This window comes from Phyllobates terribilis, unplaced genomic scaffold (genome assembly GCF_046119375.1).
Source record: "Phyllobates terribilis strain yellow unplaced genomic scaffold, ASM4611937v1 Scaffold_253__1_contigs__length_2831437, whole genome shotgun sequence".
NCBI lineage: Eukaryota > Metazoa > Chordata > Amphibia > Anura > Dendrobatidae > Phyllobates > Phyllobates terribilis.
Window position 1 is genome coordinate 554028 of NW_027363013.1, and position 72089 is coordinate 626116.

Below are 72089 nucleotides of genomic sequence, written 5' to 3' on the forward strand. Positions count from 1 at the left end.
GAACTCTCCTGGGGTACCCTCACACATATTATTCCCTCATTTAGTGGATATTTTCACAAAAAAGTGAAATTTTCAAAAATCCAGAAAATTGGCTGAAAACGACTAAATATCAAGGACTCATGGGGCGAATCGCTCTGGAACTGAAAGCGGAATGCTCACTCACATTTCACCTATCTGAAAGTCTGATAAACGCCGGAAAAATTACGAAGTCCAAAAAAAAATTTTTTTCAACTTTTTTCAATTTTATCCCCTTGGGATTTATATTCTACCCACACACATTTGGAACTCTCCTGGGGTACCCTCACACATATTATTCCCTCATTTAGTGGATATTTTCACAAAAAAGTGAAATTTTCAAAAATCCAGAAAATTGGCTGAAAACGACTAAATATTAAGGACTCATTGGGCGAATCACTCTGGAACTGAAATCGGAATGCTCACTGACATTTCCCCTATCTGAAAGTCTGATAAACCACGGAAAAATTACTAAGTCCAAAAAAAAATTTTTTTCAACTTTTTTCAATTTTATCCCCTTGGGATTTAAATTCTACCCACACACATTTGGAACTCTCCTGGGGTACCCTCACACATATAATTCCCTCATTTAGTGGATATTTTCACAAAAAAGTGAAATTTTCAAAAATCCAGAAAATTGGCTGAAAACGACTAAATATTAAGGACTCATTGGGCGAATCGCTCTGGAATTGAAATCGGAACGCTCACTGACATTTTCCCTATCTGAAAGTCTGATAAACGCCGGAAAAATTACTAAGTCCAAAAAAAAATTTTTTTCAACTTTTTTCAATTTTATCCCCTTGGGATTTATATTCTACCCACACACATTTGGAACTCTCCTGGGGTACCCTCACACATATTATTCCCTCATTTAGTGGATATTTTCACAAAAAAGTGAAATTTTCAAAAATCCAGAAAATTGGCTGAAAACGACTAAATATTAAGGACTCACTGGGCGAATCACTCTGGAACTGAAATCGGAATGCTCACTGACATTTCCCCTATCTGAAAGTCTGATAAACGCCGGAAAAATTACTAAGTTCAACAAAAAATTTTTTTCAACTTTTTTCAATTTTATCCCCGTGGGATTTATGTTCTACCCACACACATTTGGAACTCTCCTGGGGTACCCTCACACATATTATTCCCTCATTTAGTGGATATTTTCACAAAAAAGTGAAATTTTCAAAAATCCAGAAAATTGGCTGAAAACGACTAAATATTAAGGACTCATTGGGCGAATCGCTCTGGAATTGAAATCGGAACGCTCACTGACATTTTCTCTATCTGAAAGTCTGATAAACGCGGAAAAATTACTAAGTCCCAAAAAAATTTTTTTTACAACTTTTTTCAATTTTATCCCCGTGGGATTTATATTCTACCCACACACATTTTGAACTCTCCTGGGGTACCCTCACACATATTATTCCCTCATTTAGTGGATATTTTCACAAAAAAGTGAAATTTTCAAAAATCCAGAAAATTGGCTGAAAACGACTAAATATTAAGGACTCATTGGGCGAATCACTCTGGAACTGAAATCGGAATGCTCACTGACATTTCCCCTATCTGAAAGTCTGATAAACCACGGAAAAATTACTAAGTCCAAAAAAAAATTTTTTTCAACTTTTTTCAATTTTATCCCCTTGGGATTTATATTCTACCCACACACATTTGGAACTCTCCTGGGGTACCCTCACACATATTATTCCCTCATTTAGTGGATATTTTCACAAAAAAGTGAAATTTTCAAAAATCCAGAAAATTGGCTGAAAACGACTAAATATTAAGGACTCACTGGGCGAATCACTCTGGAACTGAAATCGGAATGCTCACTGACATTTCCCCTATCTGAAAGTCTGATAAACCACGGAAAAATTACTAAGTCCAAAAAAAAATTTTTTTCAACTTTTTTCAATTTTATCCCCTTGGGATTTATATTCTACCCACACACATTTGGAACTCTCCCGGGGTACCCTCACACATATTATTCCGTCATTTAGTGGATATTTTCACAAAAAAGTGAAATTTTCAAAAATCCAGAAAATTGGCTGAAAACGACTAAATATTAAGGACTCATTGGGCGAATCGCTCTGGAATTGAAATCTGAACGCTCACTGACATTTTCCCTATCTGAAAGTCTGATAAACGCCGGAAAAATTACTAAGTCCAAAAAAAAATTTTTTTCAACTTTTTTCAATTTTATCCCCTTGGGATTTATATTCTACCCACACACATTTGGAACTCTCCTGGGGTACCCTCACACATATTATTCCCTCATTTAGTGGATATTTTCACAAAAAAGTGAAATTTTCAAAAATCCAGAAAATTGGCTGAAAACGACTAAATATTAAGGACTCATTGGGCGAATCACTCTGGAACTGAAATCGGAATGCTCACTGACATTTCCCCTATCTGAAAGTCTGATAAACCACGGAAAAATTACTAAGTCCAAAAAAAATTTTTTTTCAACTTTTTTCAATTTTATCCCCTTGGGATTTATATTCTACCCACACACATTTGGAACTCTCCTGGGGTACCCTCACACATATTATTCCCTCATTTAGTGGATATTTTCACAAAAAAGTGAAATTTTCAAAAATCCAGAAAATTGGCTGAAAACGACTAAATATTAAGGACTCATTGGGCGAATCACTCTGGAACTGAAATCGGAATGCTCACTGACATTTCCCCTATCTGAAAGTCTGATAAACGACGGAAAAATTACTAAGTCGAAAAAAAAAAATTTTTGCAACTTTTTTCAATTTTATCCCCGTGGGATTTATGTTCTACCCACACACATTTGGAACTCTCCTGGGGTACCCTCACACATATTATTCCCTCATTTAGTGGATATTTTCACAAAAAAGTGAAATTTTCAAAAATCCAGAAAATTGGCTGAAAACGACTAAGTATTAAGGACTCATTGGGCGAATCGCTCTGGAACTGAAATCGGAACGCTCTCTGACATTTCCCCTATCTGAAAGTCTGATAAACGCCGGAAAAATTACTAAGTCCAAAAAAAATTTTTTTTCAACTTTTTTCAATTTTATCCCCCTGGGATTTATATTCTACCCACACACATTTGGAACTCTCCTGGGGTACCCTCACACATATTATTCCCTCATTTAGTGGATATTTTCACAAAAAAGTGAAATTTTCAAAAATCCAGAAAATTGGCTGAAAACGACTAAATATCAAGGACTCAGGGGCGAATCGCTCTGGAACTGAAAGCGGAATGCTCACTTACATTTCACCTATCTGAAAGTCTGATAAACGCCGGAAAAATGACTAAGTCCCAAAAAAAAATTTTTTTCAACTTTTTTCAATTTTACCCCCGTGGGATATATCTTCTACCCACACACATTTGGAACTCTCCTGGGGTACCCTCACACATATTATTCCCTCATTTAGTGGATATTTTCACAAAAAAGTGAAATTTTCAAAAATCCAGAAAATTGGCTGAAAACGACTAAATATTAAGGACTCATCGGGCGAATCGCTCTGGAATTGAAATCGGAACGCTCACTGACATTTTCCCTATCTGAAAGTCTGATAAACGCCGGAAAAATTACGAAGTCCAAAAAAAAATTTTTTTCAACTTTTTTCAATTTTATCCCCGTGGGATTTATATTCTACCCACACACATTTGGAACTCTCCTGGGGTACCCTCACACATATTATTCCCTCATTTAGTGGATATTTTCACAAAAAAGTGAAATTTTCAAAAATCCAGAAAATTGGCTGAAAACGACTAAATATTAAGGACTCATTGGGCGAATCACTCTGGAACTGAAATCGGAATGCTCACTGACATTTCCCCTATCTGAAAGTCTGATAAACCACGGAAAAATTACTAAGTCCAAAAAAAAAATTTTTTCAACTTTTTTCAATTTTATCCCCTTGGGATTTATATTCTACCCACACACATTTGGAACTCTCCTGGGGTACCCTCACACATATTATTCCCTCATTTAGTGGATATTTTCACAAAAAAGTGAAATTTTCAAAAATCCAGAAAATTGGCTGAAAACGACTAAATATTAAGGACTCATTGGGCGAATCACTCTGGAACTGAAATCGGAATGCTCACTGACATTTTCCCTATCTGAAAGTCTGATAAACCACGGAAAAATTACTAAGTCCAAAAAAAAATTTTTTTCAACTTTTTTCAATTTTATCCCCTTGGGATTTATATTCTACCCACACACATTTGGAACTCTCCTTGGTTACCCTCACACATATAATTCCCTCATTTAGTGGATATTTTCACAAAAAAGTGAAATTTTCAAAAATCCAGAAAATTGGCTGAAAACGACTAAATATTAAGGACTCATTGGGCGAATCACTCTGGAACTGAAATCGGAATGCTCACTGACATTTCCCCTATCTGAAAGTCTGATAAACGACGGAAAAATTACTAAGTCGAAAAAAAAAATTTTTTGCAACTTTTTTCAATTTTATCCCCGTGGGATTTATATTCTACCCACACACATTTGGAACTCTCCTGGGGTACCCTCACACATATTATTCCCTCATTTAGTGGATATTTTCACAAAAAAGTGAAATTTTCAAAAATCCAGAAAATTGGCTGAAAACGACTAAATATCAAAGACTCATTGGGCGAATCGCTCTGGAACTGAAATCGGAACGCTCACTGACATTTCCCCTATCTGAAAGTATGATAAATGCCGGAAAAATTACTAAGTCCAAAAAAAAATTTTTTTCAACTTTTTTCAATTTTATCCCCGTGGGATTTATATTCTACCCACACACATTTGGAACTCTCCTGGGGTACCCTCACACATATTATTCCCTCATTCAGTGGATATTTTCACAAAAAAGTGAAATTTTCAAAAATCCAGAAAATTGGCTGAAAACGGCTAAATATTAAGGACTCATTGGTCGAATCGCTCTGGAATTGAAATCGGAACGCTCACTGACATTTTCCCTATCTGAAAGTCTGATAAACGCCGGAAAAATTACTAAGTCCAAAAAAAAATTTTTTTCAACTTTTTTCAATTTTATCCCCTTGGGATTTATATTCTACCCACACACATTTGGAACTCTCCTGGGGTACCCTCACACATATTATTCCCTCATTTAGTGGATATTTTCACAAAAAAGTGAAATTTTCAAAAATCCAGAAAATTGGCTGAAAACGACTAAATATTAAGGACTCATTGGGCGAATCACTCTGGAACTGAAATCGGAATGCTCACTGACATTTCCCCTATCTGAAAGTCTGATAAACCACGGAAAAATTACTAAGTCCAAAAAAAATTTTTTTTCAACTATTTTCAATTTTATCCCCTTGGGATTTATATTCTACCCACACACATTTAGAACTCTCCTGGGGTACCCTCACACATATTATTCCCTCATTTAGTGGATATTTTCACAAAAAAGTGAAATTTTCAAAAATCCAGAAAATTGGCTGAAAACGACTAAATATTAAGGAATAATTGGGCGAATCACTCTGGAACTGAAATCGGAATGCTCACTGACATTTCCCCTATCTGAAAGTCTGATAAACCACGGAAAAATTACTAAGTCCAAAAAAAATTTTTTTTCAACTATTTTCAATTTTATCCCCTTGGGATTTATATTCTACCCACACACATTTAGAACTCTCCTGGGGTACCCTCACACATATTATTCCCTCATTTAGTGGATATTTTCACAAAAAAGTGAAATTTTCAAAAATCCAGAAAATTGGCTGAAAACGACTAAATATTAAGGAATAATTGGGCGAATCGCTCTGGAACTGAAATCGGAACACTCACTGACATTTTCCCTACCTGAAAGTCTGATAAACGCCGGAAAAATTACGAAGTCGAAAAAAAAAAATTTTTCAACTTTTTTCAATTTTATCCCCGTGGGATTTATATTCTACCCACACACATTTGGAACTCTCCTGGGGTACCCTCACACATATTATTCCCTCATTTAGCGGATATTTTCACAAAAAAGTGAAATTTTCAAAAATCCAGAAAATTGGCTGAAAACGACTAAATATTAAGGACTCATCGGGCGAATCGCTCTGGAATTGAAATCGGAACGCTCACTGACATTTTCCCTATCTGAAAGTCTGATAAACGCCGGAAAAATTACTAAGTCCAAAAAAAAATTTTTTTCAACTTTTTTCAATTTTATCCCCTTGGGATTTATATTCTACCCACACACATTTGGAACTCTCCTGGGGTACCCTCACACATATTATTCCCTCATTTAGTGGATATTTTCACAAAAAAGTGAAATTTTCAAAAATCCAGAAAATTGGCTGAAAACGACTAAATATTAAGGACTCATTGGGCGAATCACTCTGGAACTGAAATCGGAATGCTCACTGACATTTCCCCTATCTGAAAGTCTGATAAACCACGGAAAAATTACTAAGTCCAAAAAAAATTTTTTTTCAACTATTTTCAATTTTATCCCCTTGGGATTTATATTCTACCCACACACATTTAGAACTCTCCTGGGGTACCCTCACACATATTATTCCCTCATTTAGTGGATATTTTCACAAAAAAGTGAAATTTTCAAAAATCCAGAAAATTGGCTGAAAACGACTAAATATTAAGGAATAATTGGGCGAATCACTCTGGAACTGAAATCGGAATGCTCACTGACATTTCCCCTATCTGAAAGTCTGATAAACCACGGAAAAATTACTAAGTCCAAAAAAAATTTTTTTTCAACTATTTTCAATTTTATCCCCTTGGGATTTATATTCTACCCACACACATTTAGAACTCTCCTGGGGTACCCTCACACATATTATTCCCTCATTTAGTGGATATTTTCACAAAAAAGTGAAATTTTCAAAAATCCAGAAAATTGGCTGAAAACGACTAAATATTAAGGAATAATTGGGCGAATCGCTCTGGAACTGAAATCGGAACACTCACTGACATTTTCCCTACCTGAAAGTCTGATAAACGCCGGAAAAATTACGAAGTCGAAAAAAAAAAATTTTTCAACTTTTTTCAATTTTATCCCCGTGGGATTTATATTCTACCCACACACATTTGGAACTCTCCTGGGGTACCCTCACACATATTATTCCCTCATTTAGCGGATATTTTCACAAAAAAGTGAAATTTTCAAAAATCCAGAAAATTGGCTGAAAACGACTAAATATTAAGGACTCATCGGGCGAATCGCTCTGGAATTGAAATCGGAACGCTCACTGACATTTTCCCTATCTGAAAGTCTGATAAACGCCGGAAAAATTACGAAGTCCAAAAAAAAATTTTTTTCAACTTTTTTCAATTTTATCCCCGTGGGATTTATATTCTACCCACACACATTTGGAACTCTCCTGGGGTACCCTCACACATATTATTCCCTCATTTAGTGGATATTTTCACAAAAAAGTGAAATTTTCAAAAATCCAGAAAATTGGCTGAAAACGACTAAATATTAAGGACTCATTGGGCGAATCACTCTGGAACTGAAATCGGAATGCTCACTGACATTTCCCCTATCTGAAAGTCTGATAAACCACGGAAAAATTACTAAGTCCAAAAAAAAAATTTTTTCAACTTTTTTCAATTTTATCCCCTTGGGATTTATATTCTACCCACACACATTTGGAACTCTCCTGGGGTACCCTCACACATATTATTCCCTCATTTAGTGGATATTTTCACAAAAAAGTGAAATTTTCAAAAATCCAGAAAATTGGCTGAAAACGACTAAATATTAAGGACTCATTGGGCGAATCACTCTGGAACTGAAATCGGAATGCTCACTGACATTTTCCCTATCTGAAAGTCTGATAAACCACGGAAAAATTACTAAGTCCAAAAAAAAATTTTTTTCAACTTTTTTCAATTTTATCCCCTTGGGATTTATATTCTACCCACACACATTTGGAACTCTCCTTGGTTACCCTCACACATATAATTCCCTCATTTAGTGGATATTTTCACAAAAAAGTGAAATTTTCAAAAATCCAGAAAATTGGCTGAAAACGACTAAATATTAAGGACTCATTGGGCGAATCACTCTGGAACTGAAATCGGAATGCTCACTGACATTTCCCCTATCTGAAAGTCTGATAAACGACGGAAAAATTACTAAGTCGAAAAAAAAAATTTTTTGCAACTTTTTTCAATTTTATCCCCGTGGGATTTATATTCTACCCACACACATTTGGAACTCTCCTGGGGTACCCTCACACATATTATTCCCTCATTTAGTGGATATTTTCACAAAAAAGTGAAATTTTCAAAAATCCAGAAAATTGGCTGAAAACGACTAAATATCAAAGACTCATTGGGCGAATCGCTCTGGAACTGAAATCGGAACGCTCACTGACATTTCCCCTATCTGAAAGTATGATAAATGCCGGAAAAATTACTAAGTCCAAAAAAAAATTTTTTTCAACTTTTTTCAATTTTATCCCCTTGGGATTTATATTCTACCCACACACATTTGGAACTCTCCTGGGGTACCCTCACACATATTATTCCCTCATTTAGTGGATATTTTCACAAAAAAGTGAAATTTTCAAAAATCCAGAAAATTGGCTGAAAACGACTAAATATTAAGGACTCATTGGGCGAATCACTCTGGAACTGAAATCGGAATGCTCACTGACATTTCCCCTATCTGAAAGTCTGATAAACCACGGAAAAATTACTAAGTCCAAAAAAAATTTTTTTTCAACTATTTTCAATTTTATCCCCTTGGGATTTATATTCTACCCACACACATTTAGAACTCTCCTGGGGTACCCTCACACATATTATTCCCTCATTTAGTGGATATTTTCACAAAAAAGTGAAATTTTCAAAAATCCAGAAAATTGGCTGAAAACGACTAAATATTAAGGAATAATTGGGCGAATCACTCTGGAACTGAAATCGGAATGCTCACTGACATTTCCCCTATCTGAAAGTCTGATAAACCACGGAAAAATTACTAAGTCCAAAAAAAATTTTTTTTCAACTATTTTCAATTTTATCCCCTTGGGATTTATATTCTACCCACACACATTTAGAACTCTCCTGGGGTACCCTCACACATATTATTCCCTCATTTAGTGGATATTTTCACAAAAAAGTGAAATTTTCAAAAATCCAGAAAATTGGCTGAAAACGACTAAATATTAAGGAATAATTGGGCGAATCGCTCTGGAACTGAAATCGGAACACTCACTGACATTTTCCCTACCTGAAAGTCTGATAAACGCCGGAAAAATTACGAAGTCGAAAAAAAAAAATTTTTCAACTTTTTTCAATTTTATCCCCGTGGGATTTATATTCTACCCACACACATTTGGAACTCTCCTGGGGTACCCTCACACATATTATTCCCTCATTTAGCGGATATTTTCACAAAAAAGTGAAATTTTCAAAAATCCAGAAAATTGGCTGAAAACGACTAAATATTAAGGACTCATCGGGCGAATCGCTCTGGAATTGAAATCGGAACGCTCACTGACATTTTCCCTATCTGAAAGTCTGATAAACGCCGGAAAAATTACTAAGTCCAAAAAAAAATTTTTTTCAACTTTTTTCAATTTTATCCCCTTGGGATTTATATTCTACCCACACACATTTGGAACTCTCCTGGGGTACCCTCACACATATTATTCCCTCATTTAGTGGATATTTTCACAAAAAAGTGAAATTTTCAAAAATCCAGAAAATTGGCTGAAAACGACTAAATATTAAGGACTCATTGGGCGAATCACTCTGGAACTGAAATCGGAATGCTCACTGACATTTCCCCTATCTGAAAGTCTGATAAACCACGGAAAAATTACTAAGTCCAAAAAAAATTTTTTTTCAACTATTTTCAATTTTATCCCCTTGGGATTTATATTCTACCCACACACATTTAGAACTCTCCTGGGGTACCCTCACACATATTATTCCCTCATTTAGTGGATATTTTCACAAAAAAGTGAAATTTTCAAAAATCCAGAAAATTGGCTGAAAACGACTAAATATTAAGGAATAATTGGGCGAATCACTCTGGAACTGAAATCGGAATGCTCACTGACATTTCCCCTATCTGAAAGTCTGATAAACCACGGAAAAATTACTAAGTCCAAAAAAAATTTTTTTTCAACTATTTTCAATTTTATCCCCTTGGGATTTATATTCTACCCACACACATTTAGAACTCTCCTGGGGTACCCTCACACATATTATTCCCTCATTTAGTGGATATTTTCACAAAAAAGTGAAATTTTCAAAAATCCAGAAAATTGGCTGAAAACGACTAAATATTAAGGAATAATTGGGCGAATCGCTCTGGAACTGAAATCGGAACACTCACTGACATTTTCCCTACCTGAAAGTCTGATAAACGCCGGAAAAATTACGAAGTCGAAAAAAAAAAATTTTTCAACTTTTTTCAATTTTATCCCCGTGGGATTTATATTCTACCCACACACATTTGGAACTCTCCTGGGGTACCCTCACACATATTATTCCCTCATTTAGCGGATATTTTCACAAAAAAGTGAAATTTTCAAAAATCCAGAAAATTGGCTGAAAACGACTAAATATTAAGGACTCATCGGGCGAATCGCTCTGGAATTGAAATCGGAACGCTCACTGACATTTTCCCTATCTGAAAGTCTGATAAACGCCGGAAAAATTACGAAGTCCAAAAAAAAATTTTTTTCAACTTTTTTCAATTTTATCCCCGTGGGATTTATATTCTACCCACACACATTTGGAACTCTCCTGGGGTACCCTCACACATATTATTCCCTCATTTAGTGGATATTTTCACAAAAAAGTGAAATTTTCAAAAATCCAGAAAATTGGCTGAAAACGACTAAATATTAAGGACTCATTGGGCGAATCACTCTGGAACTGAAATCGGAATGCTCACTGACATTTCCCCTATCTGAAAGTCTGATAAACCACGGAAAAATTACTAAGTCCAAAAAAAAAATTTTTTCAACTTTTTTCAATTTTATCCCCTTGGGATTTATATTCTACCCACACACATTTGGAACTCTCCTGGGGTACCCTCACACATATTATTCCCTCATTTAGTGGATATTTTCACAAAAAAGTGAAATTTTCAAAAATCCAGAAAATTGGCTGAAAACGACTAAATATTAAGGACTCATTGGGCGAATCACTCTGGAACTGAAATCGGAATGCTCACTGACATTTCCCCTATCTGAAAGTCTGATAAACGACGGAAAAATTACTAAGTCGAAAAAAAAAATTTTTTGCAACTTTTTTCAATTTTATCCCCGTGGGATTTATGTTCTACCCACACACATTTGGAACTCTCCTGGGGTACCCTCACACATATTATTCCCTCATTTAGTGGATATTTTCACAAAAAAGTGAAATTTTCAAAAATCCAGAAAATTGGCTGAAAACGACTAAATATTAAGGACTCATTGGGCGAATCGCTCTGGAACTGAAATTGGAATGCTCACTGACATTTTCCCTATCTGAAAGTCTGATAAACGCCGGAAAAATTACGAAGTCCAAAAAAAAATTTTTTTCAACTTTTTTCAATTTTATCCCCGTGGGATTTACATTCTACCCACACACATTTGGAACTCTCCTGGGGTACCCTCACACATATTATTCCCTCATTTAGTGGATATTTTCACAAAAAAGTGAAATTTTCAAAAATCCAGAAAATTGGCTGAAAACAACTAAATATCAAGGACTCATTGGGCGAATCGCTCTGGAACTGAAATCGGAATGCTCACTGACATTTTCCCTATCTGAAAGTCTGATAAACGCCGGAAAAATTACTAAGTCCAAAAAAAAATTTTTTTCAACTTTTTTCAATTTTATCCCCGTGGGATTTATATTCTACCCACACACATTTGGAACTCTCCTGGGGTACCCTCACACATATTATTCCCTCATTCAGTGGATATTTTCACAAAAAAGTGAAATTTTCAAAAATCCAGAAAATTGGCTGAAAACGACTAAATATTAAGGAATAATTGGGCGAATCGCTCTGGAACTGAAATCGGAACACTCACTGACATTTTCCCTACCTGAAAGTCTGATAAACGCCGGAAAAATTACGAAGTCGAAAAAAAAAAATTTTTCAACTTTTTTCAATTTTATCCCCGTGGGATTTATATTCTACCCACACACATTTGGAACTCTCCTGGGGTACCCTCACACATATTATTCCCTCATTTAGCGGATATTTTCACAAAAAAGTGAAATTTTCAAAAATCCAGAAAATTGGCTGAAAACGACTAAATATTAAGGACTCATCGGGCGAATCGCTCTGGAATTGAAATCGGAACGCTCACTGACATTTTCCCTATCTGAAAGTCTGATAAACGCCGGAAAAATTACTAAGTCCAAAAAAAAATTTTTTTCAACTTTTTTCAATTTTATCCCCTTGGGATTTATATTCTACCCACACACATTTGGAACTCTCCTGGGGTACCCTCACACATATTATTCCCTCATTTAGTGGATATTTTCACAAAAAAGTGAAATTTTCAAAAATCCAGAAAATTGGCTGAAAACGACTAAATATTAAGGACTCATTGGGCGAATCACTCTGGAACTGAAATCGGAATGCTCACTGACATTTCCCCTATCTGAAAGTCTGATAAACCACGGAAAAATTACTAAGTCCAAAAAAAATTTTTTTTCAACTATTTTCAATTTTATCCCCTTGGGATTTATATTCTACCCACACACATTTAGAACTCTCCTGGGGTACCCTCACACATATTATTCCCTCATTTAGTGGATATTTTCACAAAAAAGTGAAATTTTCAAAAATCCAGAAAATTGGCTGAAAACGACTAAATATTAAGGAATAATTGGGCGAATCACTCTGGAACTGAAATCGGAATGCTCACTGACATTTCCCCTATCTGAAAGTCTGATAAACCACGGAAAAATTACTAAGTCCAAAAAAAATTTTTTTTCAACTATTTTCAATTTTATCCCCTTGGGATTTATATTCTACCCACACACATTTAGAACTCTCCTGGGGTACCCTCACACATATTATTCCCTCATTTAGTGGATATTTTCACAAAAAAGTGAAATTTTCAAAAATCCAGAAAATTGGCTGAAAACGACTAAATATTAAGGAATAATTGGGCGAATCGCTCTGGAACTGAAATCGGAACACTCACTGACATTTTCCCTACCTGAAAGTCTGATAAACGCCGGAAAAATTACGAAGTCGAAAAAAAAAAATTTTTCAACTTTTTTCAATTTTATCCCCGTGGGATTTATATTCTACCCACACACATTTGGAACTCTCCTGGGGTACCCTCACACATATTATTCCCTCATTTAGCGGATATTTTCACAAAAAAGTGAAATTTTCAAAAATCCAGAAAATTGGCTGAAAACGACTAAATATTAAGGACTCATCGGGCGAATCGCTCTGGAATTGAAATCGGAACGCTCACTGACATTTTCCCTATCTGAAAGTCTGATAAACGCCGGAAAAATTACGAAGTCCAAAAAAAAATTTTTTTCAACTTTTTTCAATTTTATCCCCGTGGGATTTATATTCTACCCACACACATTTGGAACTCTCCTGGGGTACCCTCACACATATTATTCCCTCATTTAGTGGATATTTTCACAAAAAAGTGAAATTTTCAAAAATCCAGAAAATTGGCTGAAAACGACTAAATATTAAGGACTCATTGGGCGAATCACTCTGGAACTGAAATCGGAATGCTCACTGACATTTCCCCTATCTGAAAGTCTGATAAACCACGGAAAAATTACTAAGTCCAAAAAAAAAATTTTTTCAACTTTTTTCAATTTTATCCCCTTGGGATTTATATTCTACCCACACACATTTGGAACTCTCCTGGGGTACCCTCACACATATTATTCCCTCATTTAGTGGATATTTTCACAAAAAAGTGAAATTTTCAAAAATCCAGAAAATTGGCTGAAAACGACTAAATATTAAGGACTCATTGGGCGAATCACTCTGGAACTGAAATCGGAATGCTCACTGACATTTCCCCTATCTGAAAGTCTGATAAACGACGGAAAAATTACTAAGTCGAAAAAAAAAATTTTTTGCAACTTTTTTCAATTTTATCCCCGTGGGATTTATGTTCTACCCACACACATTTGGAACTCTCCTGGGGTACCCTCACACATATTATTCCCTCATTTAGTGGATATTTTCACAAAAAAGTGAAATTTTCAAAAATCCAGAAAATTGGCTGAAAACGACTAAATATTAAGGACTCATTGGGCGAATCGCTCTGGAACTGAAATTGGAATGCTCACTGACATTTTCCCTATCTGAAAGTCTGATAAACGCCGGAAAAATTACGAAGTCCAAAAAAAAATTTTTTTCAACTTTTTTCAATTTTATCCCCGTGGGATTTACATTCTACCCACACACATTTGGAACTCTCCTGGGGTACCCTCACACATATTATTCCCTCATTTAGTGGATATTTTCACAAAAAAGTGAAATTTTCAAAAATCCAGAAAATTGGCTGAAAACAACTAAATATCAAGGACTCATTGGGCGAATCGCTCTGGAACTGAAATCGGAATGCTCACTGACATTTTCCCTATCTGAAAGTCTGATAAACGCCGGAAAAATTACTAAGTCCAAAAAAAAATTTTTTTCAACTTTTTTCAATTTTATCCCCGTGGGATTTATATTCTACCCACACACATTTGGAACTCTCCTGGGGTACCCTCACACATATTATTCCCTCATTCAGTGGATATTTTCACAAAAAAGTGAAATTTTCAAAAATCCAGAAAATTGGCTGAAAACGACTAAATATTAAGGACTCATTGGGCGAATCACTCTGGAACTGAAATCGGAATGCTCACTGACATTTCCCCTATCTGAAAGTCTGATAAACCACGGAAAAATTACTAAGTCCAAAAAAATTTTTTTTTCAACTATTTTCAATTTTATCCCCTTGGGATTTATATTCTACCCACACACATTTAGAACTCTCCTGGGGTACCCTCACACATATTATTCCCTCATTTAGTGGATATTTTCACAAAAAAGTGAAATTTTCAAAAATCCAGAAAATTGGCTGAAAACGACTAAGTATTAAGGACTCATTGGGCGAATCGCTCTGGAACTGAAATCGGAACGCTCTCTGACATTTCCCCTATCTGAAAGTCTGATAAACGCCGGAAAAATTACTAAGTCCAAAAAAATTTTTTTTTCAACTTTTTTCAATTTTATCCCCCTGGGATTTATATTCTACCCACACACATTTGGAACTCTCCTGGGGTACCCTCACACATATTATTCCCTCATTTAGTGGATATTTTCACAAAAAAGTGAAATTTTCAAAAATCCAGAAAATTGGCTGAAAACGACTAAATATCAAGGACTCAGGGGCGAATCGCTCTGGAACTGAAAGCGGAATGCTTACTTACATTTCACCTATCTGAAAGTCTGATAAACGCCGGAAAAATGACTAAGTCCCAAAAAAAAATTTTTTTCAACTTTTTTCAATTTTACCCCCGTGGGATATATCTTCTACCCACACACATTTGGAACTCTCCTGGGGTACCCTCACACATATTATTCCCTCATTTAGTGGATATTTTCACAAAAAAGTGAAATTTTCAAAAATCCAGAAAATTGGCTGAAAACGACTAAATATTAAGGAATAATTGGGCGAATCGCTCTGGAACTGAAATCGGAACACTCACTGACATTTTCCCTACCTGAAAGTCTGATAAACGCCGGAAAAATTACGAAGTCCAAAAAAAAAATTTTTTCAACTTTTTTCAATTTTATCCCCTTGGGATTTATATTCTACCCACACACATTTGGAATTCTCCTGGGGTACCCTCACACATATTATTCCCTCATTTAGTGGATATTTTCACAAAAAAGTGAAATTTTCAAAAATCCAGAAAATTGGCTGAAAACGACTAAATATTAAGGACTCATTGGGCGAATCACTCTGGAACTGAAATCGGAATGCTCACTGACATTTCCCCTATCTGAAAGTCTGATAAACCACGGAAAAATTACTAAGTCCAAAAAAATTTTTTTTTCAACTATTTTCAATTTTATCCCCTTGGGATTTATATTCTACCCACACACATTTAGAACTCTCCTGGGGTACCCTCACACATATTATTCCCTCATTTAGTGGATATTTTCACAAAAAAGTGAAATTTTCAAAAATCCAGAAAATTGGCTGAAAACGACTAAGTATTAAGGACTCATTGGGCGAATCGCTCTGGAACTGAAATCGGAACGCTCTCTGACATTTCCCCTATCTGAAAGTCTGATAAACGCCGGAAAAATTACTAAGTCCAAAAAAATTTTTTTTTCAACTTTTTTCAATTTTATCCCCCTGGGATTTATATTCTACCCACACACATTTGGAACTCTCCTGGGGTACCCTCACACATATTATTCCCTCATTTAGTGGATATTTTCACAAAAAAGTGAAATTTTCAAAAATCCAGAAAATTGGCTGAAAACGACTAAATATCAAGGACTCAGGGGCGAATCGCTCTGGAACTGAAAGCGGAATGCTTACTTACATTTCACCTATCTGAAAGTCTGATAAACGCCGGAAAAATGACTAAGTCCCAAAAAAAAATTTTTTTCAACTTTTTTCAATTTTACCCCCGTGGGATATATCTTCTACCCACACACATTTGGAACTCTCCTGGGGTACCCTCACACATATTATTCCCTCATTTAGTGGATATTTTCACAAAAAAGTGAAATTTTCAAAAATCCAGAAAATTGGCTGAAAACGACTAAATATTAAGGAATAATTTGGCGAATCGCTCTGGAACTGAAATCGGAACACTCACTGACATTTTCCCTACCTGAAAGTCTGATAAACGCCGGAAAAATTACGAAGTCCAAAAAAAAAATTTTTTCAACTTTTTTCAATTTTATCCCCTTGGGATTTATATTCTACCCACACACATTTGGAATTCTCCTGGGGTACCCTCACACATATTATTCCCTCATTTAGTGGATATTTTCACAAAAAAGTGAAATTTTCAAAAATCCAGAAAATTGGCTGAAAACGACTAAATATTAAGGACTCATTGGGCGAATCACTCTGGAACTGAAATCGGAATGCTCACTGACATTTCCCCTATCTGAAAGTCTGATAAACGACGGAAAAATTACTAAGTCGAAAAAAAAAATTTTTTGCAACTTTTTTCAATTTTATCCCCGTGGGATTTATGTTCTACCCACACACATTTGGAACTCTCCTGGGGTACCCTCACACATATTATTCCCTCATTTAGTGGATATTTTCACAAAAAAGTGAAATTTTCAAAAATCCAGAAAATTGGCTGAAAACGACTAAATATTAAGGACTCATTGGGCGAATCGCTCTGGAACTGAAATTGGAATGCTCACTGACACTTTCCCTATCTGAAAGTCTGATAAACGCCGGAAAAATTACTAAGTCCAAAAAAAATTTTTTTTTCAACTTTTTTCAATTTTATCCCCGTGGGATATATATTCTACCCACACACATTTGGAACTCTCCTGGGGTACCCTCACACATATTATTCCCTCATTTAGTGGATATTTTCACAAAAAAGTGAAATTTTCAAAAATCCAGAAAATTGGCTGAAAACGACTAAATATCAAGGACTCAGGGGCGAATCGCTCTGGAACTGAAAGCGGAATGCTTACTTACATTTCACCTATCTGAAAGTCTGATAAACGCCGGAAAAATGACTAAGTCCCAAAAAAAAATTTTTTTCAACTTTTTTCAATTTTACCCCCGTGGGATATATCTTCTACCCACACACATTTGGAACTCTCCTGGGGTACCCTCACACATATTATTCCCTCATTTAGTGGATATTTTCACAAAAAAGTGAAATTTTCAAAAATCCAGAAAATTGGCTGAAAACGACTAAATATTAAGGAATAATTGGGCGAATCGCTCTGGAACTGAAATCGGAACACTCACTGACATTTTCCCTACCTGAAAGTCTGATAAACGCCGGAAAAATTACGAAGTCCAAAAAAAAAATTTTTTCAACTTTTTTCAATTTTATCCCCGTGGGATTTATATTCTACCCACACACATTTGGAACTCTCCTGGGGTACCCTCACACATATTATTCCCTCATTTAGCGGATATTTTCACAAAAAAGTGAAATTTTCAAAAATCCAGAAAATTGGCTGAAAACGACTAAATATTAAGGACTCATCGGGCGAATCGCTCTGGAATTGAAATCGGAACGCTCACTGACATTTTCCCTATCTGAAAGTCTGATAAACCACGGAAAAATTACTAAGTCCAAAAAAAAAATTTTTTCAACTTTTTTCAATTTTATCCCCTTGGGATTTATATTCTACCCACACACATTTGGAATTCTCCTGGGGTACCCTCACACATATTATTCCCTCATTTAGTGGATATTTTCACAAAAAAGTGAAATTTTCAAAAATCCAGAAAATTGGCTGAAAACGACTAAATATTAAGGACTCATTGGGCGAATCACTCTGGAACTGAAATCGGAATGCTCACTGACATTTCCCCTATCTGAAAGTCTGATAAACGACGGAAAAATTACTAAGTCGAAAAAAAAAATTTTTTGCAACTTTTTTCAATTTTATCCCCGTGGGATTTATGTTCTACCCACACACATTTGGAACTCTCCTGGGGTACCCTCACACATATTATTCCCTCATTTAGTGGATATTTTCACAAAAAAGTGAAATTTTCAAAAATCCAGAAAATTGGCTGAAAACGACTAAATATTAAGGACTCATTGGGCGAATCGCTCTGGAACTGAAATTGGAATGTTCACTGACACTTTCCCTATCTGAAAGTCTGATAAACGCCGGAAAAATTACTAAGTCCAAAAAAAATTTTTTTTTCAACTTTTTTCAATTTTATCCCCGTGGGATATATATTCTACCCACACACATTTGGAACTCTCCTGGGGTACCCTCACACATATTATTCCCTCATTTAGTGGATATTTTCACAAAAAAGTGAAATTTTTAAAAATCCAGAAAATTGGCTTAAAACGACTAAATATCAAGGACTCATTGGGCGAATCGCTCTGGAACTGAAATCGGAACGCTCACTGACATTTTCCCTATCTGAAAGTCTGATAAACGCCGGAAAAATTACGAAGTCCAAAAAAAAATTTTTTTCAACTTTTTTCAATTTTATCCCCGTGGGATTTATATTCTACCCACACACATTTGGAACTCTCCTGGGGTACCCTCACACATATTATTCCCTCATTTAGTGGATATTTTGACAAAAAAGTGACATTTTCAAAAATCCAGAAAATTGGCTGAAAACGACTAAATATTAAGGAATAATTGGGCGAATCGCTCTGGAACTGAAATCGGAATGCTCACTGACATTTTCCCTATCTGAAAGTCTGATAAACGACGGAAAAATTACTAAGTCGAAAAAAAAAAATTTTTGCAACTTTTTTCAATTTTATCCCCGTGGGATTTATGTTCTACCCACACACATTTGGAACTCTCCTGGGGTACCCTCACACATATTATTCCCTCATTTAGTGGATATTTTCACAAAAAAGTGAAATTTTCAAAAATCCAGAAAATTGGCTGAAAACGACTAAATATTAAGGACTCATTGGGCGAATCGCTCTGGAACTGAAATCGGAATGCTCACTGACATTTTCCCTATCTGAAAGTCTGATAAACGCCGGAAAAATTACTAAGTCCAAAAAAAAATTTTTTTCAACTTTTTTCAATTTTATCCCCGTGGGATTTACATTCTACCCACACACATTTGGAACTCTCCTGGCGTACCCTCACACATATTATTCCCTCATTTAGTGGATATTTTCACAAAAAAGTGAAATTTTCAAAAATCCAGAAAATTGGCTGAAAACGACTAAATATTAAGGAATAATTGGGCAAATCGCTCTGGAACTGAAATCGGAATGCTCACTGACATTTTCCCTATCTGAAAGTCTGATAAACGGCGGAAAAATGACGAAGTCCAAAAAAAAATTTTTTTCAACTCTTTTCAATTTTATCCCCGTGGGATTTATATTCTACCCACACACATTTGGAACTCTCCTGGGGTACCCTCACACATATTATTCCCTCATTTAGTGGATATTTTCACAAAAAAGTGAAATTTTCAAAAATCCAGAAAATTGGCTGAAAACGACTAAATATTAAGGACTCATTGGGCGAATCGCTCTGGAACTGAAATCGGAATGCTCACTGACATTTTCCCTATCTGAAAGTCTGATAAACGCTGGAAAAATTACGAAGTCCAAAAAAAAATTTTTTTCAACTTTTTTCAATTTTATCCCCGTGGGATTTATATTCTACCCACACACATTTGGAACTCTCCTGGGGTACCCTCACACATATTATTCCCTCATTTAGTGGATATTTTCACAAAAAAGTGAAATTTTCAAAAATCCAGAAAATTGGCTGAAAACGACTAAATATTAAGGACTCATTGGGCGAATCACTCTGGAACTGAAATCGGAATGCTCACTGACATTTCCCCTATCTGAAAGTCTGATAAACCACGGAAAAATTACTAAGTCCAAAAAAAAAATTTTTTCAACTTTTTTCAATTTTATCCCCTTGGGATTTATATTCTACCCACACACATTTGGAACTCTCCTGGGGTACCCTCACACATATTATTCCCTCATTTAGTGGATATTTTCACAAAAAAGTGAAATTTTCAAAAATCCAGAAAATTGGCTGAAAACGACTAAATATTAAGGACTCATTGGGCGAATCACTCTGGAACTGAAATCGGAATGCTCACTGACATTTCCCCTATCTGAAAGTCTGATAAACGACGGAAAAATTACTAAGTCGAAAAAAAAAATTTTTTGCAACTTTTTTCAATTTTATCCCCGTGGGATTTATGTTCTACCCACACACATTTGGAACTCTCCTGGGGTACCCTCACACATATTATTCCCTCATTTAGTGGATATTTTCACAAAAAAGTGAAATTTTCAAAAATCCAGAAAATTGGCTGAAAACGACTAAATATTAAGGACTCATTGGGCGAATCGCTCTGGAACTGAAATCGGAATGCTCACTGACATTTTCCCTATCTGAAAGTCTGATAAACGCCGGAAAAATTACTAAGTCCAAAAAAAAATTTTTTTCAACTTTTTTAAATTTTATCCCCGTGGGATTTACATTCTACCCACACACATTTGGAACTCTCCTGGCGTACCCTCACACATATTATTCCCTCATTTAGTGGATATTTTCACAAAAAGGTGAAATTTTCAAAAATCCAGAAAATTGGCTGAAAACGACTAAATATTAAGGAATAATTGGGCGAATCGCTCTGGAACTGAAATCGGAATGCTCACTGACATTTTCCCTATCTGAAAGTCTGATAAACGCCGGAAAAATTACTAAGTCCAAAAAAAAATTTTTTTCAACTTTTTTCAATTTTATCCCCGTGGGATTTACATTCTACCCACACACATTTGGAACTCTCCTGGGGTACCCTCACACATATTATTCCCTCATTTAGTGGATATTTTCACAAAAAAGTGAAATTTTCAAAAATCCAGAAAATTGGCTGAAAACGACTAAATATTAAGGACTCATTGGGCGAATCACTCTGGAACTGAAATCGGAATGCTCACTGACATTTCCCCTATCTGAAAGTCTGATAAACGACGGAAAAATTACTAAGTCGAAAAAAAAAAAATTTTGCAACTTTTTTCAATTTTATCCCCGTGGGATTTATGTTCTACCCACACACATTTGGAACTCTCCTGGGGTACCCTCACACATATTATTCCCTCATTTAGTGGATATTTTCACAAAAAAGTGAAATTTTTAAAAATCCAGAAAATTGGCTTAAAACTACTAAATATCAAGGACTCATTGGGCGAATCGCTCTGGAACTGAAATCGGAACGCTCACTGACATTTCCCCTATCTGAAAGTCTGATAAACGCCGGAAAAATTACTAAGTCCCAAAAAAAATTTTTTTCAACTTTTTTAAATTTTATCCCCGTGGGATTTATATTCTACCCACACACATTTGGAACTCTCCTGGGGTACCCTCACACATATTATTCCCTCATTTAGTGGATATTTTCACAAAAAAGTGAAATTTTCAAAAATCCAGAAAATTGGCTGAAAACGACTAAATATCAAGGACTCATTGGGAAAATCGCTCTGGAATTGAAATCGGAACGCTCACTGACATTTTCCCTATCTGAAAGTCTGATAAACGCCGGAAAAATTACGAAGTCCAAAAAAAAATTTTTTTCAACTTTTTTCAATTTTATCCCCGTGGGATTTATATTCTACCCACACATATTTGGAACTCTCCTGGCGTACCCTCACACATATTATTCCCTCATTTAGTGGATATTTTGACAAAAAAGTGAAATTTTCAAAAATCCAGAAAATTGGCTGAAAACGACTAAATATTAAGGAATAATTGGGCGAATCGCTCTGGAACTGAAATCGGAATGCTCACTGACATTTTCCCTATCTGAAAGTCTGATAAACGACGGAAAAATTACTAAGTCCAAAAAAAAATTTTTTTCAACTTTTTTAAATTTTATCCCCGTGGGATTTACATTCTACCCACACACATTTGGAACTCTCCTGGCGTACCCTCACACATATTATTCCCTCATTTAGTGGATATTTTCACAAAAAAGTGAAATTTTCAAAAATCCAGAAAATTGGCTGAAAACGACTAAATATTAAGGAATAATTGGGCGAATCGCTCTGGAACTGAAATCGGAATGCTCACTGACATTTTCCCTATCTGAAAGTCTGATAAACGGCGGAAAAATGACGAAGTCCAAAAAAAAATTTTTTTCAACTCTTTTCAATTTTATCCCCGTGGGATTTATATTCTACCCACACACATTTGGAACTCTCCTGGGGTACCCTCACACATATTATTCCCTCATTTAGTGGATATTTTCACAAAAAAGTGAAATTTTCAAAAATCCAGAAAATTGGCTGAAAACGACTAAATATTAAGGACTCATTGGGCGAATCGCTCTGGAACTGAAATCGGAATGCTCACTGACATTTTCCCTATCTGAAAGTCTGATAAACGCCGGAAAAATTACTAAGTCCAAAAAAAAATTTTTTTCAACTTTTTTCAATTTTATCCCCGTGGGATTTACATTCTACCCACACACATTTGGAACTCTCCTGGGGTACCCTCACACATATTATTCCCTCATTTAGTGGATATTTTCACAAAAAAGTGAAATTTTCAAAAATCCAGAAAATTGGCTGAAAACGACTAAATATTAAGGACTCATTGGGCGAATCACTCTGGAACTGAAATCGGAATGCTCACTGACATTTCCCCTATCTGAAAGTCTGATAAACGACGGAAAAATTACTAAGTCGAAAAAAAAAAATTTTTGCAACTTTTTTCAATTTTATCCCCGTGGGATTTATGTTCTACCCACACACATTTGGAACTCTCCTGGGGTACCCTCACACATATTATTCCCTCATTTAGTGGATATTTTCACAAAAAAGTGAAATTTTCAAAAATCCAGAAAATTGGCTGAAAACCACTAAATATTAAGGACTCATTGGGCGAATCGCTCTGGAACTGAAATCGGAATGCTCACTGACATTTTCCCTATCTGAAAGTCTGATAAACGCCGGAAAAATTACTAAGTCCCAAAAAAATTTTTTTTCAACTTTTTTAAATTTTATCCCCGTGGGATTTATATTCTACCCACACACATTTGGAACTCTCCTGGGGTACCCTCACACATATTATTCCCTCATTTAGTGGATATTTTCACAAAAAAGTGAAATTTTCAAAAATCCAGAAAATTGGCTGAAAACGACTAAATATCAAGGACTCATTGGGAAAATCGCTCTGGAATTGAAATCGGAACGCTCACTGACATTTTCCCTATCTGAAAGTCTGATAAACGCCGGAAAAATTACTAAGTCCAAAAAAAATTTTTTTTCAACTTTTTGCAATTTTATCCCCGTGGGATTTACATTCTACCCACACACATTTGGAACTCTCCTGGGGTACCCTCACACATTTTATTCCCTCATTTAGTGGATATTTTCACAAAAAAGTGAAATTTTTAAAAATCCAGAAAATTGGCTGAAAACGACTAAATATTAAGGACTCATTGGGCGAATCGCTCTGGAACTGAAATCGGAATGCTCACTGACATTTTCCCTATCTGAAAGTCTGATAAACGCCGGAAAAATTACTAAGTCCAAAAAAAAATTTTTTTCAACTTTTTTCAATTTTATCCCCGTGGGATTTACATTCTACCCACACACATTTGGAACTCTCCTGGGGTACCCTCACACATATTATTCCCTCATTTAGTGGATATTTTCACAAAAAAGTGAAATTTTCAAAAATCCAGAAAATTGGCTGAAAACGACTAAATATTAAGGACTCATTGGGCGAATCACTCTGGAACTGAAATCGGAATGCTCACTGACATTTCCCCTATCTGAAAGTCTGATAAACGACGGAAAAATTACTAAGTCGAAAAAAAAAAAATTTTGCAACTTTTTTCAATTTTATCCCCGTGGGATTTATGTTCTACCCACACACATTTGGAACTCTCCTGGGGTACCCTCACACATATTATTCCCTCATTTAGTGGATATTTTCACAAAAAAGTGAAATTTTTAAAAATCCAGAAAATTGGCTTAAAACTACTAAATATCAAGGACTCATTGGGCGAATCGCTCTGGAACTGAAATCGGAACGCTCACTGACATTTCCCCTATCTGAAAGTCTGATAAACGCCGGAAAAATTACTAAGTCCCAAAAAAATTTTTTTTCAACTTTTTTAAATTTTATCCCCGTGGGATTTATATTCTACCCACACACATTTGGAACTCTCCTGGGGTACCCTCACACATATTATTCCCTCATTTAGTGGATATTTTCACAAAAAAGTGAAATTTTCAAAAATCCAGAAAATTGGCTGAAAACGACTAAATATCAAGGACTCATTGGGAAAATCGCTCTGGAATTGAAATCGGAACGCTCACTGACATTTTCCCTATCTGAAAGTCTGATAAACGCCGGAAAAATTACTAAGTCCAAAAAAAATTTTTTTTCAACTTTTTGCAATTTTATCCCCGTGGGATTTACATTCTACCCACACACATTTGGAACTCTCCTGGGGTACCCTCACACATTTTATTCCCTCATTTAGTGGATATTTTCACAAAAAAGTGAAATTTTTAAAAATCCAGAAAATTGACTTAAAACGACTAAATATCAAGGACTCATTGGGCGAATCGCTCTGGAACTGAAATCGGAACACTCACTGACATTTCCCCTATCTGAAAGTCTGATAAACGCCGGAAAAATTACTAAGTCCAAAAAAAAATTTTTTTTAACTTTTTTCAATTTTATCCCCGTGGGATTTATATTCTACCCACACACATTTGGAACTCTCCTGGGGTACCCTCACACATATTATTCCCTCATTTAGTGGATATTTTCACAAAAAAGTGAAATTTTCAAAAATCCAGAAAATTGGTTAAAAACGACTAAATATTAAGGACTCATTGGGCGAATCGCTCTGGAACTGAAATCGGAATGCTCACTGACATTTTCCCTATCTGAAAGTCTGATAAACGCCGGAAAAATTACTAAGTCCAAAAAAAAATTTTTTTCAACTTTTTTCAATTTTATCCCCGTGGGATTTACATTCTACCCACACACATTTGGAACTCTCCTGGGGTACCCTCACACATATTATTCCCTCATTTAGTGGATATTTTCACAAAAAAGTGAAATTTTCAAAAATCCAGAAAATTGGCTGAAAACGACTAAATATTAAGGACTCATTGGGCGAATCGCTCTGGAACTGAAATCGGAATGCTCACTGACATTTCCCCTATCTGAAAGTCTGATAAATGCCGGAAAAATGACTAAGTGCAAAAAAATATAATTTTTCAACTTTTTTCAATTTTACCCCCGTGGGATATATATTCTACCCACACACATTTGGAACTCTCCTGGGGTACCCTCACACATATTATTCCCTCATTTAGCTGATATTTTCACAAAAAAGAGAAATTTTCAAAAATCCAGAAAGTTGGCTGAAAACGACTAAATATTAAGGACTCATTGGGCGAATCGCTCTGGAACTGAAATCGGAATGCTCGCTGACATTTTCCCTATCTGAAAGTCTGATAAACGCCGGAAAAATTACTAAGTCCAAAAAAAAATGTTTTTCAACTTTTTTCAATTTTATCCCCGTGGGATATATATTCTACCCACACACATTTAGAACTCTCCTGGGGTACCCTCACACATATTATTCCCTCATTTAGTGGATATCTTCACAAAAAAGTTAAATTTTTAAAAATCCAGAAAATTGGCTTAAAACGACTAAATATCAAGGACTCATTGGGCGAATCGCTCTGGAACTGAAATCGGAACGCTCACTGACATTTTCCCTATCTGAAAGTCTGATAAACGCCGGAAAAATTACTAAGTCCAAAAAAAAATTTTTTTCAACTTTTTTCAATTTTATCCCCGTGGGATTTATTTTCTACCCACACACATTTGGAACTCTCCTGGGGTACCCTCACACATATTATTCCCTCATTTAGTGGATATTTTCACAAAAAAGTGAAATTTTCAAAAATCCAGAAAATTGGCTGAAAACGACTAAATATTAAGGACTCATTGGGCGAATCGCTCTGGAACTGAAATCGGAACGCTCACTGACATTTTCCCTATCTGAAAGTCTGATAAACGCCGGAAAAATTACTAAGTCCAAAAAAAAATTTTTCTCAACTTTTTTCAATTTTATCCCCGTGAGATTTATATTCTACCCACACACATTTGCAACTCTCCTTGGGTACCCTCACACATATTATTCCCTCATTTAGTAGATATTTTCACAAAAAAGTGAAATTTTCAAAAATCCAGAAAATTGGCTGAAAACGACGAAATATTAAGGACTCATTGGGCGAATCGCTCTGGAACTGAAATCGGAACGCTCACTGACATTTCCCCTATCTGAAAGTCTGATAAACGCCGGAAAAATTACTAAGTCCAAAAAAAAATTTTTTTAAACTTTTTTCAATTTTATCCCCGTGGGATTTATATTCTACCCACACACATTTGGAACTCTCCTCGGGTACCCTCACACATATTATTCCCTCATTTAGTGGATATTTTCACAAAAATGTGAAATTTTCAAAAATCCAGAAAATTGGCTGAAAACGACTAAATATTAAGGACTCATTGGGCGAATCGCTCTGGAACTGAAATCGGAACGCTCACTGACATTTTCCCTATCTGAAAGTCTGATAAACGCCGGAAAAATTACTAAGTCCAAAAAAAATTTTTTTTCAACTTTTTTCAATTTCACCCCCGTGGGATATATATTCTACCCACACACATTTGGAACTCTCCTGGGGTACCCTCACACATATTATTCCCTCATTTAGTGGATATTTTCACAAAAAAGTGAAATTTTTAAAAATCCAGAAAATTGGCTGAAAACGACTAAATATCAAGGACTCATTGGGCGAATCGCTCTGGAACTGAAATCGGAACGCTCACTGACATTTCCCATATCTGAAAGTCTGATAAACGCCGGAAAAATTACTAAGTCCAAAAAAAAATTTTTTTCAACTTTTTTCAATTTTATCCCCGTGGGATTTACATTCTACCCACACACATTTGGAACTCTCCTGGGGTACCCTCACACATATTATTCCCTCATTTAGTGGATATTTTCACAAAAAAGTGAAATTTTCAAAAATCCAGAAAATTGGCTGAAAACGACTAAATATTAAGGACTCATTGGGCGAATCGCTCTGGAACTGAAATCGGAATGCTCACTGACATTTCCCCTATCTGAAAGTCTGATAAATGCCGGAAAAATGACTAAGTGCAAAAAAATATAATTTTTCAACTTTTTTCAATTTTACCCCCGTGGGATATATATTCTACCCACACACATTTGGAACTCTCCTGGGGTACCCTCACACATATTATTCCCTCATTTAGTGGATATTTTCACAAAAAAGTTAAATTTTTAAAAATCCAGAAAATTGGCTTAAAACGACTAAATATCAAGGACTCATTGGGCGAATCGCTCTGGAACTGAAATCGGAACGCTCACTGACATTTTCCCTATCTGAAAGTCTGATAAACGCCAGAAAAATTACTAAGTTCAAAAAAAAATTTTTTTCAACTTTTTTCAATTTTATCCCCGTGGGATTTATATTCTACCCACACACATTTGCAACTCTCCTGGGGTACCCTCACACATATTATTCCCTCATTTAGTAGATATTTTCACAAAAAAGTGAAATTTTCAAAAATCCAGAAAATTGGCTGAAAACGACTAAATATTAAGGACTCATTGGGCGAATCGCTCTGGAACTGAAATCGGAATGCTCACTGACATTTCCCCTATCTGAAAGTCTGATAAATGCCGGAAAAATTACTAAGTCCAAAAAAAAATTTTTTTTCAACTTTTTTCAATTTTATCCCCGTGGGATATATATTCTACCCACACACATTTGGAACTCTGCTGGGGTACCCTCACACATATTATTCCCTCATTTAGTGGATATTTTCACAAAAAAGTGAAATTTTTAAAAATCCAGAAAATTGACTTAAAACGACTAAATATCAAGGACTCATTGGGCGAATCGCTCTGGAACTGAAATCGGAACACTCACTGACATTTCCCCTATCTGAAAGTCTGATAAACGCCGGAAAAATTACTAAGTCCAAAAAAAAATTTTTTTAAACTTTTTTCAATTTTATCCCCGTGGGATTTATATTCTACCCACACACATTTGGAACTCTCCTGGGGTACCCTCACACATATTATTCCCTCATTTAGTGGATATTTTCACAAAAAAGTGAAATTTTCAAAAATCCAGAAAATTGGTTAAAAACGACTAAATATTAAGGACTCATTGGGCGAATCGCTCTGGAACTGAAATCGGAATGCTCACTGACATTTTCCCTATCTGAAAGTCTGATAAACGCCGGAAAAATTACTAAGTCCAAAAAAAAATTTTTTTCAACTTTTTTCAATTTTATCCCCGTGGGATTTACATTCTACCCACACACATTTGGAACTCTCCTGGGGTACCCTCACACATATTATTCCCTCATTTAGTGGATATTTTCACAAAAAAGTGAAATTTTCAAAAATCCAGAAAATTGGCTGAAAACGACTAAATATTAAGGACTCATTGGGCGAATCGCTCTGGAACTGAAATCGGAATGCTCACTGACATTTACCCTATCTGAAAGTCTGATAAATGCCGGAAAAATGACTAAGTGCAAAAAAATATAATTTTTCAACTTTTTTCAATTTTACCCCCGTGGGATATATATTCTACCCACACACATTTGGAACTCTCCTGGGGTACCCTCACACATATTATTCCCTCATTTAGTGGATATTTTCACAAAAAAGTTAAATTTTTAAAAATCCAGAAAATTGGCTTAAAACGACTAAATATCAAGGACTCATTGGGCGAATCGCTCTGGAACTGAAATCGGAACGCTCACTGACATTTTCCCTATCTGAAAGTCTGATAAACGCCGGAAAAATTACTAAGTTCAAAAAAAAATTTTTTTCAACTTTTTTCAATTTTATCCCCGTGGGATTTATATTCTACCCACACACATTTGCAACTCTCCTGGGGTACCCTCACACATATTATTCCCTCATTTAGTGGATATTTTCACAAAAAAGTGAAATTTTCAAAAATCCAGAAAATTGGCTGAAAACGACTAAATATTAAGGACTCATTGGGCGAATCGCTCTGGAACTGAAATCGGAATGCTCACTGACATTTTCCCTATCTGAAAGTCTGATAAATGCCGGAAAAATTACTAAGTCCAAAAAAAAAAAATTTTGCAACTTTTTTCAATTTTATCCCCGTGGGATATATATTCTACCCACACACATTTGGAACTCTGCTGGGGTACCCTCACACATATTATTCCCTCATTTAGTGGATATTTTCACAAAAAAGTGAAATTTTTAAAAATCCAGAAAATTGACTTAAAACGACTAAATATCAAGGACTCATTGGGCGAATCGCTCTGGAACTGAAATCGGAATGCTCACTGACATTTCCCCTATCTGAAAGTCTGATAAATGCCGGAAAAATGACTAAGTGCAAAAAAATATAATTTTTCAACTTTTTTCAATTTTATCCCCGTGGGATTTATATTCTACCCACACACATTTGCAACTCTCCTGGGGTACCCTCACACATATTATTCCCTCATTTAGTAGATATTTTCACAAAAAAGTGAAATTTTCAAAAATCCAGAAAATTGGCTGAAAACGACTAAATATTAAGGACTCATTGGGCGAATCGCTCTGGAACTGAAATCGGAACGCTCACTGACATTTCCCCTATCTGAAAGTCTGATAAACGCCGGAAAAATTACTGAGTAGAAAAAAAAAAAAATTTCAACTTTTTTCAATTTTATCCCCGTGGGATATATATTCTACCCACACACATTTAGATCTCTCCTGGGGTACCCTCACACATATTATTCCCTCATTTAGTGGATATCTTCACAAAAAAGTTAAATTTTTAAAAATCCAGAAAATTGGCTTAAAATGACTAAATATCAAGGACTCATTGGGCGAATCGCTCTGGAACTGAAATCGGAACGCTCACTGACATTTTCCCTATCTGAAAGTCTGATAAACGCCGGAAAAATTACTAAGTCCAAAAAAAAATTTTTTTCAACTTTTTTCAATTTTATCCCCGTGGGATTTATTTTCTACCCACACACATTTGGAACTCTCCTGGGGTACCCTCACACATATTATTCCCTCATTTAGTGGATATTTTCACAAAAAAGTGAAATTTTCAAAAATCCAGAAAATTGGCTGAAAACGACTAAATATTAAGGACTCATTGGGCGAATCGCTCTGGAACTGAAATCGGAACGCTCACTGACATTTTCCCTATCTGAAAGTCTGATAAACGCCAGAAAAATTACTAAGTCCAAAAAAAAATTTTTCTCAACTTTTTTCAATTTTATCCCCGTGAGATTTATATTCTACCCACACACATTTGCAACTCTCCTGGGGTACCCTCACACATATTATTCCCTCATTTAGTAGATATTTTCACAAAAAAGTGAAATTTTCAAAAATCCAGAAAATTGGCTGAAAACGACTAAATATTAAGGACTCATTGGGCGAATCACTCTGGAACTGAAATCGGAATGCTCACTGACATTTCCCCTATCTGAAAGTCTGATAAACGACGGAAAAATTACTAAGTCGAAAAAAAAAAAATTTTGCAACTTTTTTCAATTTTATCCCCGTGGGATTTATGTTCTACCCACACACATTTGGAACTCTCCTGGGGTACCCTCACACATATTATTCCCTCATTTAGTGGATATTTTCACAAAAAAGTGAAATTTTTAAAAATCCAGAAAATTGGCTTAAAACTACTAAATATCAAGGACTCATTGGGCGAATCGCTCTGGAACTGAAATCGGAACGCTCACTGACATTTCCCCTATCTGAAAGTCTGATAAACGCCGGAAAAATTACTAAGTCCCAAAAAAATTTTTTTTCAACTTTTTTAAATTTTATCCCCGTGGGATTTATATTCTACCCACACACATTTGGAACTCTCCTGGGGTACCCTCACACATTTTATTCCCTCATTTAGTGGATATTTTCACAAAAAAGTGAAATTTTTAAAAATCCAGAAAATTGGCTGAAAACGACTAAATATTAAGGACTCATTGGGCGAATCGCTCTGGAACTGAAATCGGAATGCTCACTGACATTTTCCCTATCTGAAAGTCTGATAAACGCCGGAAAAATTACTAAGTCCAAAAAAAAATTTTTTTCAACTTTTTTCAATTTTATCCCCGTGGGATTTACATTCTACCCACACACATTTGGAACTCTCCTGGGGTACCCTCACACATATTATTCCCTCATTTAGTGGATATTTTCACAAAAAAGTGAAATTTTCAAAAATCCAGAAAATTGGCTGAAAACGACTAAATATTAAGGACTCATTGGGCGAATCACTCTGGAACTGAAATCGGAATGCTCACTGACATTTCCCCTATCTGAAAGTCTGATAAACGACGGAAAAATTACTAAGTCGAAAAAAAAAAAATTTTGCAACTTTTTTCAATTTTATCCCCGTGGGATTTATGTTCTACCCACACACATTTGGAACTCTCCTGGGGTACCCTCACACATATTATTCCCTCATTTAGTGGATATTTTCACAAAAAAGTGAAATTTTCAAAAATCCAGAAAATTGGCTGAAAACGACTAAATATCAAGGACTCATTGGGAAAATCGCTCTGGAATTGAAATCGGAACGCTCACTGACATTTTCCCTATCTGAAAGTCTGATAAACGCCGGAAAAATTACTAAGTCCAAAAAAAATTTTTTTTCAACTTTTTGCAATTTTATCCCCGTGGGATTTACATTCTACCCACACACATTTGGAACTCTCCTGGGGTACCCTCACACATTTTATTCCCTCATTTAGTGGATATTTTCACAAAAAAGTGAAATTTTTAAAAATCCAGAAAATTGACTTAAAACGACTAAATATCAAGGACTCATTGGGCGAATCGCTCTGGAACTGAAATCGGAACACTCACTGACATTTCCCCTATCTGAAAGTCTGATAAACGCCGGAAAAATTACTAAGTCCAAAAAAAAATTTTTTTTAACTTTTTTCAATTTTATCCCCGTGGGATTTATATTCTACCCACACACATTTGGAACTCTCCTGGGGTACCCTCACACATATTATTCCCTCATTTAGTGGATATTTTCACAAAAAAGTGAAATTTTCAAAAATCCAGAAAATTGGTTAAAAACGACTAAATATTAAGGACTCATTGGGCGAATCGCTCTGGAACTGAAATCGGAATGCTCACTGACATTTTCCCTATCTGAAAGTCTGATAAACGCCGGAAAAATTACTAAGTCCAAAAAAAAATTTTTTTCAACTTTTTTCAATTTTATCCCCGTGGGATTTACATTCTACCCACACACATTTGGAACTCTCCTGGGGTACCCTCACACATATTATTCCCTCATTTAGTGGATATTTTCACAAAAAAGTGAAATTTTCAAAAATCCAGAAAATTGGCTGAAAACGACTAAATATTAAGGACTCATTGGGCGAATCGCTCTGGAACTGAAATCGGAATGCTCACTGACATTTCCCCTATCTGAAAGTCTGATAAATGCCGGAAAAATGACTAAGTGCAAAAAAATATAATTTTTCAACTTTTTTCAATTTTACCCCCGTGGGATATATATTCTACCCACACACATTTGGAACTCTCCTGGGGTACCCTCACACATATTATTCCCTCATTTAGTGGATATTTTCACAAAAAAGTGAAATTTTCAAAAATCCAGAAAATTGGTTAAAAACGACTAAATATTAAGGACTCATTGGGCGAATCGCTCTGGAACTGAAATCGGAATGCTCACTGACATTTTCCCTATCTGAAAGTCTGATAAACGCCGGAAAAATTACTAAGTCCAAAAAAAAATTTTTCTCAACTTTTTTCAATTTTATCCCCGTGAGATTTATATTCTACCCACACACATTTGCAACTCTCCTGGGGTACCCTCACACATATTATTCCCTCATTTAGTAGATATTTTCACAAAAAAGTGAAATTTTCAAAAATCCAGAAAATTGGCTGAAAACGACTAAATATTAAGGACTCATTGGGCGAATCGCTCTGGAACTGAAATCGGAATGCTCACTGACATTTCCCCTATCTGAAAGTCTGATAAACGCCGGAAAAATTACTGAGTCGAAAAAAAAATAATTTTCAACTTTTTTCAATTTTATCCCCGTGGGATTTATATTCTACCCACACACATTTGGAACTCTCCTGGGGTACCCTCACACATATTATTCCCTCATTTAGTGGATATTTTCACAAAAAAGTGAAATTTTTAAAAATCCAGAAAATTGGCTGAAAACGACTAAATATTAAGGACTCATTGGGCGAATCGCTCTGGAACTGAAATCGGAACGCTCACTGACATTTCCCCTATCTGAAAGTCTGATAAACGCCGGAAAAATTACTAAGTCCAAAAAAAAATTTTTTTAAACTTTTTTCAATTTTATCCCCGTGGGATTTATATTCTACCCACACACATTTGGAACTCTCCTGGGGTACCCTCACACATATTATTCCCTCATTTAGTGGATATTTTCACAAAAAAGTGAAATTTTCAAAAATCCAGAAAATTGGCTGAAAACGACGAAATATTAAGGACTCATTGGGCGAATCGCTCTGGAACTGAAATCGGAACGCTCACTGACATTTCCCCTATCTGAAAGTCTGATAAACGCCGGAAAAATTACTAAGTCCAAAAAAAAATTTTTTTAAACTTTTTTCAATTTTATCCCCGTGGGATTTATATTCTACCCACACACATTTGGAACTCTCCTCGGGTACCCTCACACATATTATTCCCTCATTTAGTGGATATTTTCACAAAAATGTGAAATTTTCAAAAATCCAGAAAATTGGCTGAAAACGACTAAATATTAAGGACTCATTGGGCGAATCGCTCTGGAACTGAAATCGGAACGCTCACTGACATTTTCCCTATCTGAAAGTCTGATAAACGCCGGAAAAATTACTAAGTCCAAAAAAAATTTTTTTTCAACTTTTTTCAATTTCACCCCCGTGGGATATATATTCTACCCACACACATTTGGAACTCTCCTGGGGTACCCTCACACATATTATTCCCTCATTTAGTGGATATTTTCACAAAAAAGTTAAATTTTTAAAAATCCAGAAAATTGGCTTAAAACGACTAAATATCAAGGACTCATTGGGCGAATCGCTCTGGAACTGAAATCGGAACGCTCACTGACATTTTCCCTATCTGAAAGTCTGATAAACGCCAGAAAAATTACTAAGTTCAAAAAAAAATTTTTTTCAACTTTTTTCAATTTTATCCCCGTGGGATTTATATTCTACCCACACACATTTGCAACTCTCCTGGGGTACCCTCACACATATTATTCCCTCATTTAGTAGATATTTTCACAAAAAAGTGAAATTTTCAAAAATCCAGAAAATTGGCTGAAAACGACTAAATATTAAGGACTCATTGGGCGAATCGCTCTGGAACTGAAATTGGAACGCTCACTGACATTTCCCCTATCTGAAAGTCTGATAAACGCCGGAAAAATTACTGAGTCGAAAAAAAAAAAATTTTCAACTTTTTTCAATTTTATCCCCGTGGGATTTATATTCTACCCACACACATTTGGAACTCTCCTGGGGTACCCTCACACATATTATTCCCTCATTTAGTGGATATTTTCACAAAAAAGTGAAATTTTTAAAAATCCAGAAAATTGGCTTAAAACTACTAAATATCAAGGACTCATTGGGCGAATCGCTCTGGAACTGAAATCGGAACGCTCACTGACATTTCCCCTATCTGAAAGTCTGATAAACGCCGGAAAAATTACTAAGTCCCAAAAAAATTTTTTTTCAACTTTTTTAAATTTTATCCCCGTGGGATTTATATTCTACCCACACACATTTGGAACTCTCCTGGGGTACCCTCACACATTTTATTCCCTCATTTAGTGGATATTTTCACAAAAAAGTGAAATTTTTAAAAATCCAGAAAATTGGCTGAAAACGACTAAATATTAAGGACTCATTGGGCGAATCGCTCTGGAACTGAAATCGGAATGCTCACTGACATTTTCCCTATCTGAAAGTCTGATAAACGCCGGAAAAATTACTAAGTCCAAAAAAAAATTTTTTTCAACTTTTTTCAATTTTATCCCCGTGGGATTTACATTCTACCCACACACATTTGGAACTCTCCTGGGGTACCCTCACACATATTATTCCCTCATTTAGTGGATATTTTCACAAAAAAGTGAAATTTTCAAAAATCCAGAAAATTGGCTGAAAACGACTAAATATTAAGGACTCATTGGGCGAATCACTCTGGAACTGAAATCGGAATGCTCACTGACATTTCCCCTATCTGAAAGTCTGATAAACGACGGAAAAATTACTAAGTCGAAAAAAAAAAAATTTTGCAACTTTTTTCAATTTTATCCCCGTGGGATTTATGTTCTACCCACACACATTTGGAACTCTCCTGGGGTACCCTCACACATATTATTCCCTCATTTAGTGGATATTTTCACAAAAAAGTGAAATTTTCAAAAATCCAGAAAATTGGCTGAAAACGACTAAATATCAAGGACTCATTGGGAAAATCGCTCTGGAATTGAAATCGGAACGCTCACTGACATTTTCCCTATCTGAAAGTCTGATAAACGCCGGAAAAATTACTAAGTCCAAAAAAAATTTTTTTTCAACTTTTTGCAATTTTATCCCCGTGGGATTTACATTCTACCCACACACATTTGGAACTCTCCTGGGGTACCCTCACACATTTTATTCCCTCATTTAGTGGATATTTTCACAAAAAAGTGAAATTTTTAAAAATCCAGAAAATTGACTTAAAACGACTAAATATCAAGGACTCATTGGGCGAATCGCTCTGGAACTGAAATCGGAACACTCACTGACATTTCCCCTATCTGAAAGTCTGATAAACGCCGGAAAAATTACTAAGTCCAAAAAAAAATTTTTTTTAACTTTTTTCAATTTTATCCCCGTGGGATTTATATTCTACCCACACACATTTGGAACTCTCCTGGGGTACCCTCACACATATTATTCCCTCATTTAGTGGATATTTTCACAAAAAAGTGAAATTTTCAAAAATCCAGAAAATTGGTTAAAAACGACTAAATATTAAGGACTCATTGGGCGAATCGCTCTGGAACTGAAATCGGAATGCTCACTGACATTTTCCCTATCTGAAAGTCTGATAAACGCCGGAAAAATTACTAAGTCCAAAAAAAAATTTTTTTCAACTTTTTTCAATTTTATCCCCGTGGGATTTACATTCTACCCACACACATTTGGAACTCTCCTGGGGTACCCTCACACATATTATTCCCTCATTTAGTGGATATTTTCACAAAAAAGTGAAATTTTCAAAAATCCAGAAAATTGGCTGAAAACGACTAAATATTAAGGACTCATTGGGCGAATCGCTCTGGAACTGAAATCGGAATGCTCACTGACATTTCCCCTATCTGAAAGTCTGATAAATGCCGGAAAAATGACTAAGTGCAAAAAAATATAATTTTTCAACTTTTTTCAATTTTACCCCCGTGGGATATATATTCTACCCACACACATTTGGAACTCTCCTGGGGTACCCTCACACATATTATTCCCTCATTTAGTGGATATTTTCACAAAAAAGTGAAATTTTCAAAAATCCAGAAAATTGGCTGAAAACGACGAAATATTAAGGACTCATTGGGCGAATCGCTCTGGAACTGAAATCGGAACGCTCACTGACATTTCCCCTATCTGAAAGTCTGATAAACGCCGGAAAAATTACTAAGTCCAAAAAAAAATTTTTTTAAACTTTTTTCAATTTTATCCCCGTGGGATTTATATTCTACCCACACACATTTGGAACTCTCCTCGGGTACCCTCACACATATTATTCCCTCATTTAGTGGATATTTTCACAAAAATGTGAAATTTTCAAAAATCCAGAAAATTGGCTGAAAACGACTAAATATTAAGGACTCATTGGGCGAATCGCTCTGGAACTGAAATCGGAACGCTCACTGACATTTTCCCTATCTGAAAGTCTGATAAACGCCGGAAAAATTACTAAGTCCAAAAAAAATTTTTTTTCAACTTTTTGCAATTTTATCCCCGTGGGATTTACATTCTACCCACACACATTTGGAACTCTCCTGGGGTACCCTCACACATTTTATTCCCTCATTTAGTGGATATTTTCACAAAAAAGTGAAATTTTCAAAAATCCAGAAAATTGGCTGAAAACAACTAAATATCAAGGACTCATTGGGCGAATCGCTGTGGAACTGAAATCGGAATGCTCACTGACATTTTCCCTATCTGAAAGTCTGATAAATGCCGGAAAAATTACTAAGTCCAAAAAAAAATTTTTTTTCAACTTTTTTCAATTTTATCCCCGTGGGATATATATTCTACCCACACACATTTGGAACTCTGCTGGGGTACCCTCACACATATTATTCCCTCATTTAGTGGATATTTTCACAAAAAAGTGAAATTTTTAAAAATCCAGAAAATTGACTTAAAACGACTAAATATCAAGGACTCATTGGGCGAATCGCTCTGGAACTGAAATCGGAACACTCACTGACATTTCCCCTATCTGAAAGTCTGATAAACGCCGGAAAAATTACTAAGTCCAAAAAAAAATTTTTTTTAACTTTTTTCAATTTTATCCCCGTGGGATTTATATTCTACCCACACACATTTGGAACTCTCCTGGGGTACCCTCACACATATTATTCCCTCATTTAGTGGATATTTTCACAAAAAAGTGAAATTTTCAAAAATCCAGAAAATTGGTTAAAAACGACTAAATATTAAGGACTCATTGGGCGAATCGCTCTGGAACTGAAATCGGAATGCTCACTGACATTTTCCCTATCTGAAAGTCTGATAAACGCCGGAAAAATTACTAAGTCCAAAAAAAAATTTTTTTCAACTTTTTTCAATTTTATCCCCGTGGGATTTACATTCTACCCACACACATTTGGAACTCTCCTGGGGTACCCTCACACATATTATTCCCTCATTTAGTGGATATTTTCACAAAAAAGTGAAATTTTCAAAAATCCAGAAAATTGGCTGAAAACGACTAAATATTAAGGACTCATTGGGCGAATCGCTCTGGAACTGAAATCGGAATGCTCACTGACATTTCCCCTATCTGAAAGTCTGATAAATGCCGGAAAAATGACTAAGTGCAAAAAAATATAATTTTTCAACTTTTTTCAATTTTACCCCCGTGGGATATATATTCTACCCACACACATTTGGAACTCTCCTGGGGTACCCTCACACATATTATTCCCTCATTTTGCTGATATTTTCACAAAAAAGAGAAATTTTCAAAAATCCAGAAAGTTGGCTGAAAACGACTAAATATTAAGGACTCATTGGGCGAATCGCTCTGGAACTGAAATCGGAATGCTCGCTGACATTTTCCCTATCTGAAAGTCTGATAAACGCCGGAAAAATTACTAAGTCCAAAAAAAAATGTTTTTCAACTTTTTTCAATTTTATCCCCGTGGGATATATATTCTACCCAAACACATTTAGAACTCTCCTGGGGTACCCTCACACATATTATTCCCTCATTTAGTGGATATTTTCACAAAAAAGTTAAATTTTTAAAAATCCAGAAAATTGGCTTAAAACGACTAAATATCAAGGACTCATTGGGCGAATCGCTCTGGAACTGAAATCGGAACGCTCACTGACATTTTCCCTATCTGAAAGTCTGATAAACGCCGGAAAAATTACTAAGTTCAAAAAAAAATTTTTTTCAACTTTTTTCAATTTTATCCCCGTGGGATTTATTTTCTACCCACACACATTTGCAACTCTCCTGGGGTACCCTCACACATATTATTCCCTCATTTAGTGGATATTTTCACAAAAAAGTGAAATTTTTAAAAATCCAGAAAATTGACTTAAAACGACTAAATATCAAGGACTCATTGGGCGAATCGCTCTGGAACTGAAATCGGAATGCTCACTGACATTTCCCCTATCTGAAAGTCTGATAAATGCCGGAAAAATGACTAAGTGCAAAAAAATATAATTTTTCAACTTTTTTCAATTTTATCCCCGTGGGATTTATATTCTACCCACACACATTTGCAACTCTCCTGGGGTACCCTCACACATATTATTCCCTCATTTAGTAGATATTTTCACAAAAAAGTGAAATTTTCAAAAATCCAGAAAATTGGCTGAAAACGACTAAATATTAAGGACTCATTGGGCGAATCGCTCTGGAACTGAAATCGGAACGCTCACTGACATTTCCCCTATCTGAAAGTCTGATAAACGCCGGAAAAATTACTGAGTAGAAAAAAAAAAAAATTTCAACTTTTTTCAATTTTATCCCCGTGGGATATATATTCTACCCACACACATTTAGAACTCTCCTGGGGTACCCTCACACATATTATTCCCTCATTTAGTGGATATTTTCACAAAAAAGTGAAATTTTCAAAAATCCAGAAAATTGGCTGAAAACGACTAAATATTAAGGACTCATTGGGCGAATCGCTCTGGAACTGAAATCGGAACGCTCACTGACATTTTCCCTATCTGAAAGTCTGATAAACGCCAGAAAAATTACTAAGTCCAAAAAAAAATTTTTCTCAACTTTTTTCAATTTTATCCCCGTGAGATTTATATTCTACCCACACACATTTGCAACTCTCCTGGGGTACCCTCACACATATTATTCCCTCATTTAGTAGATATTTTCACAAAAAAGTGAAATTTTCAAAAATCCAGAAAATTGGCTGAAAACGACTAAATATTAAGGACTCATTGGGCGAATCGCTCTGGAACTGAAATCGGAATGCTCACTGACATTTCCCCTATCTGAAAGTCTGATAAACGCCGGAAAAATTACTGAGTCGAAAAAAAAAAATTTTTCAACTTTTTTCAATTTTATCCCCGTGGGATTTATATTCTACCCACACACATTTGGAACTCTCCTGGGGTACCCTCACACATATTATTCCCTCATTTAGTGGATATTTTCGCAAAAAAGTGAAATTTTTAAAAATCCAGAAAATTGGCTGAAAACGACTAAATATTAAGGACACATTGGGCGAATCGCTCTGGAACTGAAATCGGAACGCTCACTGACATTTCCCCTATCTGAAAGTCTGATAAACGCCGGAAAAATTACTAAGTCCAAAAAAAAATTTTTTTCAACTTTTTTCAATTTTATCCCCGTGGGATTTACATTCTACCCACACACATTTGGAACTCTCCTGGGGTACCCTCACACATATTATTCCCTCATTTAGAGGATATTTTCACAAAAAAGTGAAATTTTCAAAATTCCAGAAAGTTGGCTGAAAACGACTAAATATTAAGGACTCATTGGGCGAATCGCTCTGGAACTGAAATCGGAATGCTCGCTGACATTTTCCCTATCTGAAAGTCTGATAAACGCCGGAAAAATTACTAAGTCCAAAAAAAAATGTTTTTCAACTTTTTTCAATTTTATCCCCGTGGGATATATATTCTACCCACACACATTTAGAACTCTCCTGGGGTACCCTCACACATATTATTCCCTCATTTAGTGGATATTTTCACAAAAAAGTTAAATTTTTAAAAATCCAGAAAATTGGCTTAAAACGACTAAATATCAAGGACTCATTGGGCGAATCGCTCTGGAACTGAAATCGGAACGCTCACTGACATTTTCCCTATCTGAAAGTCTGATAAACGCCGGAAAAATTACTGAGTCGAAAAAAAAAAAAAATTCAACTTTTTTCAATTTTATCCCCGTGGGATTTATATTCTACCCACACACATTTGGAACTCTCCTGGGGTACCCTCACACATATTATTCCCTCATTTAGTGGATATTTTCACAAAAAAGTGAAATTTTCAAAAATCCAGAAAATTGGCTGAAAACGACTAAATATTAAGGACTCATTGGGCGAATCGCTCTGGAACTGAAATCGGAACGCTCACTGACATTTTCCCTATCTGAAAGTCTGATAAACGCCGGAAAAATTACTAAGTCCCCAAAAAAATTTTTTTCAACTTTTTTCAATTTCACCCCCGTGGGATATATATTCTACCCACACACATTTAGAACTCTCCTGGGGTACCCTCACACATATTATTCCCTCATTTAGTGGATATCTTCACAAAAAAGTTAAATTTTTAAAAATCCAGAAAATTGGCTTAAAACGACTAAATATCAAGGACTCATTGGGCGAATCGCTCTGGAACTGAAATCGGAACGCTCACTGACATTTTCCCTATCTGAAAGTCTGATAAACGCCGGAAAAATTACTAAGTCCAAAAAAAAATTTTTTTCAACTTTTTTCAATTTTATCCCCGTGGGATTTATTTTCTACCCACACACATTTGGAACTCTCCTGGGGTACCCTCACACATATTATTCCCTCATTTAGTGGATATTTTCACAAAAAAGTGAAATTTTCAAAAATCCAGAAAATTGGCTGAAAACGACTAAATATTAAGGACTCATTGGGCGAATCGCTCTGGAACTGAAATCGGAACGCTCACTGACATTTTCCCTATCTGAAAGTCTGATAAACGCCGGAAAAATTACTAAGTCCAAAAAAAAATTTTTCTCAACTTTCTTCAATTTTATCCCCGTGAGATTTATATTCTACCCACACACATTTGCAACTCTCCTGGGGTACCCTCACACATATTATTCCCTCATTTAGTAGATATTTTCACAAAAAAGTGAAATTTTCAAAAATCCAGAAAATTGGCAGAAAACGACTAAATATTAAGGACTCATTGGGCGAATCGCTCTGGAACTGAAATCGGAATGCTCACTGACATTTCCCCTATCTGAAAGTCTGATAAACGCCGGAAAAATTACTGAGTCGAAAAAAAAAAAATTTTCAACTTTTTTCAATTTTATCCCCGTGGGATTTATATTCTACCCACACACATTTGGAACTCTCCTGGGGTACCCTCACACATATTATTCCCTCATTTAGTGGATATTTTCACAAAAAAGTGAAATTTTTAAAAATCCAGAAAATTGGCTGAAAACGACTAAATATTAAGGACTCATTGGGCGAATCGCTCTGGAACTGAAATCGGAACACTCACTGACATTTCCCCTATCTGAAAGTCTGATAAACGCCGGAAAAATTACTAAGTCCAAAAAAAAATTTTTTTAAACTTTTTTCAATTTTATCCCCGTGGGATTTATATTCTACCCACACACATTTGGAACTCTCCTGGGGTACCCTCACACATATTATTCCCTCATTTAGTGGATATTTTCACAAAAAAGTGAAATTTTCAAAAATCCAGAAAATTGGCTGAAAACGACGAAATATTAAGGACTCATTGGGCGAATCGCTCTGGAACTGAAATCGGAACGCTCACTGACATTTCCCCTATCTGAAAGTCTGATAAACGCCGGAAAAATTACTAAGTCCAAAAAAAAATTTTTTTAAACTTTTTTCAATTTTATCCCCGTGGGATTTATATTCTACCCACACACATTTGGAACTCTCCTCGGGTACCCTCACACATATTATTCCCTCATTTAGTGGATATTTTCACAAAAAAGTGAAATTTTCAAAAATCCAGAAAATTGGCTGAAAACGACTAAATATTAAGGACTCATTGGGCGAATCGCTCTGGAACTGAAATCGGAACGCTCACTGACATTTTCCCTATCTGAAAGTCTGATAAACGCCGGAAAAATTACTAAGTCCAAAAAAAAATTTTTTTCAACTTTTTTCAATTTCACCCCCGTGGGATATATATTCTACCCACACACATTTGGAACTCTCCTGGGGTACCCTCACACATATTATTCCCTCATTTAGTGGATATTTTCACAAAAAAGTGAAATTTTTAAAAATCCAGAAAATTGGCTGAAAACGACTAAATATCAAGGACTCATTGGGCGAATCGCTCTGGAACTGAAATCGGAACGCTCACTGACATTTCCCCTATCTGAAAGTCTGATAAACGCCGGAAAAATTACTAAGTCCAAAAAAAATTTTTTTTAAACTTTTTTCAATTTTATCCCCGTGGGATTTATATTCTACCCACACACATTTGGAACTCTCCTGGGGTACCCTCACACATATTATTCCCTCATTTAGTGGATATTTTCACAAAAAAAGTGAAATTTTCAAAAATCCAGAAAATTGGCTGAAAACGACTAAATATTAAGGACTCATAGGGCGAATCGCTCTGGAACTGAAATCGGAACGCTCCCTGACATTTTCCCTATCTGAAAGTCTGATAAACGCCGGAAAAATTACTAAGTCCAAAAAAAATTTTTTTTAAACTTTTTTCAATTTTATCCCCGTGGGATTTATATTCTACCCACACACATTTGGAACTCTCCTCGGGTACCCTCACACATATTATTCCCTCATTTAGTGGATATTTTCACAAAAAAGTGAAATTTTTAAAAATCCAGAAAATTGGCTGAAAACGACTAAATATCAAGGACTCATTGGGCGAATCGCTCTGGAACTGAAATCGGAACGCTCACTGACATTTCCCCTATCTGAAAGTCTGATAAACGCCGGAAAAATTACTAAGTCCAAAAAAAAATTTTTTTCAACTTTTTTCAATTTTATCCCCGTGGGATTTACATTCTACCCACACACATTTGGAACTCTCCTGGGGTACCCTCACACATATTATTCCCTCATTTAGTGGATATTTTCACAAAAAAGTGAAATTTTCAAAAATCCAGAAAATTGGCTGAAAACGACTAAATATTAAGGACTCAATGGGCGAATCGCTCTGGAACTGAAATCGGAATGCTCACTGACATTTCCCCTATCTGAAAGTCTGATAAATGCCGGAAAAATGACTAAGTGCAAAAAAATATAATTTTTCAACTTTTTTCAATTTTACCCCCGTGGGATATATATTCTACCCACACACATTTGGAACTCTCCTGGGGTACCCTCACACATATTATTCCCTCATTTAGCTGATATTTTCACAAAAAAGAGAAATTTTCAAAAGTCCAGAAAGTTGGCTGAAAACGACTAAATATTAAGGACTCATTGGGCGAATCGCTCTGGAACTGAAATCGGAATGCTCGCTGACATTTTCCCTATCTGAAAGTCTGATAAACGCCGGAAAAATTACTAAGTCCAAAAAAAAATGTTTTTCAACTTTTTTCAATTTTATCCCCGTGGGATTTATTTTCTACCCACACACATTTGAAACTCTCCTCGGGTACCCTCACACATATTATTCCCTCATTTAGTGGATATTTTCACAAAAAAGTGAAATTTTCAAAAATCCAGAAAATTGGCTGAAAACGACTAAATATTAAGGACTCATTGGGCGAATCGCTCTGGAACTGAAATCGGAACGCTCACTGACATTTTCCCTATCTGAAAGTCTGATAAACGCCGGAAAAATTACTAAGTCCAAAAAAAAATTTTTCTCAACTTTTTTCAATTTTATCCCCGTGAGATTTATATTCTACCCACACACATTTGCAACTCTCCTGGGGTACCCTCACACATATTATTCCCTCATTTAGTGGATATCTTCACAAAAAAGTTAAATTTTTAAAAATCCAGAAAATTGGCTTAAAACGACTAAATATCAAGGACTCATTGGGCGAATCGCTCTGGAACTGAAATCGGAACGCTCACTGACATTTTCCCTATCTGAAAGTCTGATAAACGCCGGAAAAATTACTAAGTCCAAAAAAAAATTTTTCTCAACTTTTTTCAATTTTATCCCCGTGAGATTTATATTCTACCCACACACATTTGCAACTCTCCTGGGGTACCCTCACACATATTATTCCCTCATTTAGTAGATATTTTCACAAAAAAGTGAAATTTTCAAAAATCCAGAAAATTGGCTGAAAACGACTAAATATTAAGGACTCATTGGGCGAATCGCTCTGGAACTGAAATCGGAATGCTCACTGACATTTCCCCTATCTGAAAGTCTGATAAACGCCGGAAAAATTACTGAGTCGAAAAAAAAAAATTTTTCAACTTTTTTCAATTTTATCCCCGTGGGATTTATATTCTACCCACACACATTTGGAACTCTCCTGGGGTACCCTCACACATATTATTCCCTCATTTAGTGGATATTTTCACAAAAAAGTGAAATTTTTAAAAATCCAGAAAATTGGCTGAAAACGACTAAATATTAAGGACTCATTGGGCGAATCGCTCTGGAACTGAAATCGGAACACTCACTGACATTTCCCCTATCTGAAAGTCTGATAAACGCCGGAAAAATTACTAAGTCCAAAAAAAAATTTTTTTCAACTTTTTTCAATTTCACCCCCGTGGGATATATATTCTACCCACACACATTTGGAACTCTCCTGGGGTACCCTCACACATATTATTCCCTCATTTAGTGGATATTTTCACAAAAAAGTGAAATTTTTAAAAATCCAGAAAATTGGCTGAAAACGACTAAATATCAAGGACTCATTGGGCGAATCGCTCTGGAACTGAAATCGGAACGCTCACTGACATTTCCCCTATCTGAAAGTCTGATAAACGCCGGAAAAATTACTAAGTCCAAAAAAAATTTTTTTTAAACTTTTTTCAATTTTATCCCCGTGGGATTTATATTCTACCCACACACATTTGGAACTCTCCTGGGGTACCCTCACACATATTATTCCCTCATTTAGTGGATATTTTCACAAAAAAGTGAAATTTTCAAAAATCCAGAAAATTGGCTGAAAACGACTAAATATTAAGGACTCATTGGGCGAATCGCTCTGGAACTGAAATCGGAACGCTCCCTGACATTTTCCCTATCTGAAAGTCTGATAAACGCCGGAAAAATTACTAAGTCCAAAAAAAAATTTTTTTCAACTTTTTTCAATTTTATCCCCGTGGGATTTACATTCTACCCACACACATTTGGACCTCTCCTGGGGTACCCTCACACATATTATTCCCTCATTTAGTGGATATTTTCACAAAAAAGTGAAATTTTCAAAAATCCAGAAAATTGGCTGAAAACGACTAAATATTAAGGAATAATTGGGCGAATCGCTCTGGAACTGAAATCGGAACGCTCACTGACATTTTCCCTATCTGAAAGTCTGATAAACGCCGGAAAAAATACGAAGTCCAAAAAAAAATTTTTTTCAACTTTTTTCAATTTTATCCCCGTGGGATTTATATTCTACCCACACACATTTGGAACTCTCCTGGGGTACCCTCACACATATTATTCCCTTATTTAGTGGATATTTTCACAAAAAAGTGAAATTTTCAAAAATCCAGAAAATTGGCTGAAAACGACTAAATATTAAGGACTCATTGGGCGAATCGCTCTGGAACTGAAATCGGAACGCTCACTGACATTTCCCCTATCTGAAAGTCTGATAAACGCCGGAAAAATTACTAAGTCGAAAAAAAAAAATTTTTCAACTTTTTTCAATTTTATCCCCGTGGGATTTATATTCTACCCACACACATTTGGACCTCTCCTGGGGTACCCTCACACATATTATTCCCTCATTTAGTGGATATTTTCACAAAAAAGTGAAATTTTTAAAAATCCAGAAAATTGGCTGAAAACGACTAAATATCAAGGACTCATTGGGCGAATCGCTCTGGAACTGAAATCGGAACGCTCACTGACATTTCCCCTATCTGAAAGTCTTATAAACGCCGGAAAAATTACTAAGTCCAAAAAAAAATTTTTTAAAACTTTTTTCAATTTTATCCCCGTGGGATTTATATTCTACCCACACACATTTGGAACTCTCCTGGGGTACCCTCACACATATTATTCCCTCATTTAGTGGATATTTTCACAAAAAAGTGAAATTTTCAAAAATCCAGAAAATTGGCTGAAAACGACTAAATATTAAGGAATAATTGGGCGAATCGCTCTGGAACTGAAATCGGAACGCTCACTGACATTTTCCCTATCTGAAAGTCTGATAAACGCCGGAAAAAATACGAAGTCCAAAAAAAAATTTTTTTCAACTTTTTTCAATTTTATCCCCGTGGGATTTATATTCTACCCACACACATTTGGAACTCTCCTGGGGTACCCTCACACATATTATTCCCTTATTTAGTGGATATTTTCACAAAAAAGTGAAATTTTCAAAAATCCAGAAAATTGGCTGAAAACGACTAAATATTAAGGACTCATTGGGCGAATCGCTCTGGAACTGAAATCGGAACGCTCACTGACATTTCCCCTATCTGAAAGTCTGATAAACGCCGGAAAAATTACTAAGTCGAAAAAAAAAAATTTTTCAACTTTTTTCAATTTTATCCCCGTGGGATTTATATTCTACCCACACACATTTGGAACTCTCCTGGGGTACCCTCACTCATATTATTCCCTCATTTAGTGGATATTTTCACAAAAAAGTGAAATTTTTAAAAATCCAGAAAATTGGCTGAAAACGACTAAATATCAAGGACTCATTGGGCGAATCGCTCTGGAACTGAAATCGGAATGCTCACTGACATTTCCCCTATCTGAAAGTCTGATAAACGCCGGAAAAATTACTAAGTCCAAAAAAAAATTTTTTTAAACTTTTTTCAATTTTATCCCCGTGGGATTTATATTCTACCCACACACATTTGGAACTCTCCTGGGGTACCCTCACACATATTATTCCCTCATTTAGTGGATATTTTCACAAAAAAGTGAAATTTTCAAAAATCCAGAAAATTGGCTGAAAACGACTAAATATTAAGGACTCATTGGGCGAATCACTCTGGAACTGAAATCGGAATGCTCACTGACATTTCCCCTATCTGAAAGTCTGATAAACGCCGGAAAAATTACTAAGTCGAAAAAAAAAAATTTTTCAACTTTTTTCAATTTTATCCCCGTGGGATTTATATTCTACCCACACACATTTGGACCTCTCCTGGGGTACCCTCACACATATTATTCCCTCATTTAGTGGATATTTTCACAAAAAAGTGAAATTTTTAAAAATCCAGAAAATTGGCTGAAAACGACTAAATATCAAGGACTCATTGGGCGAATCGCTCTGGAACTGAAATCGGAACGCTCACTGACATTTCCCCTATCTGAAAGTCTTATAAACGCCGGAAAAATTACTAAGTCCAAAAAAAAATTTTTTAAAACTTTTTTCAATTTTATCCCCGTGGGATTTATATTCTACCCACACACATTTGGAACTCTCCTGGGGTACCCTCACACATATTATTCCCTCATTTAGTGGATATTTTCACAAAAAAGTGAAATTTTCAAAAATCCAGAAAATTGGCTGAAAACGACTAAATATTAAGGACTCATTGGGCAAATCACTCTGGAACTGAAATCGGAACGCTCACTCACATTTTCCCTATCTGAAAGTCTGATAAACGCCGGAAAAATTACTAAGTCCAAAAAAAAATTTTTTTCAACTGTTTTCAATTTTATCCCCGTGGGATTTACATTCTACCCACACACATTTGGAACTCTCCTGGGGTACCCTCACACATATTATTCCCTCATTTAGTAGATATTTTCACAAAAAAGTGAAATTTTCAAAAATCCAGAAAATTGGCTGAAAACGACTAAATATTAAGGACTCATTGGGCGAATCGCTCTGGAACTGAAATCGGAACGCTCACTGACATTTCCCCTATCTGAAAGTCTGATAAACGCCGGAAAAATTACTGAGTCGAAAAAAAAAATTTTTTCAACTTTTTTCAATTTTATCCCCGTGGGATTTATATTCTACCCGCACACATTTGGAACTCTCCTGGGGTACCCTCACACATATTATTCCCTCATTTAGTGGATATTTTCACAAAAAAGTGAAATTTTTAAAAATCCAGAAAATTGGCTGAAAACGACTAAATATCAAGGACTCATTGGGCGAATCGCTCTGGAACTGAAATCGGAACGCTCACTGACATTTCCCCTATCTGAAAGTCTGATAAACGCCGGAAAAATTACTAAGTCCAAAAAAAAATTTTTTTCAACTTTTTTCAATTTTATCCCCGTGGGATTTACATTCTACCCACACACATTTGGAACTCTCCTGGGGTACCCTCACACATATTATTCCCTCATTTAGTGGATATTTTCACAAAAAAGTGAAATTTTCAAAAATCCAGAAAATTGGCTGAAAACGACTAAATATTAAGGACTCATTGGGCGAATCGCTCTGGAACTGAAATCGGAACGCTCACTGACATTTCCCCTATCTGAAAGTCTGATAAACGCCGGAAAAATTACTAAGTCGAAAAAAAAAAATTTTTCAACTTTTTTCAATTTTATCCCCGTGGGATTTATATTCTACCCACACACATTTGGAACTCTCCTGGGGTACCCTCACTCATATTATTCCCTCATTTAGTGGATATTTTCACAAAAAAGTGAAATTTTTAAAAATCCAGAAAATTGGCTGAAAACGACTAAATATCAAGGACTCATTGGGCGAATCGCTCTGGAACTGAAATCGGAACGCTCACTGACATTTCCCCTATCTGAAAGTCTGATAAACGCCGGAAAAATTACTAAGTCCAAAAAAAATTTTTTTTAAACTTTTTTCAATTTTATCCCCGTGGGATTTATATTCTACCCACACACATTTGGAACTCTCCTGGGGTACCCTCACACATATTATTCCCTCATTTAGTGGATATTTTCACAAAAAAGTGAAATTTTCAAAAATCCAGAAAATTGGCTGAAAACGACTAAATATTAAGGACTCATTGGGCGAATCACTCTGGAACTGAAATCGGAACGCTCACTGACATTTCCCCTATCTGAAAGTCTGATAAACGCCGGAAAAATTACGAAGTCCAAAAAAAAATTTTTTAAAACTTTTTTCAATTTTATCCCCGTGGGATTTATATTCTACCCACACACATTTGGAACTCTCCTGGGGTACCCTCACACATATTATTCCCTCATTTAGTGGATATTTTCACAAAAAAGTGAAATTTTCAAAAATCCAGAAAATTGGCTGAAAACGACTAAATATTAAGGAATAATTGGGCGAATCGCTCTGGAACTGAAATCGGAACGCTCACTCACATTTTCCCTATCTGAAAGTCTGATAAACGCCGGAAAAATTACTAAGTCCAAAAAAAAATTTTTTTCAACTGTTTTCAATTTTATCCCCGTGGGATTTACATTCTACCCACACACATTTGGAACTCTCCTGGGGTACCCTCACACATATTATTCCATCATTTAGTGGATATTTTCACAAAAAAGTGAAATTTTCAAAAATCCAGAAAATTGGCTGAAAACGACTAAATATTAAGGACTCATTGGGCGAATCGCTCTGGAACTGAAATCGGAACGCTCACTGACATTTCCCCTATCTGAAAGTCTGATAAACGCCGGAAAAATTACTGAGTCGAAAAAAAAAATTTTTTCAACTTTTTTCAATTTTATCCCCGTGGGATTTATATTCTACCCGCACACATTTGGAACTCTCCTGGGGTACCCTCACACATATTATTCCCTCATTTAGTGGATATTTTCACAAAAAAGTGAAATTTTTAAAAATCCAGAAAATTGGCTGAAAACGACTAAATATCAATGACTCATTGGGCGAATCGCTCTGGAACTGAAATCGGAACGCTCACTGACATTTCCCCTATCTGAAAGTCTGATAAACGCCGGAAAAATTACTAAGTCCAAAAAAAAATTTTTTTAAACTTTTTTCAATTTTATCCCCGTGGGATTTATATTCTACCCACACACATTTGGAACTCTCCTCGGGTACCCTCACACATATTATTCCCTCATTTAGTGGATATTTTCACAAAAAAGTGAAATTTTCAAAAATCCAGAAAATTGGCTGAAAACGACTAAATATTAAGGACTCATTGGGCGAATCGCTCTGGAACTGAAATCGGAACGCTCACTGACATTTTCCCTATCTGAAAGTCTGATAAACGCCGGAAAAATTACTAAGTCCAAAAAAAAATTTTTTTCAACTTTTTTCAATTTCACCCCCGTGGGATATATATTCTACCCACACACATTTGGAACTCTCCTGGGGTACCCTCACACATATTATTCCCTCATTTAGTGGATATTTTCACAAAAAAGTGAAATTTTTAAAAATCCAGAAAATTGGCTGAAAACGACTAAATATCAAGGACTCATTGGGCGAATCGCTCTGGAACTGAAATCGGAACGCTCACTGACATTTCCCCTATCTGAAAGTCTGATAAACGCCGGAAAAATTACTAAGTCCAAAAAAAATTTTTTTTAAACTTTTTTCAATTTTATCCCCGTGGGATTTATATTCTACCCACACACATTTGGAACTCTCCTGGGGTACCCTCACACATATTATTCCCTCATTTAGTGGATATTTTCACAAAAAAGTGAAATTTTCAAAAATCCAGAAAATTGGCTGAAAACGACTAAATATTAAGGACTCATTGGGCGAATCGCTCTGGAACTGAAATCGGAACGCTCCCTGACATTTTCCCTATCTGAAAGTCTGATAAACGCCGGAAAAATTACTAAGTCCAAAAAAAAATTTTTTTAAACTTTTTTCAATTTTATCCCCGTGGGATTTATATTCTACCCACACACATTTGGAACTCTCCTGGGGTACCCTCACACATATTATTCCCTCATTTAGTGGATATTTTCACAAAAAAGTGAAATTTTCAAAAATCCAGAAAATTGGCTGAAAACGACTAAATATTAAGGACTCATTGGGCGAATCACTCTGGAACTGAAATCGGAACGCTCACTGACATTTCCCCTATCTGAAAGTCTGATAAACGCCGGAAAAATTACGAAGTCCAAAAAAAAATTTTTTAAAACTTTTTTCAATTTTATCCCCGTGGGATTTATATTCTACCCACACACATTTGGAACTCTCCTGGGGTACCCTCACACATATTATTCCCTCATTTAGTGGATATTTTCACAAAAAAGTGAAATTTTCAAAAATCCAGAAAATTGGCTGAAAACGACTAAATATTAAGGAATAATTGGGCGAATCGCTCTGGAACTGAAATCGGAACGCTCACTCACATTTTCCCTATCTGAAAGTCTGATAAACGCCGGAAAAATTACTAAGTCCAAAAAAAAATTTTTTTCAACTGTTTTCAATTTTATCCCCGTGGGATTTACATTCTACCCACACACATTTGGAACTCTCCTGGGGTACCCTCACACATATTATTCCATCATTTAGTGGATATTTTCACAAAAAAGTGAAATTTTCAAAAATCCAGAAAATTGGCTGAAAACGACTAAATATTAAGGACTCATTGGGCGAATCGCTCTGGAACTGAAATCGGAACGCTCACTGACATTTCCCCTATCTGAAAGTCTGATAAACGCCGGAAAAATTACTGAGTCGAAAAAAAAAATTTTTTCAACTTTTTTCAATTTTATCCCCGTGGGATTTATATTCTACCCGCACACATTTGGAACTCTCCTGGGGTACCCTCACACATATTATTCCCTCATTTAGTGGATATTTTCACAAAAAAGTGAAATTTTTAAAAATCCAGAAAATTGGCTGAAAACGACTAAATATCAATGACTCATTGGGCGAATCGCTCTGGAACTGAAATCGGAACGCTCACTGACATTTCCCCTATCTGAAAGTCTGATAAACGCCGGAAAAATTACTAAGTCCAAAAAAAAATTTTTTTAAACTTTTTTCAATTTTATCCCCGTGGGATTTATATTCTACCCACACACATTTGGAACTCTCCTCGGGTACCCTCACACATATTATTCCCTCATTTAGTGGATATTTTCACAAAAAAGTGAAATTTTCAAAAATCCAGAAAATTGGCTGAAAACGACTAAATATTAAGGACTCATTGGGCGAATCACTCTGGAACTGAAATCGGAACGCTCACTGACATTTCCCCTATCTGAAAGTCTGATAAACGCCGGAAAAATTACGAAGTCCAAAAAAAAATTTTTTAAAACTTTTTTCAATTTTATCCCCGTGGGATTTATATTCTACCCACACACATTTGGAACTCTCCTGGGGTACCCTCACACATATTATTCCCTCATTTAGTGGATATTTTCACAAAAAAGTGAAATTTTCAAAAATCCAGAAAATTGGCTGAAAACGACTAAATATTAAGGAATAATTGGGCGAATCGCTCTGGAACTGAAATCGGAACGCTCACTCACATTTTCCCTATCTGAAAGTCTGATAAACGCCGGAAAAATTACTAAGTCCAAAAAAAAATTTTTTTCAACTGTTTTCAATTTTATCCCCGTGGGATTTACATTCTACCCACACACATTTGGAACTCTCCTGGGGTACCCTCACACATATTATTCCATCATTTAGTGGATATTTTCACAAAAAAGTGAAATTTTCAAAAATCCAGAAAATTGGCTGAAAACGACTAAATATTAAGGACTCATTGGGCGAATCGCTCTGGAACTGAAATCGGAACGCTCACTGACATTTCCCCTATCTGAAAGTCTGATAAACGCCGGAAAAATTACTGAGTCGAAAAAAAAAATTTTTTCAACTTTTTTCAATTTTATCCCCGTGGGATTTATATTCTACCCGCACACATTTGGAACTCTCCTGGGGTACCCTCACACATATTATTCCCTCATTTAGTGGATATTTTCACAAAAAAGTGAAATTTTTAAAAATCCAGAAAATTGGCTGAAAACGACTAAATATCAATGACTCATTGGGCGAATCGCTCTGGAACTGAAATCGGAACGCTCACTGACATTTCCCCTATCTGAAAGTCTGATAAACGCCGGAAAAATTACTAAGTCCAAAAAAAAATTTTTTTAAACTTTTTTCAATTTTATCCCCGTGGGATTTATATTCTACCCACACACATTTGGAACTCTCCTCGGGTACCCTCACACATATTATTCCCTCATTTAGTGGATATTTTCACAAAAAAGTGAAATTTTCAAAAATCCAGAAAATTGGCTGAAAACGACTAAATATTAAGGACTCATTGGGCGAATCGCTCTGGAACTGAAATCGGAACGCTCACTGACATTTTCCCTATCTGAAAGTCTGATAAACGCCGGAAAAATTACTAAGTCCAAAAAAAAATTTTTTTCAACTTTTTTCAATTTCACCCCCGTGGGATATATATTCTACCCACACACATTTGGAACTCTCCTGGGGTACCCTCACACATATTATTCCCTCATTTAGTGGATATTTTCACAAAAAAGTGAAATTTTTAAAAATCCAGAAAATTGGCTGAAAACGACTAAATATCAAGGACTCATTGGGCGAATCGCTCTGGAACTGAAATCGGAACGCTCACTGACATTTCCCCTATCTGAAAGTCTGATAAACGCCGGAAAAATTACTAAGTCCAAAAAAAATTTTTTTTAAACTTTTTTCAATTTTATCCCCGTGGGATTTATATTCTACCCACACACATTTGGAACTCTCCTGGGGTACCCTCACACATATTATTCCCTCATTTAGTGGATATTTTCACAAAAAAGTGAAATTTTCAAAAATCCAGAAAATTGGCTGAAAACGACTAAATATTAAGGACTCATTGGGCGAATCGCTCTGGAACTGAAATCGGAACGCTCCCTGACATTTTCCCTATCTGAAAGTCTGATAAACGCCGGAAAAATTACTAAGTCCAAAAAAAAATTTTTTTCAACTTTTTTCAATTTTATCCCCGTGGGATTTACATTCTACCCACACACATTTGGAACTCTCCTGGGGTACCCTCACACATATTATTCCCTCATTTAGTGGATATTTTCACAAAAAAGTGAAATTTTCAAAAATCCAGAAAATTGGCTGAAAACGACTAAATATCAAGGACTCATTGGGCGAATCGCTCTGGAACTGAAATCGGAACGCTCACTGACATTTCCCCTATCTGAAAGTCTGATAAACGCCGGAAAAATTACTAAGTCCAAAAAAAATTTTTTTTAAACTTTTTTCAATTTTATCCCCGTGGGATTTATATTCTACCCACACACATTTGGAACTCTCCTGGGGTACCCTCACACATATTATTCCCTCATTTAGTGGATATTTTCACAAAAAAGTGAAATTTTCAAAAATCCAGAAAATTGGCTGAAAACGACTAAATATTAAGGAATAATTGGGCGAATCGCTCTGGAACTGAAATCGGAACGCTCACTCACATTTTCCCTATCTGAAAGTCTGATAAACGCCGGAAAAATTACTAAGTCCAAAAAAAAATTTTTTTCAACTGTTTTCAATTTTATCCCCGTGGGATTTACATTCTACCCACACACATTTGGAACTCTCCTGGGGTACCCTCACACATATTATTCCATCATTTAGTGGATATTTTCACAAAAAAGTGAAATTTTCAAAAATCCAGAAAATTGGCTGAAAACGACTAAATATTAAGGACTCATTGGGCGAATCGCTCTGGAACTGAAATCGGAACGCTCACTGACATTTCCCCTATCTGAAAGTCTGATAAACGCCGGAAAAATTACTGAGTCGAAAAAAAAAATTTTTTCAACTTTTTTCAATTTTATCCCCGTGGGATTTATATTCTACCCGCACACATTTGGAACTCTCCTGGGGTACCCTCACACATATTATTCCCTCATTTAGTGGATATTTTCACAAAAAAGTGAAATTTTTAAAAATCCAGAAAATTGGCTGAAAACGACTAAATATCAATGACTCATTGGGCGAATCGCTCTGGAACTGAAATCGGAACGCTCACTGACATTTCCCCTATCTGAAAGTCTGATAAACGCCGGAAAAATTACTAAGTCCAAAAAAAAATTTTTTTAAACTTTTTTCAATTTTATCCCCGTGGGATTTATATTCTACCCACACACATTTGGAACTCTCCTCGGGTACCCTCACACATATTATTCCCTCATTTAGTGGATATTTTCACAAAAAAGTGAAATTTTCAAAAATCCAGAAAATTGGCTGAAAACGACTAAATATTAAGGACTCATTGGGCGAATCGCTCTGGAACTGAAATCGGAACGCTCACTGACATTTTCCCTATCTGAAAGTCTGATAAACGCCGGAAAAATTACTAAGTCCAAAAAAAAATTTTTTTCAACTTTTTTCAATTTCACCCCCGTGGGATATATATTCTACCCACACACATTTGGAACTCTCCTGGGGTACCCTCACACATATTATTCCCTCATTTAGTGGATATTTTCACAAAAAAGTGAAATTTTTAAAAATCCAGAAAATTGGCTGAAAACGACTAAATATCAAGGACTCATTGGGCGAATCGCTCTGGAACTGAAATCGGAACGCTCACTGACATTTCCCCTATCTGAAAGTCTGATAAACGCCGGAAAAATTACTAAGTCCAAAAAAAATTTTTTTTAAACTTTTTTCAATTTTATCCCCGTGGGATTTATATTCTACCCACACACATTTGGAACTCTCCTGGGGTACCCTCACACATATTATTCCCTCATTTAGTGGATATTTTCACAAAAAAGTGAAATTTTCAAAAATCCAGAAAATTGGCTGAAAACGACTAAATATTAAGGACTCATTGGGCGAATCGCTCTGGAACTGAAATCGGAACGCTCCCTGACATTTTCCCTATCTGAAAGTCTGATAAACGCCGGAAAAATTACTAAGTCCAAAAAAAAATTTTTTTCAACTTTTTTCAATTTTATCCCCGTGGGATTTACATTCTACCCACACACATTTGGAACTCTCCTGGGGTACCCTCACACATATTATTCCCTCATTTAGTGGATATTTTCACAAAAAAGTGAAATTTTCAAAAATCCAGAAAATTGGCTGAAAACGACTAAATATTAAGGAATAATTGGGCGAATCGCTCTGAAACTGAAATCGGAACGCTCACTGACATTTCTCCTATCTGAAAGTCTGATAAACGCCGGAAAAATTACTAAGTCCAAAAAAAAATTTTTTTCAACTTTTTTCAATTTTATCCCCGTGGGATTTACATTCTACCCACACACATTTGGAACTCTCCTGGGGTACCCTCACACATATTATTTCCTCATTTAGTGGATATTTTCACAAAAAAGTGAAATTTTCAAAAATCCAGAAAATTGGCTGAAAACGACTAAATATTAAGGAATAATTGGGCGAATCGCTCTGAAACTGAAATCGGAACGCTCACTGACATTTCTCCTATCTGAAAGTCTGATAAACGCCGGAAAAATTACTAAGTCCAAAAAAAAATTTTTTTCAACTTTTTTCAATTTTATCCCCGTGGGATTTACATTCTACCCACACACATTTGGAACTCTCCTGGGGTACCCTCACACATATTATTTCCTCATTTAGTGGATATTTTCACAAAAAAGTGAAATTTTCAAAAATCCAGAAAATTGGCTGAAAACGACTAAATATTAAGGAGTAATTGGGCGAATCGCTCTGGAACTGAAATCGGAACGCTCACTGACATTTCCCCTATCTGAAAGTCTGATAAACGCCGGAAAAATTACTAAGTCGAAAAAAAAAAAATTTTCAACTTTTTTCAATTTTATCCCCGTGGGATTTATATTCTACCCACACACATTTGGAACTCTCCTGGGGTACCCTCACACATATTATTCCATCATTTAGTGGATATTTTCACAAAAAAGTGAAATTTTCAAAAATCCAGAAAATTGGCTGAAAACGACTAAATATTAAGGACTCATTGGGCGAATCGCTCTGGAACTGAAATCGGAACGCTCACTGACATTTCCCCTATCTGAAAGTCTGATAAACGCCGGAAAAATTACTGAGTCGAAAAAAAAAATTTTTTCAACTTTTTTCAATTTTATCCCCGTGGGATTTATATTCTACCCGCACACATTTGGAACTCTCCTGGGGTACCCTCACACATATTATTCCCTCATTTAGTGGATATTTTCACAAAAAAGTGAAATTTTTAAAAATCCAGAAAATTGGCTGAAAACGACTAAATATCAATGACTCATTGGGCGAATCGCTCTGGAACTGAAATCGGAACGCTCACTGACATTTCCCCTATCTGAAAGTCTGATAAACGCCGGAAAAATTACTAAGTCCAAAAAAAAATTTTTTTAAACTTTTTTCAATTTTATCCCCGTGGGATTTATATTCTACCCACACACATTTGGAACTCTCCTCGGGTACCCTCACACATATTATTCCCTCATTTAGTGGATATTTTCACAAAAAAGTGAAATTTTCAAAAATCCAGAAAATTGGCTGAAAACGACTAAATATTAAGGACTCATTGGGCGAATCGCTCTGGAACTGAAATCGGAACGCTCACTGACATTTTCCCTATCTGAAAGTCTGATAAACGCCGGAAAAATTACTAAGTCCAAAAAAAAATTTTTTTCAACTTTTTTCAATTTCACCCCCGTGGGATATATATTCTACCCACACACATTTGGAACTCTCCTGGGGTACCCTCACACATATTATTCCCTCATTTAGTGGATATTTTCACAAAAAAGTGAAATTTTTAAAAATCCAGAAAATTGGCTGAAAACGACTAAATATCAAGGACTCATTGGGCGAATCGCTCTGGAACTGAAATCGGAACGCTCACTGACATTTCCCCTATCTGAAAGTCTGATAAACGCCGGAAAAATTACTAAGTCCAAAAAAAATTTTTTTTAAACTTTTTTCAATTTTATCCCCGTGGGATTTATATTCTACCCACACACATTTGGAACTCTCCTGGGGTACCCTCACACATATTATTCCCTCATTTAGTGGATATTTTCACAAAAAAGTGAAATTTTCAAAAATCCAGAAAATTGGCTGAAAACGACTAAATATTAAGGACTCATTGGGCGAATCGCTCTGGAACTGAAATCGGAACGCTCCCTGACATTTTCCCTATCTGAAAGTCTGATAAACGCCGGAAAAATTACTAAGTCCAAAAAAAAATTTTTTTCAACTTTTTTCAATTTTATCCCCGTGGGATTTACATTCTACCCACACACATTTGGAACTCTCCTGGGGTACCCTCACACATATTATTCCCTCATTTAGTGGATATTTTCACAAAAAAGTGAAATTTTCAAAAATCCAGAAAGTTGGCTGAAAACGACTAAATATTAAGGAATAATTGGGCGAATCGCTCTGAAACTGAAATCGGAACGCTCACTGACATTTCTCCTATCTGAAAGTCTGATAAACGCCGGAAAAATTACTAAGTCCAAAAAAAAATTTTTTTCAACTTTTTTCAATTTTATCCCCGTGGGATTTACATTCTACCCACACACATTTGGAACTCTCCTGGGGTACCCTCACACATATTATTTCCTCATTTAGTGGATATTTTCACAAAAAAGTGAAATTTTCAAAAATCCAGAAAATTGGCTGAAAACGACTAAATATTAAGGAATAATTGGGCGAATCGCTCTGAAACTGAAATCGGAACGCTCACTGACATTTCTCCTATCTGAAAGTCTGATAAACGCCGGAAAAATTACTAAGTCCAAAAAAAAATTTTTTTCAACTTTTTTCAATTTTATCCCCGTGGGATTTACATTCTACCCACACACATTTGGAACTCTCCTGGGGTACCCTCACACATATTATTTCCTCATTTAGTGGATATTTTCACAAAAAAGTGAAATTTTTAAAAATCCAGAAAATTGGCTGAAAACGACTAAATATCAAGGACTCATTGGGCGAATCGCTCTGGAACTGAAATCGGAATGCTCACTGACATTTCCCCTATCTGAAAGTCTGATAAACGCCGGAAAAATTACTAAGTCCAAAAAAAAATTTTTTAAAACTTTTTTCAATTTTATCCCCGTGGGATTTATATTCTACCCACACACATTTGGAACTCTCCTGGGGTACCCTCACACATATTATTCCCTCATTTAGTGGATATTTTCACAAAAAAGTGAAATTTTCAAAAATCCAGAAAATTGGCTGAAAACGACTAAATATTAAGGACTCATTGGGCGAATCACTCTGGAACTGAAATCGGAACGCTCACTGACATTTCCCCTATCTGAAAGTCTGATAAACGCCGGAAAAATTACTAAGTCGAAAAAAAAAAAATTTTCAACTTTTTTCAATTTTATCCCCGTGGGATTTATATTCTACCCACACACATTTGGACCTCTCCTGGGGTACCCTCACACATATTATTCCCTCATTTAGTGGATATTTTCACAAAAAAGTGAAATTTTTAAAAATCCAGAAAATTGGCTGAAAACGACTAAATATCAAGGACTCATTGGGCGAATCGCTCTGGAACTGAAATCGGAACGCTCACTGACATTTCCCCTATCTGAAAGTCTTATAAACGCCGGAAAAATTACTAAGTCCAAAAAAAAATTTTTTAAAACTTTTTTCAATTTTATCCCCGTGGGATTTATATTCTACCCACACACATTTGGAACTCTCCTGGGGTACCCTCACACATATTATTCCCTCATTTAGTGGATATTTTCACAAAAAAGTGAAATTTTCAAAAATCCAGAAAATTGGCTGAAAACGACTAAATATTAAGGACTCATTGGGCGAATCACTCTGGAACTGAAATCGGAACGCTCACTGACATTTCCCCTATCTGAAAGTCTGATAAACGCCGGAAAAATTACTAAGTCGAAAAAAAAAAAATTTTCAACTTTTTTCAATTTTATCCCCGTGGGATTTATATTCTACCCACACACATTTGGACCTCTCCTGGGGTACCCTCACACATATTATTCCCTCATTTAGTGGATATTTTCACAAAAAAGTGAAATTTTTAAAAATCCAGAAAATTGGCTGAAAACGACTAAATATCAAGGACTCATTGGGCGAATCGCTCTGGAACTGAAATCGGAACGCTCACTGACATTTCCCCTATCTGAAAGTCTTATAAACGCCGGAAAAATTACTAAGTCCAAAAAAAAATTTTTTAAAACTTTTTTCAATTTTATCCCCGTGGGATTTATATTCTACCCACACACATTTGGAACTCTCCTGGGGTACCCTCACACATATTATTCCCTCATTTAGTGGATATTTTCACAAAAAAGTGAAATTTTCAAAAATCCAGAAAATTGGCTGAAAACGACTAAATATTAAGGACTCATTGGGCGAATCACTCTGGAACTGAAATCGGAACGCTCACTCACATTTTCCCTATCTGAAAGTCTGATAAACGCCGGAAAAATTACTAAGTCCAAAAAAAAATTTTTTTCAACTGTTTTCAATTTTATCCCCGTGGGATTTACATTCTACCCACACACATTTGGAACTCTCCTGGGGTACCCTCACACATATTATTCCCTCATTTAGTAGATATTTTCACAAAAAAGTGAAATTTTCAAAAATCCAGAAAATTGGCTGAAAACGACTAAATATTAAGGACTCATTGGGCGAATCGCTCTGGAACTGAAATCGGAACGCTCACTGACATTTCCCCTTTCTGAAAGTCTGATAAACGCCGGAAAAATTACTGAGTCGAAAAAAAAAATTTTTTCAACTTTTTTCAATTTTATCCCCGTGGGATTTATATTCTACCCGCACACATTTGGAACTCTCCTGGGGTACCCTCACACATATTATTCCCTCATTTAGTGGATATTTTCACAAAAAAGTGAAATTTTTAAAAATCCAGAAAATTGGCTGAAAACGACTAAATATCAAGGACTCATTGGGCGAATCGCTCTGGAACTGAAATCGGAACGCTCACTGACATTTCCCCTATCTGAAAGTCTGATAAACGCCGGAAAAATTACTAAGTCCAAAAAAAAATTTTTTTCAACTTTTTTCAATTTTATCCCCGTGGGATTTACATTCTACCCACACACATTTGGAACTCTCCTGGGGTACCCTCACACATATTATTCCCTCATTTAGTGGATATTTTCACAAAAAAGTGAAATTTTCAAAAATCCAGAAAATTGGCTGAAAACGACTAAATATTAAGGAATAATTGGGCGAATCGCTCTGGAACTGAAATCGGAATGCTCACTGACATTTTCCCTATCTGAAAGTCTGATAAACGCCGGAAAAATTACTAAGTCCAAAAAAAATTTTTTTTAAACTTTTTTCAATTTTATCCCCGTGGGATTTATATTCTACCCACACACATTTGGAACTCTCCTGGGGTACCCTCACACATATTATTCCCTCATTTAGTGGATATTTTCACAAAAAAGTGAAATTTTCAAAAATCCAGAAAATTGGCTGAAAACGACTAAATATTAAGGACTCATTGGGCGAATCACTCTGGAACTGAAATCGGAACGCTCACTGACATTTCCCCTATCTGAAAGTCTGATAAACGCCGGAAAAATTACGAAGTCCAAAAAAAAATTTTTTAAAACTTTTTTCAATTTTATCCCCGTGGGATTTATATTCTACCCACACACATTTGGAACTCTCCTGGGGTACCCTCACACATATTATTCCCTCATTTAGTGGATATTTTCACAAAAAAGTGAAATTTTCAAAAATCCAGAAAATTGGCTGAAAACGACTAAATATTAAGGAATAATTGGGCGAATCGCTCTGGAACTGAAATCGGAACGCTCACTCACATTTTCCCTATCTGAAAGTCTGATAAACGCCGGAAAAATTACTAAGTCCAAAAAAAAATTTTTTTCAACTGTTTTCAATTTTATCCCCGTGGGATTTACATTCTACCCACACACATTTGGAACTCTCCTGGGGTACCCTCACACATATTATTCCATCATTTAGTGGATATTTTCACAAAAAAGTGAAATTTTCAAAAATCCAGAAAATTGGCTGAAAACGACTAAATATTAAGGACTCATTGGGCGAATCGCTCTGGAACTGAAATCGGAACGCTCACTGACATTTCCCCTATCTGAAAGTCTGATAAACGCCGGAAAAATTACTGAGTCGAAAAAAAAAATTTTTTCAACTTTTTTAAATTTTATCCCCGTGGGATTTATATTCTACCCGCACACATTTGGAACTCTCCTGGGGTACCCTCACACATATTATTCCCTCATTTAGTGGATATTTTCACAAAAAAGTGAAATTTTTAAAAATCCAGAAAATTGGCTGAAAACGACTAAATATCAAGGACTCATTGGGCGAATCGCTCTGGAACTGAAATCGGAACGCTCACTGACATTTCCCCTATCTGAAAGTCTGATAAACGCCGGAAAAATTACTAAGTCCAAAAAAAAATTTTTTTCAACTTTTTTCAATTTTATCCCCGTGGGATTTACATTCTACCCACACACATTTGGAACTCTCCTGGGGTACCCTCACACATATTATTCCCTCATTTAGTGGATATTTTCACAAAAAAGTGAAATTTTCAAAAATCCAGAAAATTGGCTGAAAACGACTAAATATTAAGGAATAATTGGGCGAATCGCTCTGGAACTGAAATCGGAATGCTCACTGACATTTTCCCTATCTGAAAGTCTGATAAACGCCGGAAAAAATACGAAGTCCAAAAAAAAATTTTTTTCAACTTTTTTCAATTTTATCCCCGTGGGATTTATATTCTACCCACACACATTTGGAACTCTCCTGGGGTACCCTCACACATATTATTCCCTCATTTAGTGGATATTTTCACAAAAAAGTGAAATTTTCAAAAATCCAGAAAATTGGCTGAAAACGACTAAATATTAAGGACTCATTGGGCGAATCGCTCTGGAACTGAAATTGGAACGCTCACTGACATTTCCCCTATCTGAAAGTCTGATAAACGCCGGAAAAATTACTAAGTCGAAAAAAAAAAATTTTTCAACTTTTTTCAATTTTATCCCCGTGGGATTTATATTCTACCCACACACATTTGGAACTCTCCTGGGGTACCCTCACTCATATTATTCCCTCATTTAGTGGATATTTTCACAAAAAAGTGAAATTTTTAAAAATCCAGAAAATTGGCTGAAAACGACTAAATATCAAGGACTCATTGGGCGAATCGCTCTGGAACTGAAATCGGAACGCTCACTGACATTTCCCCTATCTGAAAGTCTGATAAACGCCGGAAAAATTACTAAGTCCAAAAAAAATTTTTTTTAAACTTTTTTCAATTTTATCCCCGTGGGATTTATATTCTACCCACACACATTTGGAACTCTCCTGGGGTACCCTCACACATATTATTCCCTCATTTAGTGGATATTTTCACAAAAAAGTGAAATTTTCAAAAATCCAGAAAATTGGCTGAAAACGACTAAATATTAAGGACTCATTGGGCGAATCACTCTGGAACTGAAATCGGAACGCTCACTGACATTTCCCCTATCTGAAAGTCTGATAAACGCCGGAAAAATTACGAAGTCCAAAAAAAAATTTTTTAAAACTTTTTTCAATTTTATCCCCGTGGGATTTATATTCTACCCACACACATTTGGAACTCTCCTGGGGTACCCTCACACATATTATTCCCTCATTTAGTGGATATTTTCACAAAAAAGTGAAATTTTCAAAAATCCAGAAAATTGGCTGAAAACGACTAAATATTAAGGAATAATTGGGCGAATCGCTCTGGAACTGAAATCGGAACGCTCACTCACATTTTCCCTATCTGAAAGTCTGATAAACGCCGGAAAAATTACTAAGTCCAAAAAAAAATTTTTTTCAACTGTTTTCAATTTTATCCCCGTGGGATTTACATTCTACCCACACACATTTGGAACTCTCCTGGGGTACCCTCACACATATTATTCCATCATTTAGTGGATATTTTCACAAAAAAGTGAAATTTTCAAAAATCCAGAAAATTGGCTGAAAACGACTAAATATTAAGGACTCATTGGGCGAATCGCTCTGGAACTGAAATCGGAACGCTCACTGACATTTCCCCTATCTGAAAGTCTGATAAACGCCGGAAAAATTACTGAGTCGAAAAAAAAAATTTTTTCAACTTTTTTCAATTTTATCCCCGTGGGATTTATATTCTACCCGCACACATTTGGAACTCTCCTGGGGTACCCTCACACATATTATTCCCTCATTTAGTGGATATTTTCACAAAAAAGTGAAATTTTTAAAAATCCAGAAAATTGGCTGAAAACGACTAAATATCAATGACTCATTGGGCGAATCGCTCTGGAACTGAAATCGGAACGCTCACTGACATTTCCCCTATCTGAAAGTCTGATAAACGCCGGAAAAATTACTAAGTCCAAAAAAAAATTTTTTTAAACTTTTTTCAATTTTATCCCCGTGGGATTTATATTCTACCCACACACATTTGGAACTCTCCTCGGGTACCCTCACACATATTATTCCCTCATTTAGTGGATATTTTCACAAAAAAGTGAAATTTTCAAAAATCCAGAAAATTGGCTGAAAACGACTAAATATTAAGGACTCATTGGGCGAATCGCTCTGGAACTGAAATCGGAACGCTCACTGACATTTTCCCTATCTGAAAGTCTGATAAACGCCGGAAAAATTAATAAGTCCAAAAAAAAATTTTTTTCAACTTTTTTCAATTTCACCCCCGTGGGATATATATTCTACCCACACACATTTGGAACTCTCCTGGGGTACCCTCACACATATTATTCCCTCATTTAGTGGATATTTTCACAAAAAAGTGAAATTTTTAAAAATCCAGAAAATTGGCTGAAAACGACTAAATATCAAGGACTCATTGGGCGAATCGCTCTGGAACTGAAATCGGAACGCTCACTGACATTTCCCCTATCTGAAAGTCTGATAAACGCCGGAAAAATTACTAAGTCCAAAAAAAATTTTTTTTTAACTTTTTTCAATTTTATCCCCGTGGGATTTATATTCTACCCACACACATTTGGAACTCTCCTGGGGTACCCTCACACATATTATTCCCTCATTTAGTGGATATTTTCACAAAAAAGTGAAATTTTCAAAAATCCAGAAAATTGGCTGAAAACGACTAAATATTAAGGACTCATTGGGCGAATCGCTCTGGAACTGAAATCGGAACGCTCCCTGACATTTTCCCTATCTGAAAGTCTGATAAACGCCGGAAAAATTACTAAGTCCAAAAAAAAATTTTTTTCAACTTTTTTCAATTTTATCCCCGTGGGATTTACATTCTACCCACACACATTTGGAACTCTCCTGGGGTACCCTCACACATATTATTCCCTCATTTAGTGGATATTTTCACAAAAAAGTGAAATTTTCAAAAATCCAGAAAATTGGCTGAAAACGACTAAATATTAAGGAATAATTGGGCGAATCGCTCTGAAACTGAAATCGGAACGCTCACTGACATTTCTCCTATCTGAAAGTCTGATAAACGCCGGAAAAATTACTAAGTCCAAAAAAAAATTTTTTTCAACTTTTTTCAATTTTATCCCCGTGGGATTTACATTCTACCCACACACATTTGGAACTCTCCTGGGGTACCCTCACACATATTATTCCCTCATTTAGTGGATATTTTCACAAAAAAGTGAAATTTTCAAAAATCCAGAAAATTGGCTGAAAACGACTAAATATTAAGGAATAATTGGGCGAATCGCTCTGGAACTGAAATCGGAACGCTCACTGACATTTTCCCTATCTGAAAGTCTGATAAACGCCGGAAAAAATACGAAGTCCAAAAAAAAATTTTTTTCAACTTTTTTCAATTTTATCCCCGTGGGATTTATATTCTACCCACACACATTTGGAACTCTCCTGGGGTACCCTCACACATATTATTCCCTCATTTAGTGGATATTTTCACAAAAAAGTGAAATTTTCAAAAATCCAGAAAATTGGCTGAAAACGACTAAATATTAAGGACTCATTGGGCGAATCGCTCTGGAACTGAAATCGGAACGCTCACTGACATTTCCCCTATCTGAAAGTCTGATAAACGCCGGAAAAATTACTAAGTCGAAAAAAAAAAATTTTTCAACTTTTTTCAATTTTATCCCCGTGGGATTTATATTCTACCCACACACATTTGGAACTCTCCTGGGGTACCCTCACTCATATTATTCCCTCATTTAGTGGATATTTTCACAAAAAAGTGAAATTTTTAAAAATCCAGAAAATTGGCTGAAAACGACTAAATATCAAGGACTCATTGGGCGAATCGCTCTGGAACTGAAATCGGAATGCTCACTGACATTTCCCCTATCTGAAAGTCTGATAAACGCCGGAAAAATTACTAAGTCCAAAAAAAAATTTTTTAAAACTTTTTTCAATTTTATCCCCGTGGGATTTATATTCTACCCACACACATTTGGAACTCTCCTGGGGTACCCTCACACATATTATTCCCTCATTTAGTGGATATTTTCACAAAAAAGTGAAATTTTCAAAAATCCAGAAAATTGGCTGAAAACGACTAAATATTAAGGACTCATTGGGCGAATCACTCTGGAACTGAAATCGGAACGCTCACTGACATTTCCCCTATCTGAAAGTCTGATAAACGCCGGAAAAATTACTAAGTCGAAAAAAAAAAATTTTTCAACTTTTTTCAATTTTATCCCCGTGGGATTTATATTCTACCCACACACATTTGGACCTCTCCTGGGGTACCCTCACACATATTATTCCCTCATTTAGTGGATATTTTCACAAAAAAGTGAAATTTTTAAAAATCCAGAAAATTGGCTGAAAACGACTAAATATCAAGGACTCATTGGGCGAATCGCTCTGGAACTGAAATCGGAACGCTCACTGACATTTCCCCTATCTGAAAGTCTTATAAACGCCGGAAAAATTACTAAGTCCAAAAAAAAATTTTTTAAAACTTTTTTCAATTTTATCCCCGTGGGATTTATATTCTACCCACACACATTTGGAACTCTCCTGGGGTACCCTCACACATATTATTCCCTCATTTAGTGGATATTTTCACAAAAAAGTGAAATTTTCAAAAATCCAGAAAATTGGCTGAAAACGACTAAATATTAAGGACTCATTGGGCGAATCACTCTGGAACTGAAATCGGAACGCTCACTCACATTTTCCCTATCTGAAAGTCTGATAAACGCCGGAAAAATTACTAAGTCCAAAAAAAAATTTTTTTCAACTGTTTTCAATTTTATCCCCGTGGGATTTACATTCTACCCACACACATTTGGAACTCTCCTGGGGTACCCTCACACATATTATTCCCTCATTTAGTAGATATTTTCACAAAAAAGTGAAATTTTCAAAAATCCAGAAAATTGGCTGAAAACGACTAAATATTAAGGACTCATTGGGCGAATCGCTCTGGAACTGAAATCGGAACGCTCACTGACATTTCCCCTATCTGAAAGTCTGATAAACGCCGGAAAAATTACTGAGTCGAAAAAAAAAATTTTTTCAACTTTTTTCAATTTTATCCCCGTGGGATTTATATTCTACCCGCACACATTTGGAACTCTCCTGGGGTACCCTCACACATATTATTCCCTCATTTAGTGGATATTTTCACAAAAAAGTGAAATTTTTAAAAATCCAGAAAATTGGCTGAAAACGACTAAATATCAAGGACTCATTGGGCGAATCGCTCTGGAACTGAAATCGGAACGCTCACTGACATTTCCCCTATCTGAAAGTCTGATAAACGCCGGAAAAATTACTAAGTCCAAAAAAAATTTTTTTCAACTTTTTTCAATTTTATCCCCGTGGGATTTACATTCTACCCACACACATTTGGAACTCTCCTGGGGTACCCTCACACATATTATTCCCTCATTTAGTGGATATTTTCACAAAAAAGTGAAATTTTCAAAAATCCAGAAAATTGGCTGAAAACGACTAAATATTAAGGAATAATTGGGCGAATCGCTCTGGAACTGAAATCGGAATGCTCACTGACATTTTCCCTATCTGAAAGTCTGATAAACGCCGGAAAAAATACGAAGTCCAAAAAAAAATTTTTTTCAACTTTTTTCAATTTTATCCCCGTGGGATTTATATTCTACCCACACACATTTGGAACTCTCCTGGGGTACCCTCACACATATTATTCCCTCATTTAGTGGATATTTTCACAAAAAAGTGAAATTTTCAAAAATCCAGAAAATTGGCTGAAAACGACTAAATATTAAGGAATAATTGGGCGAATCGCTCTGAAACTGAAATCGGAACGCTCACTGACATTTCTCCTATCTGAAAGTCTGATAAACGCCGGAAAAATTACTAAGTCCAAAAAAAAATTTTTTTCAACTTTTTTCAATTTTATCCCCGTGGGATTTACATTCTACCCACACACATTTGGAACTCTCCTGGGGTACCCTCACACATATTATTCCCTCATTTAGTGGATATTTTCACAAAAAAGTGAAATTTTCAAAAATCCAGAAAATTGGCTGAAAACGACTAAATATTAAGGAATAATTGGGCGAATCGCTCTGGAACTGAAATCGGAACGCTCACTGACATTTTCCCTATCTGAAAGTCTGATAAACGCCGGAAAAAATACGAAGTCCAAAAAAAATTTTTTTCAACTTTTTTCAATTTTATCCCCGTGGGATTTATATTCTACCCACACACATTTGGAACTCTCCTGGGGTACCCTCACACATATTATTCCCTCATTTAGTGGATATTTTCACAAAAAAGTGAAATTTTCAAAAATCCAGAAAATTGGCTGAAAACGACTAAATATTAAGGACTCATTGGGCGAATCGCTCTGGAACTGAAATCGGAACGCTCACTGACATTTCCCCTATCTGAAAGTCTGATAAACGCCGGAAAAATTACTAAGTCGAAAAAAAAAAATTTTTCAACTTTTTTCAATTTTATCCCCGTGGGATTTATATTCTACCCACACACATTTGGAACTCTCCTGGGGTACCCTCACTCATATTATTCCCTCATTTAGTGGATATTTTCACAAAAAAGTGAAATTTTCAAAAATCCAGAAAATTGGCTGAAAACGACTAAATATCAAGGACTCATTGGGCGAATCGCTCTGGAACTGAAATCGGAACGCTCACTGACATTTCCCCTATCTGAAAGTCTTATAAACGCCGGAAAAATTACTAAGTCCAAAAAAAAATTTTTTAAAACTTTTTTCAATTTTATCCCCGTGGGATTTATATTCTACCCACACACATTTGGAACTCTCCTGGGGTACCCTCACACATATTATTCCCTCATTTAGTGGATATTTTCACAAAAAAGTGAAATTTTCAAAAATCCAGAAAATTGGCTGAAAACGACTAAATATTAAGGACTCATTGGGCGAATCACTCTGGAACTGAAATCGGAACGCTCACTCACATTTTCCCTATCTGAAAGTCTGATAAACGCCGGAAAAATTACTAAGTCCAAAAAAAAATTTTTTTCAACTGTTTTCAATTTTATCCCCGTGGGATTTACATTCTACCCACACACATTTGGAACTCTCCTGGGGTACCCTCACACATATTATTCCCTCATTTAGTAGATATTTTCACAAAAAAGTGAAATTTTCAAAAATCCAGAAAATTGGCTGAAAACGACTAAATATTAAGGACTCATTGGGCGAATCGCTCTGGAACTGAAATCGGAACGCTCACTGACATTTCCCCTATCTGAAAGTCTGATAAACGCCGGAAAAATTACTGAGTCGAAAAAAAAAATTTTTTCAACTTTTTTCAATTTTATCCCCGTGGGATTTATATTCTACCCGCACACATTTGGAACTCTCCTGGGGTACCCTCACACATATTATTCCCTCATTTAGTGGATATTTTCACAAAAAAGTGAAATTTTTAAAAATCCAGAAAATTGGCTGAAAACGACTAAATATCAAGGACTCATTGGGCGAATCGCTCTGGAACTGAAATCGGAACGCTCACTGACATTTCCCCTATCTGAAAGTCTGATAAACGCCGGAAAAATTACTAAGTCCAAAAAAAATTTTTTTTAAACTTTTTTCAATTTTATCCCCGTGGGATTTATATTCTACCCACACACATTTGGAACTCTCCTGGGGTACCCTCACACATATTATTCCCTCATTTAGTGGATATTTTCACAAAAAAGTGAAATTTTCAAAAATCCAGAAAATTGGCTGAAAACGACTAAATATTAAGGACTCATTGGGCGAATCACTCTGGAACTGAAATCGGAACGCTCACTGACATTTCCCCTATCTGAAAGTCTGATAAACGCCGGAAAAATTACGAAGTCCAAAAAAAAAATTTTTAAAACTTTTTTCAATTTTATCCCCGTGGGATTTATATTCTACCCACACACATTTGGAACTCTCCTGGGGTACCCTCACACATATTATTCCCTCATTTAGTGGATATTTTCACAAAAAAGTGAAATTTTCAAAAATCCAGAAAATTGGCTGAAAACGACTAAATATTAAGGAATAATTGGGCGAATCGCTCTGGAACTGAAATCGGAACGCTCACTCACATTTTCCCTATCTGAAAGTCTGATAAACGCCGGAAAAATTACTAAGTCCAAAAAAAAATTTTTTTCAACTGTTTTCAATTTTATCCCCGTGGGATTTACATTCTACCCACACACATTTGGAACTCTCCTGAGGTACCCTCACACATATTATTCCCTCATTTAGTGGATATTTTCACAAAAAAGTGAAATTTTTAAAAATCCAGAAAATTGGCTGAAAACGACTAAATATCAATGACTCATTGGGCGAATCGCTCTGGAACTGAAATCGGA